General features: G+C 42.3%; 5 protein-coding genes and 2 pseudogenes across 7 annotated transcripts; 4 read left to right on the top strand and 3 right to left on the bottom strand.

The window, feature by feature from the left end:
* The first annotated feature begins 2,771 nt into the window (after positions 1-2,771).
* LOC114783390 (nuclease-sensitive element-binding protein 1 pseudogene) lies at positions 2,772-3,781 on the top strand (annotated as a pseudogene).
* A 25,657-nt stretch (positions 3,782-29,438) lies between these two features.
* Positions 29,439-34,014, top strand: LOC114783389 (mitogen-activated protein kinase kinase kinase kinase 1-like). Of its 2 annotated transcripts, none has more exons than XM_028968862.1 (15): positions 29,439-29,550; positions 29,727-29,781; positions 30,052-30,153; positions 30,249-30,394; positions 30,531-30,592; positions 30,704-30,759; positions 30,836-30,926; positions 31,021-31,090; positions 31,176-31,307; positions 31,487-31,549; positions 32,013-32,094; positions 32,178-32,369; positions 32,459-32,896; positions 33,403-33,521; positions 34,001-34,014. In XM_028968862.1, exons 1-13 carry the CDS (start codon positions 29,537-29,539, stop codon positions 32,771-32,773), a joined length of 1,380 nt encoding a protein of 459 aa, XP_028824695.1. In that variant the 5' UTR covers positions 29,439-29,536; the 3' UTR covers positions 32,774-32,896; positions 33,403-33,521; positions 34,001-34,014. The 2 variants fall into 2 exon arrangements, with proteins under 2 accessions (XP_028824695.1, XP_028824696.1); XM_028968863.1 differs by having other exon boundaries at positions 33,408-33,521; positions 34,001-34,011.
* Positions 34,015-36,243: 2,229 nt separating this feature from the next.
* LOC114783383 (SWI/SNF-related matrix-associated actin-dependent regulator of chromatin subfamily A containing DEAD/H box 1A-like) lies at positions 36,244-40,880 on the top strand (annotated as a pseudogene).
* A 646-nt stretch (positions 40,881-41,526) lies between these two features.
* On the bottom strand, positions 41,527-46,761 carry LOC114783387 (perforin-1-like). Its single transcript, XM_028968860.1, has 3 exons — positions 46,211-46,761; positions 44,380-44,904; positions 41,527-43,038 (listed from the first exon to the last, which is right to left on the bottom strand). The coding sequence occupies exons 2-3, from the start codon at positions 44,898-44,900 to the stop codon at positions 42,018-42,020; spliced, it is 1,542 nt and encodes a 513-aa protein (XP_028824693.1). The 5' UTR covers positions 44,901-44,904; positions 46,211-46,761; the 3' UTR covers positions 41,527-42,017.
* A 719-nt stretch (positions 46,762-47,480) lies between these two features.
* On the bottom strand, positions 47,481-52,084 carry LOC114783386 (macrophage-expressed gene 1 protein-like). 2 transcript variants are annotated; one of them, XM_028968857.1, is made up of 3 exons: positions 52,021-52,084; positions 49,480-49,862; positions 47,481-49,390 (listed from the first exon to the last, which is right to left on the bottom strand). In XM_028968857.1, exons 1-3 carry the CDS (start codon positions 52,082-52,084, stop codon positions 47,732-47,734), a joined length of 2,106 nt encoding a protein of 701 aa, XP_028824690.1. In that variant the 3' UTR covers positions 47,481-47,731. The 2 variants fall into 2 exon arrangements, with proteins under 2 accessions (XP_028824690.1, XP_028824689.1); XM_028968856.1 differs by lacking the exon at positions 52,021-52,084 and having other exon boundaries at positions 49,480-49,969.
* A 3,692-nt stretch (positions 52,085-55,776) lies between these two features.
* On the bottom strand, positions 55,777-56,424 carry LOC114783388 (histone H1.4-like). The gene has a single exon (XM_028968861.1). It carries the CDS (start codon positions 56,407-56,409, stop codon positions 55,915-55,917), a length of 495 nt encoding a protein of 164 aa, XP_028824694.1. The 5' UTR covers positions 56,410-56,424; the 3' UTR covers positions 55,777-55,914.
* Positions 56,425-63,900: 7,476 nt separating this feature from the next.
* On the top strand, positions 63,901-69,816 carry LOC114783385 (tetraspanin-36-like). The gene is made up of 7 exons (XM_028968855.1): positions 63,901-64,077; positions 67,273-67,464; positions 67,636-67,710; positions 67,805-67,900; positions 68,146-68,292; positions 68,602-68,685; positions 68,795-69,816. The coding sequence occupies exons 1-7, from the start codon at positions 64,018-64,020 to the stop codon at positions 68,867-68,869; spliced, it is 729 nt and encodes a 242-aa protein (XP_028824688.1). The 5' UTR covers positions 63,901-64,017; the 3' UTR covers positions 68,870-69,816.
* Positions 69,817-70,630: the final 814 nt, after the last annotated feature.

Raw genomic sequence — 70,630 nt, 5'->3', positions numbered from 1 at the left:
CCCTGCTGTGGTAGTAGCCTAGTGGGTAACACACTCGCCTATGAACCAGAAGACCTGGGTTCGAATCCCACTTACTACCATTGTGTCCCTGAGCAAGACACTTAACCTTAAGGAAAATTTAGTAGGCCCGAACACTCCACGTGTTTCACCTTTAGTCATGGAACAGTTAGAAGACAACAACTGCGTATCTTAGGTCTGACCTTGTTGATGCAAAAGCTTGACACAAAAACTAGACATAAACTGATAAAAGAAAGGTTCTGTGACGTTGATGGGCGCCACTGTCCAAAGTGGTGCGAGCTTGCTTTTCGACCTTGTATACCCCAGATGTATAAATGCTTGTGAACTGTAATCAAGCGGGGGGATGTTCTCTTGTGGGTCCCCCCGTGCGCGGTAAAATAAACTTGGATAATCAATTCAGTTGACTTCCTTTATTGCAGCTCCCCAGACGGCAGAATTTCCACCACAATTGGCGTCACGAACAGGATCTGCGTGAGTCCGCCAGGACATGACCGGAGTGGCTGGTCACCCTGGGTCACCAAGATCCATCTCCAAAACCTCGTCTTAGAGTTTCGGAGTGACTGGGACTGCGGTCAGTGTCCTTGGCCGATTCCGCCGGGATTTTTCTCTTTTCTGTCGTCTGGGGACGCGAACACGGTGAGCTAAAATATTCCACCTCTCAAACATTTAATGAAAACTGCAGAATTTAGAAGATTAATAAATCCAAAATCAAATTGATAAGGGGAATTGCATATTTGCTTTATTCTGTAGTCAACTGAGTTGATCCAACTAAGCGAGTGTCACTTTTTATTTTGTTTAATAGAGGTTAATGTCCTCTGAGTAGAGGATCTTGGAGATCGAGTGTGAAATAAGTGTGAGCCTTCTTTACAAGATAAAAAAAAAAAATCATTCAATCATTAAGTAATATTTCAATCAGTGTGAGTAATAAGGCAAGAGCACAAAGGGAAAACGTGAAACGGGAAGAATTGTGAGCCATTAGTTATCTGTGAGCTCTCTTAGCAAGAGCAGTTGTTTTCGTTGGGCTGTGAATTCCCCGGGCAAACTCGAGAAAGCTGTGTGCGTAAAAAATGGGAAATAAAAGTGGGAAAAGTGACACTCCTATTAGTCCCGAAACTAAGTTAATGATACTGATGAAACAGAAATATGGTGATGATGTGTGTAATCATCTGGTGGACTGGCATGAAAATTACGGTTTTTCTGCGGGTGGGTCTCTTAGTCAAACTCAGCTAAAAAAGCTGAAGGAGGGGCTAGAGGGTAGCAGGCAAAAAATACTGCAGTCAAGTAAAAGTAAAGTAATTCGGAAAATGCTTATAATGGAAGACTGTTTTAAAATATGGGAAGCAGAGAGCGACCGAAGAGACAAGCCAAACACCCAGAACGCTCTGACTGCGCTGACTGTGGGAAAGAAAACAAAAGGGGAGACCACGCTGAACCTTGATACCAAAAAAAATTTCTCTGATACTGCACCTGCCTCGTTGTATCCGTCATTACAGGGCGCACGGGTCGACCTGAGTTTGGACTCCACCCCTCCGCCCTACCCCCAACAGCAACCCCCACTGGAACAGCAGCAACTCCCGCTGGAGAAACCGTTACAAGAACAGCAGAAACCACCACAGCATGATGGTGTCACTGCTTCAACTTCTGAGAAAAAAAACACCACCAGAGCAGCCGCCCCATATTCTCCACCCAAGACCCGGTCTGCCACCACATCTTCTGAACCATCAGGACCCTCAACTGCAACTCTCCCCATGATTCAGGTCGCTGGGACAGGGGGGCCTACATTTGTTTACAGACCATGGACAACGGAAGACCTTCTGAACTCTTCCAAGCATCTCCCAAATGCAGATCGAGGGGGTGCGGCCCTGTCCAGAGTCGTGAGCGATTTCATCAGAGAATTCACACCGACATCCACCGAAATGGCCCGAGTCCTGCTAAGGCACATGACCCCTGCGCAGTATGGTCAGCTACGTGAACATTTCACTACCCATCATCAGCCCTGCACCCCTGGTTGGGCAACTGCTGATCAAAATGACATTGGTGCAGTGCGGGGAGATGCAGATTACAGATGTTGGGCTGAAGGACTTGTGACCGCGATCGCTGGCAACTTTCTAAAATCAGCACGTGTGCTCAGCAGCCTTTGGAGTCAGCAGAAGATTTTTTGATTCGACTCCAAGTTGTGTTTGATGACCACAGCGGCCTTGCTCGCCCCCATGATTACCCTGGACAAGGTATGACACCGTACGAAGCGCTCCTGAAAAATACCTTCATTGATGGCCTTCTCCCCCCCCTCAGTGAAGCAACAAAGACTTCCTGCATCATGTGGGCAGATGCTTCAGTGCGTCTCACTGAAGTTCTGCGCCATGCGCGCCACGCCCAGGTCAGACAGGCAGAAGCAAGGATCAAAGAAGACAACAAAAACAAAGATTCAACCCACAGGGCACAACTGGCTCTGTTGCAGCATGCTGCTGCCAACTCCACTTCATATCGCGGACCGGATGTGTGCTTCAGGTGTAACCAAAGGGGACACTGGGCACGAGATTGCACCAAAAGATGGAGAGGACAGTGGAGACCACGAAGCGAGGAACAATCGGATGTGTGCTTCAACTGTGGCCAAAGCGGACATTGGTTACGAGAATGTCCCAATGAAGAAAGAGGATGGAGCAGAGGACATGGTTTTCCCTATGGCGAGAGACGTGGACACAGAGGAGAACACACCCATCATGAACAATCCCAAACAGCCTGACTGGTGAAGCGGGGCGGAGCTCCAAACGAAGGCGCGGCTGCAGCCCTGAAGGAGGCTCCAACCAAGGTCATGCACACCCACACAGACACACTCACACACATTCCAACAAAGGTCCTGGGGACAGTGAAGTGGTTCAACGTACGCAACGGCTACGGTTTCATCAACAGGAATGACACAAAAGAAGACGTTTTTGTACACCAGACTGCCATAAAGAAAAACAACCCAAGAAAATACCTCCGCAGTGTTGGGGACGGTGAGACTGTGGAGTTTGATGTCGTTGAAGGGGAGAAGGGTGCCGAGGCGGCCAATGTCACTGGCCCAGAGGGGGTCCCAGTCCAGGGCAGCAAATATGCCGCTGACCGGAACCGCTACAGGCGGTACCCACGCCGGAGGAGACCCCCACGCAGCTACCAGGATAACTACCAGAGCGAGGGGCGGAAGAAGAGAGAGAGCCAGGAAATTGTTCCTGAGGGGGTCGCACAGCCACAACAACGCAGAACTTTGTTCCCTGGCAGGCGGCGCTATCCACCGTACTTTGTCCGCCGACACTATGGCAGCCGCCCCCCATATACTAGCGCACCACGAAAGGCAATGACAGAAGGAACTGAAGGTAGTGACAACCAGGGTGACCAGAGCAAACCAATGAGGCAGAACTACTACAGAGGCTTCAGACCAAGGAGTGGTGAGGGAAGGCGAGGAAGACAAAGAGAACCAGGAGCCCCACCAGCAGCGATACAGATGCAACATCAACTACCGCCCAGACCACCGAACCTCAGGATGGCAAAGAGAGCAAGGCAGCCGAAACATCCGCTGAGAAAACGTCCACTCCCGAGGCTGAGCAGGGCGGGGCTGAATAAACACTGATTTACCATCGCTACCATCGTCCGGTAAAGTCAACAAGAAGAAACATCAAAGATCTGAGCAATAAGAAACAGATTTGACTTGACAATCGTCTAAGCTTGCAACATGCATTTGACCAGATTACCACCAATTGCCTGCAGAATCTATGCAGACTTGTTCTTTTCCATTATTTTTAGGTGACAGTTAAACATTTTGGGGAAACGGCAGATGGTTTTCTAAATCGGTCTTAAGTTTTTACACCAAATGGTTTTTAAAGGGAAAAATAATTTGATATTTGGTCTGTTTTGAGAGTTTAAAAAAAAAAAAAAAAAAACTTGGCCACAGGAATAACTGGTTGTTACTTGCAGATGCTACTGGTGACACTAGGACCTCGCCCATTGTTGAAGATTGTCCCCACTCCAGCCGAACTGAATTACCTGTCTTATCCAACTTATGACTCAAGATAACCTTGATCCTTTTTGGGATTTCTTTTTCCAATGTTCACTCCCGTTTAGCTAGGAGATCATTGTTTTCTTTTGATTCCCCTGATACAACTTACATTGATACCATAGGTATTCCCAGAGGTGTTCCCGACGAATACATATTAGTTAATCAAATAGCTGCAGGCTTTGAATAAATTTTTATTTTGAATAAATGTTGACAGAATCAATTACATTCATTACAAGGTGCAGCGCTTATCAAACTTCACTAGAGATGGATTTGAGGCTGTACATGGACAATATAAAGCCACCTCACTTATGGCCTTCCAGAACCACATTGCTGTTGATATGTTATTAGACCCCTAGAAAAAATTATATAACTCTTGTTCATAGTGGTCAATCATGCTTTGAATCAAGCTCCTCCTCGGATGAGACAGATGCAGACACATAATACACTATATATTGATTGATATACTTGTTGATTTTCATTTTAAATAGTTTGTTTTTTTAATTATTTAGTTTTGAGTTTATATTTTTATTTCAATACAACTCCCTGTGATGAGTTACCTTAAACCCTTGATGGAGTGGTATACTTTGATGTTTCTGGTTGTATATTACGTTACTTTTTAATTTAGCATTAATTTGCTGCATACTTTTTAATCATTTTTATAATCATTTTTTATTCTTTGAATTTTGTGTTATTATGTAATTATGTACTCCTCACCTTGCGTACACATCATATACATTTTTGTGCCTATAGTAGAGATCAAAAAAAAAAAAAAAAAAGTGTGGAGTGTGGAAGGAAAATTTAGTAGGCCCGAACACTCCACGTGTTTCACCTTTAGTCATGGAACAGTTAGAAGACAACAACTGCGTATCTTAGGTCTGACCTTGTTGATGCAAAAGCTTGACACAAAAACTAGACATAAACTGATAAAAGAAAGGTTCTGTGACGTTGATGGGCGCCACTGTCCAAAGTGGTGCGAGCTTGCTTTTCGACCTTGTATACCCCAGATGTATAAATGCTTGTGAACTGTAATCAAGCGGGGGGATGTTCTCTTGTGGGTCCCCCCGTGCGTGGTAAAATAAACTTGGATAATCAATTCAGTTGACTTCCTTTATTGCAGCTCCCCAGACGGCAGAATTTCCACCACACTGTCCCTGTAAATACTGATTGTAAGTCGCTCTGGATAAGGGCGTCTGATAAATGCTGTAAATGTAAATGTAAATGCTGTGAGGGAAATGAATCCCTAGGTCTGCCGGCGCTTCTTACCGCTGGGGGGAGGAGCCGGGCGGTGCTGTGCTCCATTTTACCTGGGAGCGACGGTCCTGTTGACGAAAATGAAGCCCTCCTGGTCGGGTGGAGGTGATGAGCCACCGACCGTGGGGGGGCTGGAGAGCCCCAGCTCCTCCATGTCGCCAATATCCAAAACCGAGTAGCCCTTGACGGGAACGCGGTTAGAAAAGGGTTTATCCCAGGACCGCCTGACCTCGGTCACACACGCAGGCACCGCGGGAAGCGATTGGCTGAATGCGGGCGGACGAGAAGGGAGTCTTTTCCCGTCGAAAAAGTCCCTCTCAACCCCGAGGTCACCACGGGGGGCTGGCCATGCAATGCCCAGCTTGGCCGCGGCTCTTTTACACACCTCAACCAAACCGAAGTCCCCCGTGGAGGGCTCGCTGCCTTGAGCGCTGGGAGGTCTAGAGGGCTGCGCATCCGGGAGAATGGCATCCTCGTCGTCCTCCTCTCGTCTCAGAGGAGCTGATCGTCATCCTCCTCCTCGACGTCTGCCTCCTCCCTGTCCGCGAACACGTGCTCGTCGAACAGCGGGGGCAGCATAGGGGACTCAACGTCCATTATGTCCGCACAACTCGTGGAGGCGCGGGGGGGAGGGGGTTTTGAGACGCCCTCCGCCGTGGTTTTAGGCAGCAGACACGTGTCGGCGCGTGTGGATGCGGCGATACGTAGTCTCCTCTCCAGGGTTTTCACCGACATGGCTTTGCAGTGAGCGCAGCCATCCGGGTCCGCAAGCGACGCCCGAGTGTGCTTCACCCCCATGCACATGATGCAGATGGGGTGCGGGTCCTTGCCCGAGATACTGAAACCACAAGCTGCGGGACAATAGCGGGACACGACGCCCTTTGTCCCGGAGGACCCGGCGGGAGAGGGGCTGGCCATTAGAACTTGGTGAGAGCTCTAAATGGCCGGGGACAAAAGGCAAATACAAAAGGCAGATCTTAGAATAAGAAACTTAAAATGAAGGACCATCAAATGAAAAGTTTACCACTGGCCAGGCAATCAAAGGTCAGAGGGTGAAAATGGCTCTCTCACGAACATGAGAGTATAAGTGCCATTTGGTGACCTTATAAGCACAGCATTACCAGTGCTTTTTGTTCAATTTCAACAAGAGTTTTTTTTACCCTAGACTGCCTCTTTTCGCAGAAAAGATGTGCCCCGCTGTACTAAACAGTCTTTCACATGCTGCAGATGTTGAGCTTGAGGGACAAATTGAAAACTGTGGGCACCGACTTTAGAGTATCTATGGAGGCAGCCGAGTTGGCCAGGTAGGCATCCAGCTGTCTTGTGGTTTCTTGGATGTTTCCCTTCATTTGGCCAAAGAAGTCCTCCTCGTCTGAGCCAGAATGGCTATCTGGTGATGAGGCTTGGTACTCCTCCAAGTGACTCTTGATGTAGTCCATGCCTACATAACAACAACCCAAACACAGAACGCAAGATGGTGCCGGTGAGGTCGGCTGCCGTCGCGACTGCTCCGACCAAGTTTAGTTTGTTTTTGTTTTTTAAACCCTCTTTTAACAACCCTACACCGGCAAATCTACCACCATGCAACACATTAAATACAGTAGAGACACTCTTGTTTCTATTAGTATACAATGCACTTACAATACGAAGACTTTGACTGCTTTTCCCAGCTGGCCGAGTGAAATCCTGAGAAAGAACAAAGGACGCGACGCGAAGCGGCGGCCCCGGGGGAAACGAGCCGGCGTCAGGAACAGGCTGAGGGCCCGTGCACACAGCACACCTCTGCCTAGCATCCTGCTCGCCAACGTCCAGTCACTGGAGAACAAGCTCGATGACCTCAGGGCCAGGGTAAAGTTCCAGAGAGACATCCGGGACTGCAACCTCCTCTGCTTCACCGAGACATGGCTGAACCCAGCGGTGCCGGACCACGCCATCCAGCCGGCCGAGTTCTTCTCGGTCCACTGCATGGACAGGACACGCGACTCGGGGAAGACATGGGGAGGCGGAGTGTGTTTGATGGTAAATAGGAACTGGTGTAATTCAATTTCTCCCCTCACACACTCGTGCTCGCCGAATCTGGAACTTCTGTCCATCAAGTGTCGTCCCTTTTACCTTTCTCGGGAGTTCACATCGGTCATCATCAGCGCCGCTTACATTCCGCCCAAAGCGGACACGGACACTGCCTTAGGCGAACTGCAGGAGGCGCTCACAAAGCACCAAACACAGCACCGGGACGCTGCACTTATTGTGGCAGGAGATTTTAATAATGCCAGCGTCAAACGCGCAGCGCCGAACTTTCATCAGCACATCACCTGCCCCACCAGGGGCGAAAGGACACTGGACCATTGCTACACGACAATAAAGGAAGGATACAGGGCACAATCTCGTCCACCATTTGGAAAATCCGACCACGCCGCCATCTTCCTCATGCCTAAAAACAAACAAAGGCTTAAACAAGAAGTTCCGGTTCAGAGGGAGGTGGCACGCTGGACGGACCAATCGGTGGCCGCTCTTCAGGACGCACTGGAGGACGCAGACTGGGACATGTTCCAGAGTAGTTCCGGAAACATCAGTGAGTTTGCGGAAGCGGTTGTGAGTTTCATTGGGAAACTAACGGACGACACCGTTCAGAAAACGATTGTCAGAACGTTTCCCAACCAGAAGCTGTGGGTGGATAAAACCATCCGCGACGCTCTGAAATCTCGCACCGCGACCTATAACGCAGGGACCGCTTCCGGGGACATGGAACCATACAAGGCTGCGTCATACAGCGTCAGGAAAGCGGTGAAGGAGGCAAAGCAGCGCTACGGGAAGAAACTGGAGTCACAACTCGAACAGAGTGACTCTAGGAGCCTGTGGCGGGGACTGAGGACAATAACAGACTATAAAGCACCAACATCCGGTATGACGAACGCGGACGTGTCTCTTGCAGGCGAGCTAAATACGTTCTATGCTCACTTCGAGGCTGCAGCTAAAGGCGCTAGCGATGCTACGGCTAGCGGCTCCAACAGCTGTAGACGGGAGGACACTGCCAGCACCGAGAACGCGTTCGTCATCACCGAGCATGACGTGAGGAGAGCCTTCAAGAGAGTGAACACCAGAAAGGCAGCTGGACCAGACGGCATCTCGGGGAGAATCCTCAGAGCCTGCGCGGACCAGCTAGCACCTGTGTTTACAGAGATATTCAACCTCTCCCTATCTCAGTCGGTGATCCCCACATGCTTCAAGGAGTCCATCATTGTTCCGGTCCCCAAGAAAACCCATCCTGCCTCCCTCAACGACTACCGCCCTGTAGCCCTCACCTCAGTAGTGATGAAGGTCTTTGAACGGCTGGTCAGAGACTTCATCATTTCTTCACTACCAGATACACTCGACCCCACTACAGTTTGCATACCGTCCCAACCGGTCCAGAGATGACCCCATATCACATCTCCTCCATACAGCACTCACCCACCTGGACACTCGGAAGGTTAATTATGTTAAAATGCTCTTCATTGACTACAGTTCAGCATTTAACACAATAATCCCTTCCACACTCACCACCAAGCTGGAGCACCTGGGACTCAGCTCATCTCTCTGTCAGTGGATCTCCAACTTCCTAACCGGGAGACCACAGGCAGTAAGGATGGGTGGACATGTCTCAGCCTCCATCACTCTCAGCACTGGAGCTCCCCAGGGCTGTGTTTTGAGCCCCCTGCTGTACTCCCTGTACACCCATGACTGTACAGCCACTACTAGCTCCACCACCATCATCAAGTTTGCTGACGACACTGTCGTGGTGGGCCTGATCTCTGACAACGACGAGACGGCCTACCTGGAGGAGGTTGGAAATCTGGTGAACTGGTGCGAGAGGAACAATCTCCACCTGAGCGTCAGCAAGACAAAGGAGTTAATAGTGGACTTCAGTACCAAGCAGGAGAGGACCTACCAGACCCCTGTTATCAACAGGAGCCCAGTGGAGAGAGTGGACAGCTTCCGTTACCTCGGTGTTAACATCACGCAGGACCTGTTATGGTCCTGTCACATCAACACCCAGGTGAAAAAGGCCCGGCAGCGTCTCTACCACATCAGACGCCTGAAAGACTTCAGACTGCCCTCCAAGGTGCTCAGGAACTTCTACTCCTGCACCATAGAGAGCATCCTGACGGGAAATATCTCAACCTGGTTCGGGAACAGCACCATGAAGGACAGGCGAGCCCTACAGAGGGTGATACGATCAGCCGAACGAGTCATCCGTACCAAGCTCCCTGACCTTCAATCTATCTACAGCAAATGGTGCTGTACCAGGGCCAGGAAGATAGTGAAGGACCTCAGACACCCCAACAATGGACTCTTCTCTCTGCTGCGATCAGGGAAGCGCTTTTGCTCCCTGAAGTCCAACACAGAGAGAATGAGGAGGAGCTTCTTCTCGCAGGCTGTCCAAGCTCTCAACAACAACAGTACATAGAACTCCAGCACTTTCACTTTCACCTCCAATCACTCCGGACTCTTTTGCACAAATCACTTTGCACACAATCACTTTGCACAAATCACTTTGCACAAAATCACTCTGCGCTTTTTACTTTACTGCTCTTTTTTTTTTTTTTTATGGCTCTTTTTCTCTTTTCTTTAAACATTGTCTAACTCATTTGCACACCTTCACCATACCATTTACACATATTTTATGTTAAAGACGTAAAAGTGTAATATTTGGTTATGTTTGTAATATTTGCATATTGGTTCATTGTATACTTGCCACATTTGCAATACTGTGGTCTGTACTAGTCGCAAAAAGCATTTCACTGCATATCATACTGTGTATGACTATGTATGTGACAAATAAAATTTGAATTTGAATTTGAATTTGATTTGATAAAGTTTGAGGCATTATCTGTCGTGGTCCTAACAATTTTTTCAGGCTGTGAAAATGACATTCTGTATGAATGTCATTGAGAGTACTGGCTAGCATGTCATAAGTATGTGCCCCTTTCAGCCTTTTGCAAGCCAGAGCAACAGACTGTCTTTCTAGGTTATCTGAATCAATCCAGGCGGCAGTAACCCCAATGAAGCTTTGCCTATGAGCTGTCCAACAGTCTGTAGTTATGGTGATGTATTTAGCAGTCTGCATTGCATTCTTCACTCCATCTTTCATTCGCTTTGTGTGCTTATCTATTCTCTCTCTCTTGTGGGTGATTATGCTGCATTAAATTAACGAACCCAGGCTGTTCTACTACAGAAAAAGGGTGCAAACCCTGGACAATAAAGTTGACCACCGCTAGGTCCATGGTCTTCTGAGAGGCTTTGGTGTTGTCAAATTTCTGCTGCTTTATTGAAGAACCCTCAGGCGGAAAGCACCACTTCCAGCCAAGCTGGACCAGTGTTGTGCATGAACGCATTCAATGTTCCTATTTTTCGTGAACGCTGAACTGAACGAATCAGTTTAAATATTATGAACGTGAACGTGAGTGACGTTCACTCTGGCGAGACTGAACGCCGCTCACGTTTTAAAGTTTGCTGGTTACAGGCTAGCATGGCTGGTGCTTCGAGTCCGGGCGGGTTCAGATAGAAGGACGTTGTATTGAAAATGTTAAAAAATGAAAAAAAAAAAAAAATAATAAAGAACGAACGTGAACTACTTTTTTGAGCTCTGAACTGGCACAACACTGAGCTGGACATTATGCTAGCAAAGACTCTGGGTCCATGTTGAATGTCCATGTTAATTGCCACAAAATGTAATGGAGTAAAAAAAAAATTTTTTACTTAAGTAAAGTACAGATACGTAAAAATGTACTTAAGTACAGTAACAAAGTCCAAATACTTTGTTACATTCCACCACTGGTTATCTGACGCGTTGTGAAACTAAGAGAAAATATAAGAAATTACAGCTTGACCCCGACTCTTTTATCAGAATCAAAATCTTCTATGCAAATTCTCCACTAACCTCACCGCTGCTAAAACTGCTTTCTATATAGCAAAGCTGGAAGCCTCACACATTGTTTGGAGCACTTCACAACTGTTATAACCTCAGATTAAATTCTCAACATTATTTTTAAAGTAGGAAATGTGTCTGGTCAATAACATGAAAAGTGGGTTTGTATATATATTATATTACATGTTTAATTTAAATATCCAATAATCTGAGTGTCTTTAAACACTTCCCTATCTGACCATTATTTTACATTTCTTTCTCTGTGTTATAAAACATAATTTTATTTGGCATAAAATAAATTATTTGTGTGTGTTTGATTTATTTGAAACTGTGCAAAAAATTGTCCTTCCACGATTACACACTGATTGGTTATTGTGTTTAAATGTTAAAGAGGAGGGGAATTTACTGTTTACAGGGAGTGCAGAATTATTAGGCAAATGAGTATTTTGTCCACATCATCCTCTTCATGCATGTTGTCTTACTCCAAGCTGTATAGGCTCGAAAGCCTACTACCAATTAAGCATATTAGGTGATGTGCATCTCTGTAATGAGAAGGGGTGTGGTCTAATGACATCAACATCCTATATCAGGCATGCATAATTATTAGGCAACTTCCTTTCCTTTGGCAAAATGGGTCAAAAGAAGGACTTGACACGCTCAGAAAAGTCAAAAATAGTGAGATATCTTGCAGAGGGATGCAGCACTCTTAAAATTGCAAAGTTTCTGAAGCATGATCATCGAACAATCAAGCGTTTCATTCAAAATAGTCAACAGGGTCGCAAGAAGCGTGTGGAAAAACCAAGGCGCAAAATAACTGCCCATGAACTGAGAAAAGTCAAGCGTGCAGCTGCCAAGATGCCACTTGCCACCAGTTTGGCCATATTTCAGAGCTGCAACATCACTGGAGTGCCCAAAAGCACAAGGTGTGCAATACTCAGAGACATGGCCAAGGTAAGAAAGGCTGAAAGACAACCACCACTGAACAAGACACACAAGCTGAAACGTCAAGACTGGGCCAAGAAATATTTCAAGACTGATTTTTCTAAGGTTTTATGGACTGATGAAATGAGAGTGAGTCTTGATGGGTGGGCCCGTGGCTGGATTGGTAAAGGGCAGAGAGCTCCAGTCCGACTCAGACGCCAGCAAGGTGGAGGTGGAGTACTGGTTTGGGCTGGTATCATCAAAGATGAGCTTGTGGGGCCTTTTCGGGTTGAGGATGGAGTCAAGCTCAACTCCCAGTCCTACTGCCAGTTTCTGGAAGACACCTTCTTCAAGCAGTGGTCTGCATCCTTCAAGAAAAACATGATTTTCATGCAGGACAATGCTCCATCACACGCGTCCAAATACTCCACAGCGTGGCTGGCAAGAAAGGGTATAAAAGAAGAAAAACTAATGACATGGCCTCCTTGTTCACCTGATCTGAACCCCATTGAGAACCTGTGGTCCATCATCAAATGTAAGATTTACAAGGAGGGAAAACAGTACACCTCTCTGAACAGTGTCTGGGAGGCTGTGGTTGCTGCTGCACGCAATGTTGATGGTGAACAGATCAAAACACTGACAGAATCCATGGATGGCAGGCTTTTGAGTGGCCTTGCAAAGAAAGGTGGCTATATTGGTCGCTGATTTGTTTTTGTTTTGTTTTTGAATGTCAGAAATGTATATTTGTGAATGTGGAGATGTTATATTGGTTTCACTGGTAAAAATAAATAATTGAAATGGGTATATATTTGTTTTTTGTTAAGTTGCCTAATAATTATGCACAGTAACACACAGAAATCCCCATAAAATAGCTCAAAATAAAAACAAACTAAAAACTACTTCCAAAAACATTCAGCTTTGATATTAATGAGTTTTTTGGGTTCATTGAGAACATGGTTGTTGTTCAATAATAAAATTATTGCTCAAAAATACAACTTGCCTAATAATTCTGAACTCCCTGTATTTGTTCAGAACGGGATAATATACTGTTCTGCCCTCCTCACAAGCAGCGTAATTGGTCAGTCTATTAAATGCCTTCCCCATCAACGAGACGTGGTTCTATGGTTCTAAAAATGTCGTTTTATTGAGGTGAAACTGAAAGAACAGGAAAATCACATTACAGTATGCGATAACATACAATAACATATATCAACAATAACAAGATGACATATAACAATATGTTTTGGTATGTCATACGGCCTGCCCACAAATCATGTTCAAAGTGTAAAAAGTAACGAAGGCCTCGCCGAGACACACAATCTGACATATTGGATGTGTTGCTACCACCAACAGTTGTCAGGAAAACATAGGAAATAGGGAAAAAGGCAAAAAAGGCCATGTCTTGCATTTGTGGCTGCCACGCTAAGACCGTGAAACGCACAAAAAGGCCTGAAGGCCTGACCTCTCCGCACAAAATGACACAAAACGTGGCCAAACCATTAAAAGTGTGAAAAACTTTGGCTTCAGAGCACACACACGAATTTCATGTCAGGTCGTGTGGCTTTTCGTTCCGCACGGTTTGACATATGGCTTGGCTCGGCCGGGTTTACGGTCTGCACGCAATTCCCCAAAAAGCGTTTTCGGAACGCGTTTATTATTCTTGTCCAAAATTGAACTTTTTTGGACTTTGTGTCCAGACGGTTTGACATACAAAAAAGTTAATGTGTTTAATGTTGTCTCGTAGATCTCGTTAAGACCGACGTTTTGATATATTTGTCTCTGTCTGACTTACAGATCATGCACAAATTTGAAAAAACAAAAAAATGTCAATGGGCGAGAAAAAATGTATTTATTTATTATGTCAGCCTTTTTTCGGCACTTAATGCGGGTCGTACCGAAGCACGCACACCGGTGTGCTATATATCAAAAATTAGTACTTTATTGTGTGAGGTGTGCTATTACTTTTCTAAGCGATCGGACTAGGCGTGGCCGAGCTATTAATGCTCAAACAGGGTCATTTTCCCATTAGAATGCATTGAATGCTAATTTTAGCATTGGTAGCATTTGTAAAATGGGGCTTCTTTTAAGTGATACTGCAGTACCACTTAAAAGAAGCCCCATTTTACAAATGCCACGCCCGCAGCTGTGACCAATGCCCGGACAGTCCCATCAAAATTTCCTCTGGAATTATCGTTTATAGTCCTAAGATTAATATCGAGGACTCAATATTAATTAAAAGAACGTGGCTATATACACACGTCCAATAAAGGAATAACAAAATATTACCTGGCATAGAACTAATATTTTAACATAGTGAAGATGCTGAGCGAAAGGGAGAGAACAATAGAGCTCAAAACGCAGCAACTGCCGCTCAGATTCCGCTGAAATGCACTTCCAGTCTCTCTCCGTACGCATTACCCACAGCTGCCGGTAGGTGGAGACGGACGCCACAACAAACACTGCAACAAATATAGATATAATCTAAATCTAGGATGCAAATGGGAAATTCATCAAATTACTGTGCATTAAATTAAATGAAATATTGAACTGCATACTAAATATGTCTAGTCATTCACAAAATAAAAGAAACCATTCCACTCTGTCTTTGTAAACTGCAGTTACGTCTTGTTACGTTCGTTACTTTACATATTTTATTTTTTTATATTCATCTCAACCATTTAGTTCTGTGGATATTACCCTCTCGGTTTTCGTCCAATCAGATTTTTAGAACTCTCATGTGATTGGCTGATAAAAACGATGACGTCATCATTCTACTGTATAAATACCGTTCAGCCCCAAACTAAAGAAGCCTCCCGGGACGTAGCAGGAGCAGCAGGACCGAGGACCGAACGGAGAGGAGGATTACAGGATCCCCGCGACACCCAGTGCACGACGGCGAGGATTCATGGATGAACAAAAGGAACGCGCGACTGACGGAGACGAGTCCTGGTTACAGTCGTGGGTAAGAATAACAAAAAAAGTTCGTCATCAACTTATTTTTACGTCGAATCACCAGAACCGTCCAGACTTCCCTCCAACTAACCGTCCGGTCTCTGGACAGGTAAAACACCCAGTTTCACCTCACAAAAAAGCAGGTTTTATTTCCCAGCCGTACAAGAGGAGCCCTCACGACCGAGGAATCAGGTAGAATTACGAGACGCGACGTCAGGAAAAACAACCAGGTCAGGTGGAGGACAGACTTTAAAAAAGAGGTGAATTAGGGGACAAGGCTGTGAGATTTATAGAGGAGGTGAAGTCAGATCAGTCTTCAGAGTTCCTGAAGTCCATCTTTGTCTCTTATGGAAAAATATGAATCTCGACTTTTTTAAAGGGTGTATTATGAGTATTACTGTTAAGGTTTTTTTTTCTTTACTCTTTTTTGTGACTGTGTAGTCAGGTCAGTCTTTAGAGTGCTTTATGACTATTTTAATATAGTTTTTTTTCTGTTAAGGTATGAATCTCAATGTTTTTTTTACTGCATGTATGACCTCATTTGTAGGATTGAGGAAGGTAAATATGTATTTCAGAAAGAAAAGTGAGGTGGGTCAGTGTGAAAGCAGGAATTCATTTAGGTAAATATAGAGGTAGGCAGGTAAAAGTGTTTTGTTTGTAATAATAATAATCTAAGGGGTGTTTTATGAGTATTACTTTTTTATAAAGGTATGAATCTTTTTAGTCAGATCAGTCTTCTCAGTGCTTTACATCCATTTTTATGTTGGTCATGTTTGGAAAGGTATGAATCTTTTTTTTATTCTTTTACTGTTTTTTTTTTTTTTTTTTTAAGCTTAGTTGCTGGATTGTAGTATTAACACTTGTCTGTTGTCAATTAAGTTTGATATTGTTTTTTTTTATGGTATTAATTGAATCATGATTCTTCAGTATTAATGGGCTCATTTGCAGGATTGAGGTGAGAAAATATGTATTTTATAAAAAATGTGAGGTAGGTCAGTGTGGAAACAGGTAAACATAGAGGTATGCAGGCAGGTAATTTTGGATTTTGTTGTAATAATTTAAGGGGTGTATCATGAGTATTACATGAGTATTACTGTTTAGTTAAGGTATGAATCTTTTTTTTTTTTTTCTTTTTTTTTCTTTGTGAATGTGCAGTCAGATCAGTCTTCAGATTGCTCGATGTTCATTTTTATGTTGATCACATTTGGAAAGATATGAATCTCAACATTTTTACTGTGTTTATTAGCTCATTTGCATGATTTGCAGTGATTGTGTGGTGTCAATTAAGTGTAATATTGTGTGTTTTTTTTTATTATAATTTCAGGTTCTTCTGAAGTGTGAATTAGAGGCAGGGTGTATTGATTGTTTTTGTGAAGTTGGAGGTATGTAGGTAGATACGCAGGTAACGAGCTCTGTAAGGATTACTGTTAATTACAAGTTTGGTTGCGGGTTTGAGTTTTATTATCAATTGTCAATCAAAAGTAATATTGTGAGAGTATGAATCGTGACCTTTTTTTACTGCATGTATGAGCTCATTTTTCTCTTTTCTTTGTTACTGTGTAGTCAGGTCAGTCTTTAGAGTGCTTTATGTCTATTTTCATACAGTTTTTTTCTGTAAAGATATGAATCTCAATGCTCACTGCATGTATGAGCTCATTTACCGCATTAAGGTAGGTAAATATGTATTTCAGTAAAAAAAGTGAAAACAGGAATTCATTTAGGTAAATATAGCGGTATGCAGGCAGGTAAAAGTGTGTGTTTTTTTAATAAGAATAATCTATGGGGTGTTTTATAAGTATTACTTTTTTATAAATGTATGAATCTTTTTCTTTTCATTGTGAACTGTGTAGTCAGATCAGTCTTCTCAGTGCTTTACGTCCATTTTTATGTTGGTCATGGTTGGAAAGGTATGAATCTTTTTTTTTTCTTTTACTGTTCTATTTAAAAGCTTTGTGTCTGGATTGTAGAATTAACACTTGTCTCTTTTAATTAGTTTAATTATGTGTTTTTTAAAGCTTTGTTGCAGGGTTGTGTTTTCTTATTAACAACTGTGTCAAGCAAAAGTAACATTGTGTTTTTTTTACTGTATTTATGAGCTAATTTGCAGGATTGAGGTAGGCAAATATGTATTTCAGAAAAAAAGTGAGGTAGGTCAGTGTGAAAACAGGAATTTAGGTAAAAATAGAGGTAGGCAGGCAGGTAAGTGTGGATTTTGTTCAACAATTGTGTGGTTTCAATCAAGAGTAATATTGTGTTTTGTGAAGGTATGAATTGTGACTTTGTTTACTGTCTATAAGCTCAGTTGCAGTATTGTTGAGTATTAACAATTGTTTTGTACTGCTAATGGTTTACAATTAGTGGTAACAATTGTCAAATTAACAAACTCTTAGAAAATATATCAGCTCTATATGGTTTTTGGTGAGTCTCATCTTAATGCCATGGTGATGTTAAATTGTGATGTGAGATTTTGTTACGTGATTTGCACATGGAATCATTGAATAATTTTAATAATTCACCGTGTAACAGGAAATTGCTGTCATTCACACATGTAACGTCCAACCTTAATCAAACTTGATATGATGGATGAGGGTCCTGGGTCTCTATACAATCTCGATAAGACTGGTAAGTATACCGATCTGAAAAACGTAGGGGCTTTATGTTTCTGGAATGTTCACAGCGCCACCACGTGGACACAAGAAGTGACTTAAAATATCAAGAATTTACAATGGAAGAGGACGTTTGTGTCATTTGCCCACAACACCCAATCTGCACCAAACTTCCTAGGATTAACATGACTCGCCATATAACAGTAAGTTGCACATGCAACGTCCAATCTGAATCAAACTTGATATGACTGATGAGGGTGGCCCACTCACTATCTTATTTCCACCAAATGAAGATGATCTACAGTGACAACATCATGGTTACCAGTCAGGGTGAAGTGAAAATTGGTGAGTATTGCCCTGGTCCTCCAACTCCAATTAATTTGAGCGTAATGTTCTCTCATTTCTTGCTACAGGTGACTTGGGAGCAGCAGTCAGCTTCAGCGACATAGACAGAAGAAGCGAGCTCTTCCCAAGGACCAGCAGGAGGAGGAGGGGCAGATTGGGAGTGAGGAGCCAATCACCAGAACAACATGGGGTGGCATTTGGCCTGCTGACTAAAACTAACAGGTAAATTCCCCGTCATGTCCCGCCCCAAATTCTTTCTGCCGTGATGTTTCTGATCAGGTCTGATTTTATTTCTGGCTGTGTGTTGCAGGATGTTCACCTCTTCTGTCTACATTCCTGTAGCCAATGGCAGCAGGTCTTTCGTTTTCTTTTGCATCAGTTTGCCGAGTGTATACTCGGTGCGCCCCACCACTGGCACAAGAAGAAGGGCTGTAAACAAGGGGAGAGCTGAGATTGACAATTCTTCTCTGTGATTCTGGTTCGCTTTTTTGGATTGTAATTAGCTTCATGCTGCAATACGTTGCTGCCAATGTGATGAAATGTTTTCGGTCGGTGAGACAGCAGCTTAGACCGTCATAAACTGTCCGTGTCAAAAGCTGTGATTAGGGCAGCAGGATCAGGAAGGTGACACCCCGGAACCAGACACAAGTAGACCATTCATGACTGACCAACACAATTTCTGTTCTATGGAATTCATGACATGGTGGTTTTAATGAAGGTAAGAGAGAAGCTGGGCAATCAGACGGACGTCTGGAGTGCAGAGATCATTTCAGGAACATCCCGTGGAGAGAACATCTGGAGAGAGTGGCATACGAGGACAACAAAGCTGAGGAGGGAATAGAAATATGTTGAGGGCAGTGGTGGCCTAGCAGTTAAGGAAGCGGCCCCGTAATCAGAAGGTTGTTGGTTCGAATACAGAACTGTGTAGTCAGATCAGTCTTCTCAGTGCTTTACGTCCATTTTTATGTTGGTCATGGTTGGAAAGGTATGAATCTTTTATTTATTCTTTTACTGTTTTATTTAAAAGCTTTGTGTCTGGATTGTAGAATTAACACTTGTCTCTTTTAATTAGTTTAATTAGTTTAATTATGTGTTTTTTAAAGCTTTGTTGCAGGGTTGTGTTTTCTTATTAACAACTGTGTCAAGCAAAAGTAACATTGTGTTTTTTTTACTGTATTTATGAGCTCATTTGCAGGGTTGAGGAAGGTAAATATGTATTTCAGAAAAGATGTGAGGACGGTCGGTGTGAAAATAGGAATGCATTTAGGGAAATATAGAGTTATGCACAGAGGTAAAATGGGTATTTGTAGTAATAATAATTTAAGGGATGTATCATGAGTATTATTGTTTTGTAAATGTATGATTTTTATTTTAATGTGGGGTGTCAATTAAGGGTAACATTATGTAGTATTTTAATTTCAGGGTCTTCTGAAGTGTGAATTAGGGGCAGGGCATATTGACTTTGTGAAGGTGATATTGTGATATTGTCTTTGTGAAGGTGCAGTCAGATGAGTCTTCATAGTGCTTAAAGTTGGTAGGTAGGTATGCAGGTAACAAGCTCTGTAAGGATGACTGTTTATTTAAAGGCTTAGCTGCAGGTTTCAGTTTTATTAACAATTGTCAATCAAAAGTAATATTTTGTTTAGTGAAAGTATGAATCGTGACCTTTTTTACTGTATTTATGAGCTAATTTGCAGGATTGAGGTAGGCAAATATGTATTTCAGAAAAAAAGTGAGGTAGGTCAGTGTGAAAACAGGAATTTAGGTAAAAATAGAGGTAGGCAGGCAGGTAAGTGTGGATTTTGTTCAACAATTGTGTGGTTTCAATCAAGAGTAATATTGTGTTTTGTGAAGGTATGAATTGTGACTTTGTTTACTGTCTATAAGCTCAGTTGCAGTATTGTTGAGTATTAACAATTGTTTTGTACTGCTATTGGTTTACAATTAGTAGTAACAATTGTCAAATTAACAAACTCTTAGAAAATATATCAGCTCAATATGGTTTTTGGTGAGTCTCATCTTAATTCCATGGTGATGTTAAATTGTGATGTGAGATTTTGTTACATGGTTTGCACATAGAATCATTGAATAATTTTAATAATTTGCCGTGTAACAGGAAATTGCTGTCATTCACACATGTAACGTCCAACCTTAATCAAACTTGATATGACTGATGAGGGTGGCCCACTCACTATCTTATTTCCACCAAATAAAGATGATCCACAGTGACAACATCATGGTTACCAGGCAGGGTGAAGTGAAAATTGGTGAGTATTGCCCTGGTCCTCCAACTCCAATTAATTTGAGCGTAATGTTCTCTCATTTCTTGCTACAGGTGACTTGGGAGCAGCAGTCAGCTTCAGCGACATAGACAGAAGAAGCGAACTCTTCCCAAGGACCAGCAGGAGGAGGAGAGGCAGATTGGGAGTGAGGAGCCAATCACCAGAACAACATGGGGTGGCATTTGGCCTGCTGACTAAAACTAACAGGTAAATCCCCCATCATGTCCCGCCCCAAATTCTTTCTGCCGTGATGTTTCTGATCAGGTCTGATTTTATTTCTGGCTGTGTGTTGCAGGATGTTCACCTCTTCTGTCTACATTCCTGTAGCCAATGGCAGCAGGTCTTTCGTTTTCTTTTGCATCAGTTTGCCGAGTGTATACTCGGTGCGCCCCACCACTGGCACAAGAAGAAGGGCTGTAAACAAGGGGAGAGCTGAGATTCGTGACATGGTGGTTTTAATGGAGGTAAGAGAGAAGCTGGGCAATCAGACGGACATCTGGAGTGCAGAGATCATTTCAGAAACATCCCGTGGAGAGAACATCTGGAGAGAGTGGCATACGAGGACAACGAAGCTGAGGAGGGAATAGAAATATGTTGAGGGCAGTGGTGGCCTAGCAGTTAAGGAAGCGGCCCCATAATCAGAAGGTTGCTGGTTCGATTACAGATCTGCCAAGTTGTGACCGAAGTGCCACTAAGCAAAGCAACGTCCCCACACACTGCTCCCCGGACGCCTGTCAATTATATTGCTGTTGCTTAATTAATTGCTGTAGCAGACATTTTTAAACCTATATTATATATGGGGAAATTATATTTGACACATATTATATGTTCAATTTAAGTATTATATTTAAAACACATGAAATGTTGATTTTTGTTTGAGATTTTTTGGAATGCTCATAGATTCCCTATCTGACAACTATTTATTCTGCAGTCTTTTGTGAAACAATCTGTAAAAGTCACCTTGAAGTGATGTTCACAACTACAATTCACAACAGCATATACGAAGACAATATAATTAATTTTTCTTGATCAGGAGAGTCCTGGTCCAGGAAACAGGGAGGAAAACGCAACAAACATTTATACCAATTTTTAATAAACAGAAAGATGTAAAATTAATCCTTGATACAAAGACAAAGCAGTGTGGCCAAGAAGAAGTGCAGGGTAGACTGCTACTGTGAACAGGGCGTCTGTCTCATGTATTTCCTCCCTTCTCTTCCTTCCAGTCCTGAGACCAAACCAAGGTTGCTCTGCCAAGAAGCAGCTTGGTTAACGGCAGAACACATCTGAGAAGTTCTGACAAAAAACCCAGATAGAATCCAGCCTTCTCCAAAAAAGACAAACAGCGCAATTCCTGTTTCAAACTGGGGACAGGGAAATTCATGACAGCCTGAACTTCAGCCTACATGGGTTGAACTTGACCTTGACCCACTTCTTCTCCTAAGTAGTTCACAGTCGCTTGAGGGTTAGTTACACTGGCTGAAGGTGCTTAAAAAAAGTTCTAATTTCTCAATGTGCTGGTCCAGGTGGATGCATAGATTATAATATCATCTCAATAACCTTCACAGAAAGGGACTCCAGCGACATATTAAGTGCTAGAAGATAGCAGGTGCATTACGTGTCCCAAATGGCATCACCGAGCACTGCAGACAGTTATCAGGTGTAACAAAGACAAAGATCTCAGCAGCACGAGGAGTCAACAGAACCTGCCAAACCTGCAGAAGGTCTCATTTCATGACAACTCGGGCTGCACCAACCTTGTCTACACAGTCCTCCATTCGAGGAAATGGAAATGAATCTGGTTTAGTGATCGGATCAACCTTCCAGTTATCAGTACCGAACCGAAATGTCCCATCAGGCTTATGAACCAGTAGGCATGGACTTCTCCAACAAGTAGACGTACCTACAGATGTGTCAGAGAACAAAGTGGCATGTGGCTGACTTAACCCAATAACCTGCTTGCGGACTGTGGGACAGATGAGCTTCTAAATTGTGCAGAATTTCACTATTCTGCAGCTTCGTCCTGTACCACTATGTTCTCTCGCTCAACGTAGCTTTTCAGCATGTTGATATGGCACGCTCGAGTTTTCAGTTTCCTGTTCGGTCTCATTCAACTTCGAATCCACCACATATGCACCCACAAACCTTGCCTGAGAGCAGAGCCCCGATCACCCCGAGTCTTCATGGAAGTGGACCAACACAATCTGAAGTTGAGCTTTGTCATTTCAGCTATATACGTGTCAGACCGTACAAGGTTTCTCCAGAACCTGGTGTTACATGTAACATTGAAACAACGTTACAAACTGACATAAAGTGCAAACAAACAAAACATGTAGACAACAATGAGACAGACAGCGATAAAGTAGTGAAATGAAAAGTAGAAGTGCTACATCAACAATCTTACTTAAGTAAAAGTCCTAAGTACTTACTTTTAAATTTACTTTAAAGTATTTTTTTAAGTAAAAGTACTCACTTTGTCTCAACATCTGGGGTGTACCATTTTGTAAAAGCATGGTATATACAGGGAGTGCAGAATTATTAGGCAAATGAGTATTTTGTCCACATCATCCTCTTCATGCATGTTGTCTTACTCCAAGCTGTATAGGCTCGAAAGCCTACTACCAATTAAGCATATTAGGTGATGTGCATCTCTGTAATGAGAAGGGGTGTGGTCTAATGACATCAACACCCTATATCAGGCATGCATAATTATTAGGCAACTTCCTTTCCTTTGGCAAAATGGGTCAAAAGAAGGACTTGACAGGCTCAGAAAAGTCAAAAATAGTGAGATATCTTGCAGACGGATGCAGCACTCTTAAAATTGCAAAGCTTCTGAAGCGTGATCATCGAACAATCAAGCGTTTCATTCAAAATAGTCAACAGGGTCGCAAGAAGCGTGTGGAAAAACCAAGGCGCAAAATAACTGCCCATGAACTGAGAAAAGTCAAGCGTGCAGCTGCCAAGATGCCACTTGCCACCAGTTTGGCCATATTTCAGAGCTGCAACATCACTGGAGTGCCCAAAAGCACAAGGTGTGCAATACTCAGAGACATGGCCAAGGTAAGAAAGGCTGAAAGACAACCACCACTGAACAAGACACACAAGCTGAAACGTCAAGACTGGGCCAAGAAATATCTCAAGACTGATTTTTCTAAGGTTTTATGGACTGATGAAATGAGAGTGAGTCTTGATGGGCCAGATGGATGGGCCCGTGGCTGGATTGGTAAAGGGCAGAGAGCTCCAGTCCGACTCAGACGCCAGCAAGGTGGAGGTGGAGTACTGGTTTGGGCTGGTATCATCAAAGATGAGCTTGTGGGGCCTTTTCAGGTTGAGGATGGAGTCAAGCTCAACTCCCAGTCCTACTGCCAGTTTCTGGAAGACACCTTCTTCAAGCAGTGGTACAGGAAGAAGTCTGCATCCTTCAAGAAAAACATGATTTTCATGCAGGACAATGCTCCATCACACGCGTCCAAGTACTCCACAGCATGGCTGGCAAGAAAGGGTATAAAAGAAGAAAAACTAATGACATGGCCTCCTTGTTCATCTGATCTGAACCCCATTGAGAACCTGTGGTCCATCATCAAATGTGAGATTTACAAGGAGGGTTGCTGTGGTTGCTGCCGCACGCAATGTGGATGGTGAACAGATCAAAACACTGACAGAATCCATGGATGGCAGGCTTTTGAGTGTCCTTGCAAAGAAAGGTGGCTATATTTGTTGCTGATTTGTTTTTGAATGTCAGAAATGTATATTTGTGAATGTGGAGATGTTATATTGGTTTCACTGGTAAAAATACTTGAAATGGGTATATATTTGTTTTTTGTTAAGTTGCCTAATAATTATGCACAGTAATAGTCCCCTGCACACACAGATATCCCCCTAAAATAGCTAAAAATACAAACAAACTAAAAACTTCTTCCAAAAACATTCAGCTTTGATATGAGTTTTTGGGTTCATTGAGAACATGGTTGTTCAATAATAAAATTATTCCTCAAAAATACAACTTGCCTAATAATTCTGCACTCCCTGTATAGTGACGTATGCCTGTACTGATGTCATTGCTCGTAATAATTACAAGCAATTATACAGTATATGTGTATTGGAAAGTTTGGTGTGCTTATTGTGCGTGCACTCTGCAATACTGTGTACCTTAGAATTATGTGGATGACAAGTTATCTACTAGGTATTACCCACTAATATACCATTAAGATAAACCAATCAGGACATGATATATCTTTAAATCATTTATGTACTTGCAAAACTATTCAACACTTCTGTTAAGAGCAGTAAAAGGGAAACAATATGGCAGTACATATCACCAGCTTCGTATCACCAGCACATTCTGTTCAACAAGAGTTGCTTTCCAAAGTCCTTTATCCTGGCTTGCATGAAAAACAAATGTAGCGCAACTGTAAAACTAGTCAATACAAAGTTAATGTTCCAATGATTGCAGAAAAGCAAAAAAAATTGGCCTAATAATGGATAACACAACACTTAGTCAATACAAAAGGCAGATGTTAGAATGAGAAACAACAAAAAGGACCTTGAAAATAAAATTTGACCGTTGGCGTGGGTGTGGCTCTCTTAAGAATATGCCAGTATAAATGCTATTCAGACCCCTGATCAACCTAGCATTATCAATACTTTTTGTTAAGAGTTTTTTCTTTAACAAAAGACAAGTCTATGTGAAAAACAGATGTAATTGTAAATCTTGTCAATGATCTATTGATTGCAGAAAAAAAAACTTAGGGCACCGACGAGTGTCTATGGAGGCAACCGAGTTGGCCAGGTAGGCATCCAGCTGTCTTGTGGTTTCTTGGACGTTTCCCTTCATATGGCCAAAGAAGTCCTCCTCCTCTGACCCAGAATGGCTGTCTAGTCCATGCCTACATAAAAACAACCCAAACACAGAATAAAGTAACCATTAAGCTTATATGAAGAGTACTGTGTTACGTTCTCCTCGTGTCTAGGGGTGGACGAGAAGTAACAAAACAAATTAAGATAGCAGCGTTTTTATCTACAAACCTGAATACAATGTCTAATTTGCTTTTCCCCTGTCCCAACACTCAGAAAAGATCACACTAATCTCAAATGCTAAACGAAAAGATTTTATTTATAACTCAAATATCCAAAACAGGGAGCAAAACAAACTTCAGGAGGGAACAAGGCCAAAATAACAAACCTAACAGTTCTAACTTAGTGTTAAAGAAACTCAGGTAACCTCACAAAAGAAAATATCAAACAACAGAAGTCTTACCTGGCTCCCTTACTAACTCAACACATGAGAAAAGATGACCAAAAGTAAATGGCGTCCTTCTCCCTACTGCTCCTTATAAAATAAGTAAGTAAATAAAACAAAGAACTCAAGTTTCGGAAAAGAGTAGGAACAGAGCTGTAGTAATAACTAACAAGATGACAATGGGTGAAGGTGAAGTTGAGGCTAGCACCTTAGCACAAATAACAAGCTAACTACTCTACTCTACTCTACTCTACTCTACTCTACTCTACTCTACTCTACTCTACTCTACTCTACTCTACTCTACTCTACTCTACTCTACTCTACTCTACTCTACTCTACTCTACTCTACTCTACTCTACTCTACTCTACTCTACTCTACTCTACTCTACTCTACTCTACTCTACTCTACTCTACTCTACTCCGCCTGTCCACAAAACACCCTCCCCTGTCCTTCAGGTGTCGGCAGCCTTTAACTCCACAGAGCTCCCCTCGTTAGCCAATGTGGATCCAGCGGTGATTGGTGCAGTTAGGCACAGCTGAGCTCCACCAAGCTGGCAGTGTGGTAGACGAGAGAAACAAAAGACAAAAGAGAAAAAGAAGAGAGAGAAACACAACATACTGTAGCATGACAATTCATGTTTACAATATAATAAACATAAAATAAATACGTCAGAGGACGTAACAACTGTATTTCTCTCTAACCTTGTAAAAAACATAATTATCACTTTGGAATTTCCCACGGTCTCCTAGTTGCAACAACATATTTTTAGATTAACTGGCAGGATCAGAAAAGGTGCTTTGCAAGGTTTCCTTGTCAATTAAACACTTGCCAATTAAATAAATGATTTAAATTACTTACCCAACCTTTGCAAATCCTCATTGCTTGTCCACGATGTGCGAAACTTCGGAAGTAAAATTGCAGCAGCAATGAGTTCAGGGTCAGTAAGCATGTCACCAAAGCGCCGCTGTATTCCTTCTTGAAGGCCAGAGATCAGTGGCTGGCAGAACTTGGATGGCTTTTGGAGGCGGTCCAGCTTCACAGTCAGGACGGTTATAGTTGGTAACAGCCATCCCATGTGGACATCCACCTCTGCCTGCAACATGTTGGCTGCCTTGGATACTGGGTTCATGGTTGATGCATATTCTGTCAAGAAAGCAAGTTCTGCAGGGCTGAACCTGTAATACACAGTATTGGAATATGCAGAATGTCATCAAGTGATATAAGGAATTTGTCACACACCTAGATATACATAATGTTATTACACACATCATTCAACAAACTATTTTTAATTATTTCAGATTGTGTCTGCAAAAAGTTGTTAAAATATGAATTTGTGGCCTGTCAGCATAGATATGAAACAGACATGACTGATATGCTTATTGTGTTCTAAGTTATCTAAATAATTATAGGATATACTACTGCAGTTCAATTAAATGAGGTGTAAATGATTAGTGAACTACAATATTATGGCACACAATCCATAGCCAACCATATCATAACTGTGCATCTGCTCCAAGTCAAACTTACATGGGGACTTTAAGTGCAATGGTCACTGCTCTGACAGCTCCTTCTCCACTTTCTCTAAATATCCTCAGTAGCCGCTCAACTGCAAGGAAGAGAGAGTTCCATCTGGTATCCACTGGACGGATGAGTTGCAGTTTGCACTCCCTTTCAATAACCTCCGCAGTGATAGATGAGCGGGCAGTCTTATTCCAAAGAGCTGAGCACTTGGCAAATGCTGCACGAGACATCTTCCTGTACACAACATTCGATTCAGCTTTTTTAGCGTCCGCAGTTGAGATCAAATTCAAAAGATGGCAGGCACAACGGTGATGTTTTGAGAGTTGATATTCAGAGCACCACTTCCAGCCAAGCTGGACCAGTGTTGTGCATGAACGCATTCCATGTTCCTATTTTTCGTGAACGCTGAACTGAACGAATCAGTTTAAATATTATGAACGTGAACGTGAGTGACGTTCACTCTGGCGAGACTGAACGCCGCTCACGTTTTAAAGTTTGCTGGTTACAGGCTAGCATGGCTGGTGCTTCGAGTCCGGACGCCTCTGCACAAGCAGTTTGTCTACATTTTCACTAGTTGGATAAGGTTAAAAAACGAACTGAAAGACAGCAGGTGTTACTGATTGTTTACTTTCTGATCTTTTCTGAGCACTGTAAGTTTAACATTAACATTTCGTGTTAATGTTGTCTGAATAAAATGTCCATATACAGTATACCTGCACCTTGTTTTTTTCCACTGTCAGCATAACACAATGTGTTGCTTAAGTGGTAAGATCTATTCTCAACCTCAAAATTGGTTTTAATGTAACATATCTGTGATTGTTCAGTTGTATGACAGATAGAAAGAAAAGACTGAAGGAGGTTCAGATAGAAGGATGTTGTATTGAAAATGTTAAAAAATGAAAAAAATAAAATAAAATAAAGAATGAACGTGAACTAGTTCATTTTTTGAGCTCTGAACTGGCACAACACTGAGCTGGACATTATGCTAGCAAAGACATTAAGCTATCTTCTCTGTGCTAATAAACCAGTTTTATCCTACCACCGTGTTAAAAAAATAATGAAGCTACACTGGTGTCATTTTTATACTATTTCTTTATGTCAACATACATTTTGCTAGATAATAGTATCATAACATGTCATAACATACCCAAAAGCATAGCTTACCATAGCATAGCTTACCTCTATATGTTTTTTCAAATTTGAAGGGGAGTTTTTAAATGCCAACAATTCTTTATGTTGAGGCAGGCATGGGATGCAAAGAAAGCGCAAGGACACATTCTTTGCTCCTTTGTACTCAAATAAATTTCTTAAATACGGCCAAGGATTTCTTTGTTCACACTCAGTTGATGCAGGCTCCGGGTCCATGTTGAATGTCCATGTTAATTGCCACAAAATGTAATGGAGTAAAATAAAAGTTATGCATTATTATTTTTACTTAAGTAATGTGCAGATACGTACAAATGACCTTAAGTACAATAAAAAAGTACAAATACTTTGTTAAATTCCACCACTGGTTATCTGACGCGTTGTGAAACTAAGAGAAAATATAAGAAATTACAGCTTGACCCCGACTCTTTTATCAGAATCAATATCTTCTATGCAAATTCTCCACTAACCTCACCGCTGCTAAAACTGCTTTCTACATAGCAAAGCTGGAAGCCTCACATATTGTTTGGAGCACTTCACAACTGTTATAACCTCAGATTTTAAAAAAAAGGTCCTTATTCTTAACATTATTTTTAAAGTAGGAAATGTGTCTGGTCAACAACATGAAAAGTGGGGAGTTTGTATATATATTATATTACATGTTTAATTTAAATATCCATTAATCTGAGTGTCTACACTTCCCTATCTGACCATTATATTACATTTCTTTCACTGTGTTATAAAACATAATTTTATTTGCCATAAAATAAATTATTTGTGTGTGTTTGATTTATTTGAAACTGTGCAAAAAATTGTCCTTCCACTGTTACACACTGATTGGTTATTGTGTTTAAATGTTAAAGACCATAAAAATTGTGTTTCTTCTCATACAATATTACTAAAATCCAACTTTTACTTATTTCATTAAAATTCAGAGCAAATAGGAAAAGCACTAATGTAAATAAAAATATCGCTATTTTATTGCGAGTAGTGTATATATATATCCGTCATGACCCCAGCGCCTGGTTTTATTTAATCGACTGTCATGATAAAACTGTGTCAGCAGAGGGCGCTAAAGCACAAGTTCTAATTTGACGGTTAAGTAAAAAGTGGACTGAAGATGCTAAATGGACAAAATTATTTGATTAAAAACAACACCGCCAACATGACATGACAGGTTACCATGACTACTGTACACAAAACACAGAGTCCTGTATTTTTTGGTGACTGTTCGTCTCTGGAGTTTGGCGTTTTTTTCGACTTTACTGCGAAAGAGAAGGACGCTGGAGCGACATAGTCATCGAAGCTACTGTGCGATGCACCAGACGAGGTGAGAATTAATTTAAACTTGAATCCTGTTTTATTTTACTACAAAAAGTGGGGAGTCGCTAGTTAGCAATGCTACAACTAACTAACTAGCCACACAGACATTGGACTCTCGCTCGACATAACCTGTGTGTGTAAATATGAAGGTTTTGCTCACTTTTCTTCTGCTCTTTACCTCAGAGCAGAACGGAACACCACCGACCGCCAGAGGGCGTCAGCGGAGCAGCACCAGCAGGTCAGTCTGTTCATGGCTTCATGATCATATTTTATTCTGCGGACTTGAACAAAGTTTTTGGGCTGCATATGAATGTTAAAAGGTTCGCACCAGTGGAATTTACAATCAGCACAAACGTCACCAAACATATTGAGAGATTGGGGCATGGGAGACATTGTGAAATCCTCTAATTGACCATCTTGCAAGCTTTAGAAATGTGCTTGTTTTGCATGTCCACACATTGTTAAAAATCAGAGATGCTGAAGCTGTCACTGTACTATTTTTCTACAGCCAGCAATCGCAGCAGCTCTGCAGCGGAGGGAGAAGATAACCACCAACACCATGGAGCTTCTTCAGATCCTGGGGACAGGATCATTTGGCAGAGTGTGGAAGGTAATTTAAAGTAGTGCAATATGTGTCGTGTGTGTGTACCGTGTGTGTTATAAGATGGTATGTGATCTTTATTTACTTTACTTCTTATTTTGCAGGTTAAGAATAAAGAGACACAGGAGCTTTTAGCTGTGAAGATGATTCGGTTTCCAGGATGGAACCCAGAACAGCGCTTGGAAGAGACCCACCTTCTGGAGCGATGCCATCATCCCAATATTGTGGGATTCAAAGACAGCTTCATAGCGTAAGACCCACTCACGGGGCAAAATACAGAGGGAGGGAGGGAGAGAAATGGGTGAAGTGATGGAGAAATGTAACGAGTGATGTAGGTGGCTGGTTTACATCTGAAGATAAATGAAATCATTGTTTTGTTATTATAGAAACAATCTCCTGTGGATCTGCATGGAGTACTGCGAGGGCTCCATCAAACATCTTTACAAAGGTACTGCAGCACTTATGTGCATATGATGTGTGTTAACATGACTGTGGAGTTTTCATTGTGTGATCTACTGGCCTACTTATCCTGATTACTGCTTATTGTTTGTACTGACAGAAGCTGGTGCCTTTAGTGACCACCAAATAGCATTTGTGTGCAGAGAGACACTGAAGGTAAGTGCACATGAACACTCGCACTCAACAGACATTCATCTGGTTTTCAGTGTTTGATTAACAGTGTGTGTTTCAGGGACTCGCTTATCTGCACCAAATGAAGGTGATCCACAGCGACGTGAAAGGCGACAACATCATGGTTGGCAGGCAGGGTGCAGTAAAAATTGGTGAGTATTGCCCTGGTCCTCCAATTCCAATTATACTGCCAGAGAGAAGAACTTATGTAAAGTGAGTGTAATGTTCTCTCATTTCTTTCTACAGGTGACTTGGGATCAGGAATCAACTTCAGCGACATGGACAGAAGAAGAAATGTCTCTGGTACTCCCCACTGGTGAGTCCTCCTGAGAGGAAGGAACTACTGAGTGTGTTGGTCTCTTTTCCAGACCTCGTGTGTTTATATGTTTGTGATTGTATAGGATGGCCCCGGAGGTGATTGTCGCCGTGACCAAAGGACCCTACAACTGTCTCTGTGACATCTGGTCACTGGGCATCACTGCTATTGAAATGGCAGAGAAGAAACCTCCCAATACCGATATGAAGGTCGACAGGTAAAAATCAAGCCCTTAACCCACCCCACACACATGTGCGTGTATTCTATCTTCTTAACTCACATAACACACACTGAGTAACACTTGCATTCAAGTCACACATTCACATTAACACAAGTGTCACGTGAAAAAAGTCCCTGTCGGTGGCTCAATTCATGTTCATGTGTTTTTCCTTGCAGGCTTTTTGCTGAAAGATCATCTAAACACTTTAAGCCACCAACACTAAAGGCCGAAAATTATAGGTGAGTTTGTCCATCATGAACCCTGTTGATCATTAGTGATAGAATCCCTGCTCCTACAAAATGGGCTCTCGTACACATATAACATGCAATTTCTTATTAACATTTCTTGTTAACAGACACACACACTGGGTTTTGTATAATTTATTTTCCTTTACAGCTCATGTTCAAATTTAACTGAGAGTCTGAGTCTTTATTTTAGAATATCGACCTCTTTGGTCAGCAAAGAGGCCAAAAAGAGGCTTGTTGCGTCTACATTTATGTATGTGCTGGACTATGGTGATGTGATTTATATCCACTCATCCTCTCAAAGCTTCCATACACCGGATACTGTTTATCATGGAGCTTTGAGACTATCACAAACTTTAAGTGCTTAAATACAATTGTCTATTGTACACTTGTGTGGGATGGTCAGTATAAAAAATCACGATAGGTATTAAGAAAACATTGACTTTTCTCTCATCAGGTCCGAGATGTTCGCCAGCTTTCTTAAAGCCTGCCTGAAGAAGAAAGCTCGGAACAGACCCAGTGCAGAGGAACTGCTCTCAGTAAGATTTCCCTCATGTGATCACAGCAGCACAGTCTGAGTGTAAGAGTGACGATATTCCTCACGTTTTCTGTGTCTGTGCAGCACACATTTGTGGCTCAGTCACACTTATCCTGCAGTCTCCTGCTGGAGCTGCTTGATTGGCTGAAGCAGGACCCCCACCCACCGGCCTCCCTAGAAGTCGATCGGCCAGAAAACCAGCCCCCAGACCAGAAGGAGGAGGAGGGCAAGGACTGCAGCTGCCCACAGGACAACAGAAACAATGTCAACTTGGAGGTAAAGACAGCGTTGTGTCCCTGTCCCTAACTCTTTCTGCTGTGATTATTCGGAGCAGGACTGACTCTATTTCTTGGTGTGTTTTGCAGGATGCACCCAGAGATGCTGAGCCTGGAATCGTTTCAGATGTGGACCTGGACAGTCCTTCACGGTTGGAGTCTCCTCAGCAGCAGGAACCACAAGTCACCCCAAAAGAAGGACAAGAAGATCCTGCGAGACAACTGCCCTGCTCCAGTGACCCTCCAGCACAACATGAAGAACTGGTTTACAGGCCACCTTGCGCAGTGCCGGCTGAGCGTCCACGCCGCCGCCACCGCTTCCGCAAGCGCCTGACACGTTTATTAAATTATTGTTTCACCGCCTCTCTTTTTACTGAAATAACTAGAGATGCTACTTATGTTTAAAGACAAATTAGCATGTAAATATGTAAATGTAAATATGATCATTTTTTTGTGCTATTTTTTCTAGCAGCTGTGACGTCAACCAGAAGTTCAACTTAAAATCTTCACCTGATAAAACCATCACTGGTGAGAATATTTTACGTGTGACATAAAAATACATTCAGCAAGGAATAAACCTCAAACTCTTACACACATTCAGTAATCCTGTAGCCTCATGGTGGTGCTGCTGGATAAGATGAAGGAGGAGGAGAGGCAGCTTGGGACTGAGAGACACTCAGCAGGACAACATGGGGTTTCATTTGGTTTGCTGACTAAAACTGTCCAGACCTGCTTTTATTCTTCTGAGCAGGTCCTCTGTCCCGTCCTCTGGTTCTGCTATAATGCTGTGATTGTAGAATTGACAGAAGGAAAGAAGGTTCTGTGGACGTGGGGTGGATGATTTGAATATTGTTAACAAAATTATACCTTTGCATGTGGAGCTAAAGCAAAATGTTCTCTCATGTGGTCCAGTTTGTTGTGAGTCTTGTTCACAGAAAAAATCTGGAACATAACAAGAGAACATCCAAAACCTGTTCTCAGTAGGAATTAATACAGTGTTCATAGTAATAGTGTTTTCTGTCATCCTTTCCAAGAAAAGCAGGCAGACAGTCATTCCCGAGGACCAGGAGGAGGAGGAGAGGCAGATTGGGACTGAGAGCCACTCACCAGAACAACATGGGGTGGCATTTGGCCTGCTGACTAAAACTAACAGGTAAATTTCCCATCATGTTCCGCCCGAAACTCTTTCTGCCGTGATGTTACCCCTACAAAACAAACGTATATTGCTATACGCTAGAATTTATATTGCAATATTTACATTGGTAAATATATTTCAATATATGAGAAACTTTCCCATATTTTTGCAATGCCGTTTTAAAATATATTCACATTTAATGTAGGACATTTTTCAGTATATATAATAATATTTTAAATAGTATAACAATGTTATACTATTTATTCAATACATGAAAATGGCTATAATTGCAGTATTTTCATATATTGTCATATATTCATACATTTATATATTGCTTACATATAAAATATATTATTATAGAATGTATCAACATATATTACTTTGTACAACTCACGGTATATGAATACACACGAAATTGATTGTCACATAATACATTGAGAAATATAGTTTTGTTGTGGATGGGTTCTGATTTTATTTTATTTATTTCTGTGTTGCAGGATGTACCCAGAAACACCTACACCTCTGTTTACTCGGTGCGCCCCACCACTGGCACAAGTCAACACTCCAGCAGTGGACAATGAATACCTCTGCTCTGTTTGCACTGTCTCAAGCTTTTCAAATTATTGTAAAGTGTTTTTATTAATCTTTTAATTTCATTTTGTTGAAATGTATATTTTATGTATATGTATATTTTATGTATATTTTGCTGTATGTTCAGTTGATCTTATTTAAACTGTATATAGTTCTGTGTCGAATTTCCCTTTCTGACAATTATTAAAAAAGAATTCAGTGTTATTAACCACATAATTTTATTTGAAATTGTGTAATAAATTTTTCTTCCACTGTTACATACTGACTGGTTATTGTGTATAAATGTGGCTCTGTTAAGATAAGGTAAGATAAGATAAGATGATCCTTTATAAGTCCAATTTACATTGTCATGGCAGGAAGTGGACAGTACAAGATGAGAGCAGCAACAGACCACAATCCATCATTCATTCGACAGAACCTTCACTCTGTCTCACCTTCATCTATATCTTCCTGCACTCTTTCATTTACATTTTACATTTAGAGCATTTATCAGACGCCCTTATCCAGAGCGACTTATAATCATTTGTTACAGGGACAGTCCCCCCTGGAGCAAATTAGGGGTTAAGTGTCTTGTTCAGGGACACAATGGTAGAAAGTGGGATTTGAACCTGGGTCTTCTGGTTCATAGACGTGTGTGTTACCCTCTCGGGTGCTAACACATCCTCTAACCTCTGACTCTTTCTATTCCTGACCACTAACTCTCTCCTCTCCTCACTTTCCCTTTCTACGGATCATCTCTGTCCAAACCCAAAAGGACTTCTCCCCCTGCTCCCTGGCCATCTGACACACTGTGAACTTAAAAAGAGACAGCTTGTCCCCGACTCTTTTATCAGAATCCAAATCTTCTATGTAAATTCTCCATTAACCTCAACTCTGCTTTCTACACAGCAAAGCTGGAAGCCTCACACATTGTTTGGAGCACTTCACAACCTAAGATAAAAAAAAAAGGTTCTTATTCTGAACATTATTTTTAAAGTAGGAAAATGAGTCTGATCTATAACATGAAAAGTTATAAAGTGGGTCTGAGCATAAGAACGTTTTATGACAAATTTAGAGGAGGTGCCTCTATTCATGAACCATTTATTATCCGAGCCCCATTTTCTATATTTCTATTGCCCTTGTGGTTATCTCAATGAGTAACTATTGAAATGAATGAACAGAAAGTAAATTTGACCAATATTACATGTTTAATTTAAATATTAATTAATCTGAAGGACAAAGAAGCAGAGGAGGGAATAGAAGTATGTCGAGATGTTGATGTAAATGTATCTGTGTTTAGACATCCTGGATAAGCTTAGCTGTCAATGCGGATTTGCGGAAACAGATGACCTACAATGGGTAATTATATAAAATTTTATATAAAATGTATTTCCAGATATGTTGTTGCTTAAAGCACATCATGAAAAAAGAAATATGTAAACATTTTAAAAATTAACCTGTTTTTAATTAACAGTTTCAACAAGTGGTTCCATCAGGGATGCGTCAACTCTCCAGCCGTGGACAAAGAACCGCTCTGCCCTGTTTGCATTGTCTAAAGTGATTCACATTGTTCTCAATAATCTTTTAATTTCATTGTGTTTAAATGCCCTTTTTTGATCTGTAGTTATCTTATATATCATCTTATATAGTTCTGTATTGAATTTGAACAAAATTAATTTGAATTAAATTGCTATTGCTTAATTGTCACGGGCGATGGCGATGGGCGTGACAGGAACAGAAAGCAGGACTTGCCGTTGATTTAATATGAAACAAAGGCACTTCATACAGGACTACATGCATCAACACAGACAGACAAACAATGACCCGGTGAAGACTAGCCATGATAGGATTAAATTCAAGCAAATACAGGCGAATACAATTTGGAAAAGACAACATGGACACCTGAAAACTCTGTTCTGGCACGCAGATCCGGAGTACCCCAAAGTCACCCTGTGACATGAATATACATTAACTGCAAAAGCACTTCAACTGAGTTGATTCTACTTTTACACATTACGTGAATGTTATCTGCTGACAAAATATGAAATACTTTTGTCTGAATACTTTCCACACCCACTTTTCCAGAGACTCTGCCCAGATTCAGGGGAAAGAAGATCTGGGAGCACTGGTCTAGGGACTGCTAGGGATTGCTGCCCCGTCTCGTCCCTCCATGTGTTGCCCTCAGGAGTCTGTGTTTGATAAGGAGAACGGCCTGTCCCTGGACCTGTGTCAGGCTGTCAGGTGGTGCAGAAAGAGAGGCAGGTGGTGCGCCAGCTGATGGGCAAGTGTGAGGGAATCTGGGGTCATCAAGAGGGGCTTGTGCTCCATTAAACAGCTATCAGTCCTCAATCGCAGGTATGAGTCCACTTGTGTCCTGTTGATCTCTGATGCCGCTCATGTTTGGTGAAGCAGGAAGTCGTGTCAGTTTGGACGGAGTCAGTAGAACAAATATGTCTTTTTCAGATGCAATCATTTCTAATCTTGACGATAGATGGTCTGGCAAATTTATAATTATTTTAAATAACTTTGCCAGCTTCAAGATGCAGCCTTACCAGCTCATTGGTCTAAAGTGGCTCATTCTCCTTCATCAGAACAAGTTGAGTGGCATACTAGCAGATGAGATGGTGAGGTTTTTTTTTTATGTTTTTGGGAATAATGCTACTCCCATTATTAATTCATTACAAACATGTGTTCAAATGCATACAGAAATTTTAATATAAAATCAAATACATGGATTTGTTTAATCCGAATAATAGGCCTGAATAAATACTTCCTGAATATCGATGTCAGGGTGGCCTAGCGGTTAAGGAAGCGGCCCCATAATCAGAAGGTTGCCGGTTCGAGTCCTGATCCGCCAAGGTGCCACTGAGGTGCCACTGAGCAAAGCACCGTCCCCACACACTGCTCCCCGGGCGCCTGTCATGGCTGCCCACTGCTCACTCAGGGTGATGGTTAAATACAGAGGACAAATTTCACTGTGTGCACCGTGTGCTTTGCTGCTGTGTATCACAAGTGACAATCACTTCACTTTATCACTGTTGAGCTGTTCATAACGTATCATCCATAGTATAAAACTGACAAGCTTGTATGTATTTAATTTCCCCTTTGCAGGTATTACCTCACCATCGGGAATGAAAGTGACCGCAGTCTCTTCCTCAAGCTGAGCTACGCCGTATTTGATGAAGGTCACATGCTGAAGAATATGAGCTTGTTGCGTTAGTGTAAGTGCATGTGTGTGCAGGCTGAGCTACTGGACAATAACAATGAATGATTTTACAGGCATAAGGGGTTGCACTTTAATTCATTTCTTTTTGACCTTCTTAAAACTACAAATCTAGTCCTAGGAATTATTAAATTAAGATGATCGTCGGTGATATTAACATATGAATAGCGGCTCTGCTGCATATCAAATCAAGCACTTTCTCAACCAATAATCAGCCAAGCACCAGCGGCCAAAGAATTACAGCTCTAGTTCCAAACTCATTCAACCAGCTTCTCTGAAGGTACGAGCAAAAATAGATTTTTTTTTGTGCCACGTGTGGCTGTAATAACGAGCGAAAGAAGATTCAATGCACAGAATTATGTTAGATTTTATTTTAGCATCTTGTATTCTACGAAATTTATTTTGACAAATAACGTTATTCATGTTACAGACCAGAGGATCTGTCTTCCCACCCCATATATATTGTATATTTAGTTCATTGTCTATAGTTCTTGATAAATTCTATACAAAATGCCTCAGTGTATGGACCTGCCCTCTCTATAATTATCTTTTCCAAATGAGCAGGTAAATGGATCTTCTTACTAAATATAAAAGTGACCCGACCCGTCATTTTTGCACTTTATCATTGTACTCTGCAATTGCTATTTATTTTTTGTCAGCCCTTTGTCTTGGGTAAATTTTGCTGTATTATTTATGAGATTTTTATTTGAGGCCTTGTTCATTTACTGTTTGTTTTAAAATAGAAAGTGCAATAAAAATGTCAATTAATAAAAAAAACTGGGAAATCTGGGAAACAATCTTACCGGGTTACAGTAAAAGCTCCTGTGTGAGACGTTGGGTTCGTTTCACCATGTCTGTCTGCAGGCACAGCACAGGCAGCTGTTGATGGGGACGCCAGTGCAGAACAATCTCCTGGGGCTCATGTCTCTGCTCAACTTTATCATGCCGTCCACGTTCTCCAGCAGCACCAGTCAGCTTGCAAAGATGTTCTCGTCGGTAAGAGCACAGTTTTTCTGAGGACTGCCCTGTAACTTCCTGTCAATGGTGGTTGTTTCTCAGAAATATCCAGAGGAGGAAAGCAGCTTTCACAAGGACCGCATCACCCAGGCCAAGTTCATCATGAAGCCCTTCATCCTTAGCAAGTAAGAGCCGGTCCTCATCCTACATGTGGTTCTCTTCACGTTCTCGTCCATCTGCACGCTCATTTTTGCTCTGCTTCATTATATTTTATACCTCCTGTGCCTTTTTGTTATTCTGTCAGGTTCTGAAGCAGCTGCCACCAAAGGAGAAGAGTGGAATTGTGTGGTATGAGTGACAGACAGAAGCAGCTCTACTCATCTTTGTACAGAAAGCTCAAATCCAGCAAGACTGAAGGAAACTATGAATGATCACATGTGGAGTTATGTACTTAACAAAAAGGGGAGACCTGGCCTCCACAGTCACCGGACCTGAACCCAGTCAAGATGGTTTGGGGTGAGCTGGACCGCAGAGTGAAGGCAAAGGGGCCAACAAGTGCTAAACACCTCTGGGAACTCCTTCAAGACTGTTGGAAAACCATTTCAGGTGACGACCTCTTGAAGCTCATCGAGAGAATGCCAAGAGTGTGCAAAGCAGTAATCAGAGCAAAGAAACTAGAATATAAAACATGTTTTCAGTTATTTCACCTTTTTTTGTCAAGTACATAACTCCACATGTGTTCATTCATAGTTTTTATGCCTACATTGAGAATCTACCAACGTAAATGGTCATGAAAATAAAGAAAACACATTGAATGAGAAGGTGAGTCCAAACTGAACTATATGAAGGTATGAAGGACTCCTGTTTTATCCTTATGTGCACGCATTTTCCTGTTAGCTTGGGAACCTTAGAGTGTTTGATCCACAGGGAGACAAAGTGGTTCTCTTCAGCCAGTTTACAATGGTGCTGGACATCAGAGAAATCTTCATGAAGCATCAGTATGTCCTGCTGGATGGATCCACGCCCATGGCCGACAGGTGAGTAAAGATGCCTCAGTTCAAGACTACTGTACTCAAGAGTTTTATAAGCATTTTTAATATCTTACTTTTTACTCCAGTACATTCTGCAAAAGGCCATTATTCTTAATAAAAATGGAACGGGTCAAAACTAAAAACACACAGCAAGTTCCTGACTTGCAGAAATGTGGAAACACATGACAGCAATATGTATAGATATCTGGTTTCTTTCTTCTGAATTTATGCAAAGTTCTTATTAGTCAATCTGATTTATTCGGTTTGTGCACAGGCATACATACATATGCAGCATAGTAAAGTAAACTCATTTGTTAACCAGTTTAATCCATTTAAGCATACCATCTTTCATCAAAGCTTCATTTGCTGTTTCTTTTCATTTTCGTGCACAGACCTGATGTGACTCAGTAGGATGAGTTCAGATTTTCTGTATGGAAGCTTTTAAATGTCTCCACGAGGTCTCCTCGTCCAGGCAATGGTCATCTCGAAACTCGACTATTGTAACTCTCTCTTGGCTGGAGCCTCTGCAGTCACCATAAAACCACTCCAGATGATCCAAAATATGGCAGCCCGCCTCATCTTCAATCAGCCAAAATACACCCATGTTACACCTCTTCTCACCCCTCTCCACTGGCTCCCGGTAGCTGCTCACATTGAGTTCAAATCCTTGATGCTGCCTACAGGGCTGTAAATGGAACTGCACCCTCCTATACACTACTAGCTAGCTCCTCTCAGATCTCCAAATTAAATGAGACTGAAAATTCCCTCTTCACGGGGTCTCCGATCCCAATCAACTCTGTTCTCCGTTGTTGTCCCTGGCTGGTGGAATAATTTGCCCGGCTCCATTCGACTAGCCGAGACTACCACCACCTTTAAGAAGCAGTTGAAAACACACTTATTCAAAAAGTATTTGAGACAAATCTAACACTTACACACAGCACAAAATAATAATAATAATAATAATATATATACATTTTTTCTTTGTCTAGCACTTAACAATCTCCGAGCATGATCTTTGCTGACAAGTTAGGCCTTATCGGGGCTCTTAGTTTTTGTAAACTCAAAATCTATAGAAATAGAACGAGAATTGCTGGTGTCTTCCTCCTGTAAGTCGCTTTGGATAAAAGCGTCTGCAAAATGAAGTAAAGTAAAGTCTCCACCTGTTTACCCAGGATTGGACTCATTGACAGCTTCAACAATGACAAGGAGATCTTTGTGTTCCTGCTCAACTCGAGCTGGAGGCCAGGGAATCAACCTGGCGATAGCCAATATTGTGATCCTGCACGACATCGACTGCAACCTGTACAATGACAAGCAGGCCATGTTGGTGCTGGAGAACTTGTGACGTTTTCCATTGTGTGACATCATTTGACATCATTTTTATGTTAATTGTTTTAAAAATATGTGTTCTGGATTTCAAAGTATACTGCTGTGTGTTTCAGAACAGTGCAGGTAATAAAGCTGGTGAGTAAGGATACGACTGAGGACTGCATGCTGCGCGTGGGCGAGGAGAAGCTGGAACTGGAACAGTGCATGACTGCTGCTGAGCAAGGTGGGCACGGGCAGAAATATAGTGCAAACGGCACCATCCATTAACATGTTCTGCAGAATTCACCAGTTTGTCATGGAACATGAATTTGTGTCAATGAAGTTGAGGATTCAAGTTTGTCAACTGGAAGGTTGAAGTCAGCTAGGAGAGTTAAATGGAGAGATTGCTGAACAGAGTGTTGAAGTCACCAATAAAGGTTCCATGTGACCCCAGAGGGCGATTAGAAGGATGTTCACCTGAGAATAAACTGAGACTTATGGAACTCAAAGGAAGAAATTTTAAGATGTGTGAGAGGCAGTAAAGTGAAGGACCAATTTGAGACAGTAAGAGGCCAGTACCACCACCTCTCCCAGTATTCAGTTTTTTGCAAATTCTTTGTTCCACTGTGGAAATAATTCGGATGTTAAACATTGATTCTGTATGACTTTACCCAAGGTCTCTCGCGTCCTCACTTTGAGAATCAAAAATCACTAAATGAACAAATCACTCTGTTGAATGGGTTCTAGTGGTGAGGCCGTGAACAAGGAAGTGACATAGTTAGTGAAGGCACGCCTTGATGAACAGTGACAGTTGCAAAAGGAATTGCAATTCGGTCATTCGTTATTCTATTTATTATTAAAAATGTTAAAATTGGACATTGAATTTGAATAAATGTTCAGAAAACCCATGGCATGACGGAATGCAATTCAGTGATTTGTTATTCTATTTTTATTCAAAATACTAAAATTAACTAAGGATTACATCAGCATTTTGCACATTGAATTGCAAAACGAAACATCAAATTACATGCTCAGATTGAATATAGAATTGACAGTTGCATGCTCTGATTGAATATTGCATTGCCAGTTGCCAACTGAATTGCCATTTGAATTCTTGTGCTTAAAATCTTCCATACAACTTGCAATGAATCCAATGAAGTATCACATCCTCCATGGTTAACCCTTGTGCCCTCTTCAAGGCATTTTTTCAAATGTTTTTGACATTTGGCAATTCTGGTCATGTTTGAGCTTGTAGCACAAATTTCTCTAGGAAATCTAATTTTTAACCAAATGTTTGAAACTGCAATAAAATGTTAAAATCTGCAATAAAATCCTCATACATCAATTTGCAACCTTTTATCATGGAACAAATGTTGAGACCCTTCCTGGCTAATGCAAGTCTCTGAAGAGACGGTCCATAACCTGTTATGGTTTGGGTGAGTATTTCTCACACCTGTATCCTGTCAGATAGGCGTCACATTGAGCGCTGTAGGTGAAGTACAGGACTCCTCTCTTCAGCTTGCAACCATGCGAGTAACTTCCGTTTTCAGGGAACACCACACATCTCCCTGCCATGTCGTTGTAAATCACATCAGTGTCCCACACCTCCAACACCAACTGGTGACCAAGGTCGATTGGTCCAAAGTCATAGCTGGCATTCCACATGGGGTTATTGTTGTTCTCAATGACCTCGGTCTCCTGGTACATCTGGTTGTACCAGACCTTCACATAGGCGTCTGTATCGGTGAAGGTGTCCGCCTTTAGGCCTGAGGCTCTGTGCACCTCCACGAACAAAGAGGCTCTGCCAGCCCGAAGAGGACAGCAATTGTGGTCCAGGTTCGGTGACTGTACACACTGGTCTTGTTTGCGGTCCAGGGGAAGCATGTTCTCGTGTATGTAATCAGAAATGGCTGCCTTGAGGTTGGCACGGATTTCTAGGTCCTTCACCAGATGATGCAGGGAGAAGATGGCATAGGAGATTACTTCTGGATTCTCCTGCAGGCTGTTCATCCAGCTGGCGTACGCATCCGACGAACTTTGAGGAACCAGGATGTCGGGGATGTAGTTTTCTCCACCCAGAACCTCGATCTTGTGCGTCATGAAGCCCTGGTAAAATCCCATGCTCATGTTGTCCTTCAGAATGTCAAGGCACTTATTGGAAAAGGAAGTGTTGGCTGGGAGGAATCCCAGCACCAGTTTCAGTTCCAGGTTGAGGCAGTTCTTGATCTCAGTCTCAGTGAAGCCCTTGAGTGTTGCCAGGCACGTCCGGAAGGAAGTGATTCGTCTGAGTTTCCCTCCCAAGTGCACGTGGCGGATATAATGTGTGCCGTAGGTGTCAATTGTCCTACGGTACACTGCTTGGGTTTTCTCATCATACTGCTGCGGCAGTCTCTGGATGTTCTTGCTGAACTCAGAGCTCAGCTCTGGCTGATCCATTAGCCTGTAACTGCAGACAATAGTGGATTGAATTAGATCTTTCTTCCAAATCCCTATCTAGCATGCCTATTAGCACAAACAGTCATTAGGACATTACTGAACAATATAATTTGCTTATTATTTGTCTGGTTGGGAAAGGCCATTGGACCAGCATATCATTGTTTATCCAAAAAGGGACTTTCCAAACCACCTACCTGTCACCTGTTTCAAATTGTACTTTCAAGGGTGGTAACAGGAGAAATTATAAAAGGCAGGAGGCAAACTAAATCAAACGTATATTTGCTTCTAGATATGTACCCCTCTCAGGTACATATAATGATAAAAAAACAAAATTTCCATTATTGACTGCCCTGTGGTCACTTCCTCTCTGACTGCAGGTTTCACTTCACCATAATCAAATGATATTGAAATCAGCAGTTTCCTGTTCATTCACCCTAAATAACATTCTATGACCTAGTTCTGATTGCAGAACTGCCTTCTTTCTATATCTGCTTGCTTTATTTCACTGAATCACATGCGCTGCAGAGGAAACATGGTACATCTGAGCCCAGAAAGTTGTTAGGAAATTATACTGAGTCCACAAATTGCTGTGATTTGAACTGAAATGAAGCTTGCCATCAGATTTGAAGTGACAAAAGGACGGTTATTAATGGATATATCAATACCAGCCTAATCCGCACTGGGGTTGTGGGTGATGGAGGAAGGACTCACCCAGGGCAGGTGCCATCCCGCTTCCAGACACACACACACACACACACACCAGTCAGTCACCTGTCACTCACACTTACGGACAATTAAGAGTCTCCAGTCCACCTAGCATGCATGCCACTCGATGGCGGGAGGAAACCTGTGAACCTGGAGGAACGTCAACATGGAGAATGATGCGAACTGCACAGGAGTTGAACCCCAGATTCTGCACCTCTCTGCATAAATATACTATATCTTGACATGTTTGATGTTGTTTACATTTACATTTACATTTACAGCATTTACCAGACGCCCTTATCCAGAGCGACTTACAATCAGTAGTTACAGGGACAGTCTCCCTGGAGCAACTTAGGGTTAAGTGTCTTTCTCAGGGACACAATGGTAGTAAGTGGGGCCTGAACCTGGATCTTCTAGTGTGTGACCCAATAGGCTACTACGACCCCACTGATTGCAGAACTTTATTGTTTATTCATGTTCCCTTGGTGTTCTTCAGCTGATAGTCCTAGTTATTTCTGAATGGTTTTGTCAGGATTGGCTGGAATTGACAGGATTGACAGGTTTTAAAGGCAAGAGTACATATTATTTTACATGTTACAGTGCATAGCAAAGATATTTCTTAATTTTTTTACCTGTAATTATTTACCTGTAATACGTGCAGCTTATCTCATGTTGGGCGAAGGTTGCTTTGTCTACAGAGTTCTGAGACATGGCAAACATGGCAATGTCAGATCTACTGCCACCCAGAAGCCCCTGGCCAATGTTGTCCAGGCTAAGGTCCATCCTCCAGTTGTTGCTGATGACAGAGGAGGAGCTGCGGACCAGGGACCTGACCGAGTGGTGCAGGGCGCTGGACATCTGCTTGCTGCAGCGGCTGAATGAGCGCCAGTCCAGAACGGCGGAGGGCAGCTTCTGTACCTGGCCATTGAAGCGGTTCTGGCACAGCGTGCAGGTCTGGTTTTCCCTCATGTGAGCCTTCACATTGATCAGGTAGGCCCCGGTGCGACGCATCTTCACCACGTCGAATCCCTCCCCCGCCAGGTTGTATCCCGGCACAAACGGAGCTTTCTCACACTCAGAAGCAGAGCCTGTGCTGCAGGCCATGGATGCTTTCAAGACTGCTAATGAGAGGATACTTAGAATCGGCTGGAACGTCAGCATGTACATGATTCTGTATGAAAAGGAAAAATATTATTTGATATTAAATAAAAAAAAACTATATTTTTTATACACAAGTGCTTCTGGAATTTCTGGTGCTTAATTCTTCCATTATGTGATTCCCCAATTAGCAGCCATCTTATTGCACCGTTTTTAAAATATGTGGCATAATGACATTGATTCTAAAAATCTCAATGACAATCACTTCACTTTCACTTTGGCTTTTGGAGATTTTTAGAATTAATGTCATTATGCCACAGCTGGTATTATGAAAACGGTGCAATAAGATGGCTGCTGGTTGGGGAATCACATAATGGCCTCAGTGTTTAACAATCACTTCAATCGCCACTAAACAGGACAGGAAGGCAAGGAAAGTCACACCCTGGATACAGACTTTTGACCCACTTGGCAGTCAATCTAGAACCCTGCAGACCAAGTTCAGCCATCTCAGGACCAGTATCTTTTCCCTTGCCATCACCTAAACAGCTGAACTGTCACACTGCTAAACACCTACTGCATTGCAACTGCCCTGTATACTATAATTTTTATATTTCCTGTATATGAGATTAGACTATTAAGAACTATTATTGTTGTTATACTGTTGTATAAACTGTCAACTGGACGGTTGATTTCTTGTATTTGTTCACTCACATACTTGGCATCATCGTCAACACTCATCACAGGATGAGGGTGATCACCCACAATTACTCCCTATTATATTGCATTTCAATTTAGCCCCCAAATTTGTCACCAGTCTGGATGAATTTGTGACTGGTGCTAAGCTCAGGGTATGTCAGAGCCAAGGAACAGAATCATTAGCAGGTAGTGCAAAAAAAACAGCAGAAGAGCTATATAACCACAGACACCTTAACTCCATCATTTCATTCCTTTATTTGGATTGCTGTAAAATTGGAATGTTAATTCTATGTGAGGGTATATGTGTTTCAACCTTTGTTAGCAAGAGGACTTTTTTCCCCCTTTACTTTGGAGCTGAACACCCACTTGTTTCACATTTTTTTAAAGAGGCCTAAAAAAAATCACATTCCAACCGCCGGGGGCCGAAGGAACAACATCCTGCTGAGGACGTGCCTTTGTGCTTTGTTTTGTAGTCTGAATTATGTATGCTATTATTTATAATCACAGCCATAATCGGAATAATAAGCAGTCAAAACAATATTCATATCAACTCTCAATAAATACATAGGGAAAATTTTAAACAATGCATGGGAAAATAGCTTATAGAAATGAACACATCCACAAAAAAAAAGATATCTATATTTTTCTTACACCATGTTTTTTAGAAATGCATTCTCAGTTACCCGCTCAGTGCGTTCCCTTCTTGTTCTCTCTGGAATCGGTGACCTTGCAGAAAGGCTGCGGCTGCAGATGGTCTGTGTGGTGCGAGAGGTAATGTCTTCTGTGTTGGGAGCGGAGCGTTGTCCTCTGCCTCGCTTCTTTCTGTGGTCAGGCAGTACTCCTCGCCTCAGTGGCCTTGTTTTGATGGCCGTGGAATGAATGTATCAGCTCCCGCAGTGCTGTGGGGGAGGTTCTTAAGTATAGGGCTAGGTTGAATTTGTGCTGGATTTAGGTTTCATCTCACATTAAAAAATGTTCAGTCACTAATATCGTTAATATAAGTAACTATCATAATACAGACACACATATTTATTTTAATTCCATTTCATCTGTCTGTATTTAGTAGAGATTTTACTTTAAATACACAGATTCATATCCAGCAGTCTGTGGATTAAAGCCTGTAACTGTGTAAATAATTTATGGGCCCTGACAGTAATTCTTGGCCTTAAAAGCGAAAGTTGTACTGGACTGAAAGCATCACTGGGTGATAGTATCCTAGTGGGTAACACACTTGCCTATGAACCAGAAGACCCGGGTTCAAAGCCCACTTACTACCATTGTGTCCCTGAGCAAGACACTTAACCCTAAGTTGCTCCAGGGGGGACTGTATCTGTAACTACTGATTGTAAGTCACTCTGGATAAGGGCGTCTGATAAATGCTGTAAATGTAAATGTAAATGTTAGCAGCAAATGTCACATGCTGAGAAAACCCGAGTCAAAGCAGAGCAAGTAAGAGAAAGACGGCGTTCCACCCCATAGACAAGCACAGGAAATTACTTTCATTATCACTGCTCAAAGTCAACTACACTGTTGTTAGAGTTATACGTCGCCTGCAGATATTTTTTTTCTTCTGTTTGCTCACTGCTGCCAAGCTGTACAGTCAACACTTGACAACATGTTCACAACCATGCAGTCCCAATTCAATAGAGCTTCTTTATATGACACTGAATACGTTTAGCCCGGAGTTAAGATTCCTTTGTACATATACACATTATACATTCTAATAAATGCATAATTAAAAGTTTGAGAAAATCTCAGATTAGCACTGCACTGTGGGTAAACTATGTTTTAACCACTGCAATGTGTAAACCCTTTATTAAGATGGACAGCATACATTGTTAAATATTTGAAATGAGAACAATGAGAACAAGCTTCTTTGTAGAGGTTTTTGACATGCTAGTCTGTTTTATAGAATATTTACTGAACCACAGATATGATTTTACCACCACTGGGTGCTGAAAAAATTGGTAATGTTTTATTTAACAATAACATTAACATTTTTATGAATGTAATGAAGGTACAGTGATATAACTTTCTAGCAGGGCCATCTATGTAAGGCAGGAAACTCAAGACATTTACAGGAAATACATGAAACTTTTTATCTAAAATCTTCATCCACTACATTTGTGGGATCTCTCATTGCATGAGTAGAATACAATGCACAGAGGAATAATCTAAATTCAGTAGGAGTTAGAAGTATGGCTTTATGGCAGAAGAGGCTGGGATGGATTTTGTGGTTCAGACTCAGTCTGAGATTCCACCTCTTCCTCCTTGTCGATCTCCTTATATCCCTTCTTCCGTTTCTTCACTGCAATGACAACAGCAACCCCAATCACCAGGGCTACAAAGGCAATAACACCAAAAGTGGTGCCAAGCTTCTGTCCACCAGACATCTCCTTCCCAAACTGATCAGATAACTTGTTGATTTCTTCTGGCTTTGCCAGCTTCCACATCTTCGTCCCGCTGATCCGAACCCAGGCTTTGTCTTCTTGGGTCATCACAGCCACAGTGTTGGTGGCAACCATGGCCATCACCGGAGATCGTGTGAAGGGTGGTAGATGGATGGGCAACAGCTCTCCGCCTGTAAAAATCCCAGACTGAACGCAGTACAGAACCTGACAGCCATCACTAATAGCAGCTAAGTGCTGGCTGAATCCTGGTGGACAGTGAGGCTGATAACGTGCCAGAGGGTTGTTGGCCTTGCAACTGAAGAAACCCCCAAAAGGCACAGAAAACCTGGTTGCCATCTCATAATCGTTGCTCACGCAAACCATCATGCCATTGGCCAGCATTTTAAGGGGAAAGAAGTTGGGTGGGCAGCTTGTAGACTTCGTCGTAGGGTTCTGTAGATTTGGGCTGTAAAGCCCTCCAAACAAGTACCCTGAATAGTCTGGAACCTTTTGACTGGTTGCGCACCAGTAAGTGTCGAGTTTAGCCCGCCTGACGTGGTAGGAGTCGCCGCAAACTTGATGACAGCATTCGAAAAACAGCCAGCATCCATGGCAGCTTTGGTGACATTCGTACTGGCTGTAGCCTTCCTCCTGCATTTGAGACTGTAGAAGCGTGGGCTGAAAAGGCGCGCGGCAAGAGAAGTCACCCGTGTCTGGGTTCTTCTGGGCCTGCTGCTCACAGATTGGTCCGGCGTCCGTGGTAAGCTTGGAGCAGGTTTGATAAACCCCACCAAAGCTGAGATTCGTTGCTGGACCTTCGCAGGAGTCGTCGTCGACATTGGCCTGAAAGTTGAAGTTCTTGGAGTCGGGCTTGACGCACCCCGGACGGGTGTTGATGGTGTAGTATCGCTCCACGGCATTGCGCACAGAGCGCGCCAGCTTGCGGACGGTCGGTTCTGGCAGGTCAGGGAGCGCCGCGCGGTTGAGGAAGTAGTGCAGGGGGAGGCCGGCGCGGTCGATGGCCACCAGGTTGTTGAGCGTGCTCTCCTGCCACTTCTGCAGCGTGATTCCCGGGTAGAACAGAGCCCCGCCGTGGCTCTGGATGAGAGAGTAGGTGATGTTTCCCTCGTAACTCCGAGTCTCAGACGTCTCCTGCGCGTCCTTGCTGCCAAAGTTGAAGTTGACCTTGTTGAAAAAGTTGACTCCCGCCGAGGCCGTGACTGAAGACTGCGTCGTCTCACCGTCGGACACATACGATGCCCTCACGTAGTCCTCCTGCACCAAAGAAGCCCCGGCGTCGATGCTCGTCACCACATGGGTTCCGTAGTCAAACACCAGCTTCTCCGAGAGGTACGCCGCTTGTCGGGTCTGGTTGTTTTCCAGTGCGTCGGCAATTTCCTCTGCTTGGTGCGCAAATCTGGAGTCTAGCGTGAAGTCTGGATACGATTTTACGGTGTACAAGTGGTTGCGCACCTGAGGACAAAGACCGGACAGAATGGCTGGTTCTAAATGTAAATGTTAAAAAAGTTGCATTTCAGTAAATCAATATATATGAAGCTCACCTGCACACGAGTAGTGACAGAACTTTCTTTGACTTGATGAGTCTTGGTTCGCTTGTTTTCCGCGGAAAACTTTGCATTGAGCACGGAGAAGAAGGACGCGTCCATGTTGATGGAATGCGACGTCGAGCTGCGCTGATCCAGCCACGAGGAGATGATTTCGGAGTTTGCCTCTACACCGCTCACCTTCTGTGGAATGACAAAGACCTCGTCCGGGATGAGGTAGACGCCGTCCTCTGTAGTCTGGCACAGGGAGTAACTGAAGTTCATGACCCGTCCCATGTCCAAATTCCGCAGATTGTCCCAGCCTCCTCCCGGGAGAACTTCCAGAGCTGGGATTGGTGAGGTTTTCTTGCACTCTCGAAGCCCATTGTTGGGACGAGCAAGAGGGTGAGTGCTGCCATAGGTGAGAGCAGAGAGCAGCAGGAAGGTAATTCCTCCCTGCTCCATGGCTGCTTTTTACTGAGACAAGTCGAAACAAGTCATGAGGCTGGGTCGTCATGGTCTTTCTGTTTCACTTCCTCTTTGACAGTCACTACTTTCACTTCACTGAACAAAAAGTTTCCCATGTGAGGTTAATGTGTTCATGTTCCTGTTCTGCTTTTAACGTTGATAACATTGTTTTGAGCCATTTTAATATGGAAAAATAAAGAACTTAATTACTATAGTTGCTTGGTAGTGCAGTGGTGAGCTATGCTGCCTCCCATATTCATGTGGCCTTGGTGTGTGGGTGTGGGTGTGTTTCTGGGGGTTTAGATGAATTTGAAGATAGCGTCCAGCCCATCCATTTCATTCCATTGTTGTTATATCAGAATGGCTATCCTAAAAAAACAAGATCTATGGCAGATTATGATGTCATATTAACTCGAGATCAGTTTTCATCTGGGGAAACAAGGAACCAACTGATGATTTTATATATGGTTTCACTAACACAGGCTATTTATGCGGAAAAAAACTAAAACACAAAAAAAGAATGCCAGGCAGTAAACACATATAACAAACACCCAAGTGTCTTATGTTAGTTTTTAAAGTGTTTGTGTGTTGTGTATAACAGTCTTAGTTCATAATTAGGCAATTATGGCACATCATAAAAAAGACAAAACACATTCAGGACATTCAGAAAGCATACATATATCATAAAAAACATACCAAAAAGTGAAATTACGTACATAGCTTTTTATTTGGTAAGATTGATGATCAGCAAGTGTCTCTGAATGTAGAACCGGTGTTGACTGCTGAATGCATTATAAAGTACAGGAGAAGAACAATGGAGCTCATTCAGGTGCTTCTACAAAACAACCACATGCAGAAAAGGCCCACACTGTCTATACATGCAGTGTGCAGATGGTGGCCTTTAGTGGCATGGGGGGTTCGAGACGGAGAGGAGACAACACTGGGTCCAAGAATCATGAGTTCAGCTCTAATGTCATTTTAGGAAAAAGTGTTTGACAAATTTTGAAGCATCACTGCAGACAGGTTACTGCTTTTATGTGAAATCATGAAGACAATCACAGACATTGTCTGTTTCAGACAATGATTTCTCACTCAGATACTATATTTTACTGCTGAATCCAAGACTGGTTCTTGGCTTCCAGAGCTCATCTCAGGACACTGGGTGCATGATGGGTGCTCTTCCAGGGCGGGGCATCAGATCACTGCATGTATTCAATTTATTCCATTGAAAGGCTAAATCTTATGAAATTCCCAGCCATAAAAGGACGTCAGCTGCCTCAAATGCACTATCATTGTCTACAATAATTGAGATCCAGCTAATTATAATTACAAATTACTGTGTGTATTATTTAATATTTTAGACTCAAAAACACAGGAATTCAAACTGTAAATGGATTAAGAGTCAATATTGTATTAATCACATGCATATTTATACCAGTACAACATGCAGTGAAATGATCCTGATTTTTGGCTGTGTGTAGATAGAGGATATAAAATAAATAAAGGATATAAAATAAAAACAGAATAAAAAGGAACAAGGCCAGTAAAAAAGGGAAGTAAGCTAGAAATGCAAATATTTATGTTCAAAGAGAACAAAAGACACAGACATCACTGGGCAGTGGCTATGCATACACCAATGACAATGAAGTAGAATGTGAATGTTAAGTTAAAAAGACATATTGCAGGGCAGTGATGGGTAGGATGCACAGTGCCAGTGTAACTGGAATGAAATTCTGGAATTCTGAAATGATGAAAATCATTGCTATATCAACATCAATCTTTTTTATTTATATAGTGTCCCAGTCTATTTTAATACAGGATTGTGCATTCACAATATTCTACTGAAAGGCGTCAGCACCATCAAATGCCATACTGTCAGGATTGGCCACAGCCAATCAGGACATCTTTTAATAAGCAGGTGATTTCCGCCCCTCTGGAGCAACTTTGCTTTTGAGTTCTGGCAATCGCCACACGCCTGCGGGTTTGTTTATGTTGATCCCCTTTATTTCCCTTGTCGGCCATCGTGCCTTGATTATTTGTGTTTATTAATAAATCCTTGTCCCCAGTATGTCCCGCCTCTGCGCTTCCTACAGCCGTCAGGACAATGTCTACAATACAGCTCAAATATTGTAACTGAGATCCAGCTAATTGTCATTATCTAATGTCTTCGTATGTTTGTGTGGCCTTTAAAGCTTGCTGAATATATTTATAGTTGAGGTAAAATTACATATACTTTTTCACAAAAATGTTTATTTAATTTCTTATAAAACTCGGTGTCTCTGTGCATATCTGAGTATTAAACGCCAGTTCTGGTTGTCTCATAAGTAAATGTTTGGATATTTGTGTGTGATAACTTGTGGTCTACTTTGAACATTCTTGATCATTGCTTTTCAAAACTGTAACTGTAAGTTTTCCTCAGCCTTTCCACTGCCAAACACCACAGATTACAGATGTTATCTGAGAAACAGGGAGTCAGCTATTGACTCTTACCACCAGGTCTTCAAAATACACCAACGTGCTGTGTGGGACTCTTATCTGCGTTAACGTGAGACTCTTATTGGTGATAAAAAAATATTGCCGTTAATCTATTCACAAAGTTGTGTTGGGAGCTGGGTCTATACTACGAAAGCTATTGTGCCGGAGTTAAATGGTTACACTAGATTTAGAAGTATATTTCTTCTTTCTTGTGTCTTTTATGTTCTTATTTTCTAAAGACTTTTATTTTGTTTTTGAGACCCGGTTATCTTGGACACATGGCGTGAGCTGTGAGAGGTGCGTGGGGTTTGTGTGCAAAAAGTTATTTCTTTCATTTTAATTTATGTACATATTAGGAATATTTTGCATGTGTGTTATTTTGTGAATATTTTTTATGTTCTTTTAATACTGTATATTGTAGAGAGAGGTGCAGAAAGACGCGATGTGTGACGCGATGTTCCGATGCGCTCTTGCTTTTTGTACAGAATACACTTTGCACAGAAAATCTCTTGGGTGTCAGCTCATCAAGAAACGAAATCAAAAAGTTCCACAACGCAGAAGAAGAACCGCTACACTATGATGACTTTCACCTTGATATTTTAGCGCGGATGTATACCTAGCCAAATTGCACTGTAGGGGGCGAGAACGAGTCTTCAAACTGTGAAATTACCACATCAAACGTGACGTGTAACATGGATGCAGCTATTTAACTGAATAAACAGTTGATAAACACAAGTACATCTTATTTTCCACTTCCCGCAGTTAAGTCTGTTATGTTCATGTGTTTGTTACAGGACAGGACAAACTGCTGTGGAACTCATTGAAATGCAATATGTCATGGAAATACAATGTTAGCACTTTTTGTTCAAATAATTACTGTTGCACTTGTTTTTTCAGATGCGTTTATTCTGTAAAGCAGTGGTTTAAAATGAAGAATATTCTTAAAAAATATGAGTTAAATGTTAAAAATGAAGTTAATAGTGCAATGTCAGCACTATTTATTTCTGCAGTTTCAATTGCACTTGTTTTAATAAAACAATAGATTTTAAAAGCATACACGATCGGTGAAAATATATTATTATTCTGCGGTTGAAAAGACTTGAAAGGACTCGAAACTCAAACTGCAGGACTTAGGACTTGACTTGAGACTTATCAGTCTTGACTTTGGACTTGACTCGACACTTGCCTGTCTTGACTTGGCACTTGACTTGGGACTTGAAAAGCAATGACTTTGTCCCACTTCTGTTGATTTATTTAACTTTGGCGACCATAGCCCTCCAAACCATAGTTCTCAAATTTTCACTGGCTGCAATTCATCTGTGTGCCGCTGGGTTGCGGCAGCGGTGATTTTTTATTTTTTTTTACATGACTGCCGATTGGCCTGCAAGGGGCACCCACCTCTTTTCAGAGGCTAATGGACCAGGTATTAGCCTGTACTTGTGCCTTTGCAGCGGCCTACCTGGACAGTGTAGTTATATACAGTGCCACATGGGAGCAACACTACTTGGGGAGTGGTGTGGGCCGTCTACAAAGGGACAAGGTGGATGCAGGCGATAGACCAAGAAGGCGGTGCGTTCCTTTCTGGGGCTTGTGAGTTGGTACAGACGTTTTATTCCCAACTTTGCCTGGCCCAGAAGTCTGATACCAGTCAGATTCAGTGGGGTGAGGTACAAGAGAAGGCATTCAAGGACCTCAAGGGGGCTTTAATCTGTAGACCATGTGTTGTACTTTACAGACTAAAGTGGAGTGGAGCCTCTGGCAGACCTCATTCAGCAGGTAGGTGTTGAGCAGAAGCCTGTGGCTTACATAAGCACAAGCTCTGTCCACATGAGACCAGGTACTCGGTGGTGGATCTAGAGTGCCTGGCAGTACAGTGGGCTTTGGACTCTTTCAAGTCGCGACTGACTACAGAGCTTTACAGTGGTTGGGATGAAAGAATCAAATGCGCGTGTGACAAGATGGTTGTTTGGTTGACTCTGTGTATGGCTTTGTTGCAGCAGCTTATTATCTTTTGTAAATATATATATATATATGTGTGTGTGTGTGTGTGTGTGTGTGTGTATATTGATGCCTATGATGGCCAATTTTGTATTTCTTCTGTTTGTTTGTTTAAATAAACCTGTTTAGGAGCATGTAACAGGGAATTCAAATAGTCAGAAATTAGTATAATACATTTCAACATTAGTATAATATTCAACAATGTTAATTTTTATATCAGCTTAAATGCAAGCATTAAATGGTTAGCAAGCTAGAACTTGTATGTTATGCATTGCATTGTTCACAGCTCACACGTCAAGCAGCACAGCAGACAGTAAGGTCGACAACAGCGAACCTTGCATCAGACTTCAGTCTTCATGCCAGTGAAGTTTCCCAGGCACCTGGCAACCAGCAACATGGCAAAACATTCAGGAAATACGGAAATAGTTAGATTCCGGTGTGGCAGGAACACAACCAGTTGTGTTTCACAGTTGGTTTTAACATTTGTATTGGGGTATCAAGCTGTTATTGTCTGTGCAAAAAGTCCTCAGTGTTGCACCGTTAATGCTCATAGCACAGAGTTGATAGTCAAGATTTGTTAAAAAAAAAATCAACTATCATATTTATTAGCAATAAAGTTTCATCATTTGTATACTGTAGAAAATAAGCCGACCCTATCGTAACATAATGGACGGGTCAAGTGTGTGAATTACGCTGTCCAGGGTCCTGCATTCAGTGGTGAAGTAGAGTGTATACATGTACATTCTTGTTCCTTGGGAAAGTAATCCAGCGCCTGGTATAGGCTGAGCCTGAAGATTGTGGGTGTTGGGTGTGGACTTGGACACTTTCCTGAAATAAAATAAAAAATGAACCACCAAAAATGGAACTTTGTTCATAGCCCTGCTAAACAGCATAATACTGAGAAGCAGTCTGACTTGATAAAACCATTTAAAATCATATCTGTTTGTTGCTGTGGCATGGACCAAAATGAAGCTCAACACCCTCTTTCAGTCTTCAGAATCTTGACAGTGTTTCAGTGTGCACGGCACGAAACGACCTTTTTGAACTCTGGACTTTTTATCTGCAGTTCATGCAGATGTCTGTATCGCTGCTTATCTACACATTGAAGCAGTCTAGTAGACTATCATTCACTTCCTAGCTGCTGACGTGCGACGCAAAGGCGTTAACCCCCAACCCTCGAAAAAATGTAAGTGTCTACCGGTTCTGTGAATTTTTCTAGACATGGAGAAAATGACCAGTATCGTCAAAGAAATTACCCAGAGATGTATAATACAAGTCAAACCAATCAAATTCGTGTAGTAATTGATTAAATCCCTAAATTGTGCCTGTGCGTGGTGTGCAGTGGTGATACCCAAGACCAACGCAACAACAGAGTGAATTGAATTTAGCTCTTTATTATTCTTCTGGAATGATTCGATTCGTCGATCTGAATTGGTAACATGTCTCTTTTCATTTTAAAATGTTCCATTTTAAATCGCAGTCACGTGCCAAGGTGCCGAAGTAAAGTCCTCCTTATTTCTTCCCAGCCTTGGCCCTCCTGGCCCTGACCTTCCCTTTGGACGCCTTCTTCGGGCTTTTGGCTTTCTTGGCCGCGGCTGGCCGTTTGGGTTTCCTCGGGACTTTCTTGGTCCGCGGCTTCCTGGCTTTCTTTGGAGACGCAGCTTTCTTCTCGCCGATTGTGAAGGAGCCTTTGGTCTGAAGAAGACTCCCGTTCGCCAGCAGGCGCCTGAGCGCCAGGCGGACGCGCGCCTTGTTCGACTCCGCGTCGTAGCCGCCAGCGACCAGGCCCTTCTTCAGGGCCACCAGAGACACCCCGCCGCGGGCCTGGGAGGCCGCCACCGCCCTCAGGACGCGGTCCGACACCGTGGAGCGTCTCTTCCCGGGCGGGGCTGGAGCCGCGTCTGCCATGGTCCGGTATTCGGGGCGCGGGGTCGCGGGTCCGACTGATAAAGGCGCGGTGAGAACCGTGAAGGCGCAACCGCCCCCCCCCTGCCGCCACTCCGTCATCTCGAGAGCGAAGAGTTATAATATTCTGGGATAAAAGGACTTGGCCCTACCTTCGAGTTTTTAAAGCCTTTACCGACCCCGACAAACCTTATTAAAAACCTATAAGAGCTTTTTATATTGACTTATACTTGTTTTGGACAGCACTTCTTTATGGCTTTAAAGAAATATTCTATCTGAAGATGTAATGAAAATGTATAGGACGATTTTAAAAATATAATCGAACAGCAACGAATATGTATTGGCGAATAAAATGTTTATTTATAATAGATGGGAAAAAATGATTTCATTATTTTCAAGACAAAACACACACCGTCACAAAGCTGATTGTGATTATTATATTGAAACTTTTTTCTTTATTGTTTTTTCGGTGTGATCAAAACGCATTTTAACATTTTGCCTCGCGAGTTGCCATTTTACTGTTTTTTTAAGAATTCAGCCACCGTAGTCGGAGCGCCTTCAACGTGGCCACTTTCCGCGCTAATCTGGGGATTTTATTTCGCATTTTCCATCTCACGTGTTTTAAAAGTCAAAATGACACGCCACATAACGTGTATGCGTGATACTGTTTGTATATTATATATATTATATATAATAATATACACCTGTTGTATATAGTTCTATAATAATATCATAATAATTGTTTGTGTTTTCAGCAGTGCCTCTGCTTGTATATTATATATAATAATAGACACCTGTTGTATATAGTTATATAATAATATAACAATAAATGCTTGTGTTTTCAGCAGTGCCTCTGATTGTATATTATATATAATAATATACACCTGTTGTATATAGTCATATAATAATATAATAATAATTGCTTGTGTTTTCAGCAGTGCCTCTGCTGGCCTTATCTCGCCCCGACAGATACAGAATGACCGTGAATGACCCGGATCGAGCCCATATCAAACTGTAGCCAATGGTTCATCGTCGTCGTCTTCTTCTGCTTATCCCAATTATAGGGAATCCCAGACAGCACTCTCCCCAGCCACCTTCACCAGCTCCTCCGGCAGGACCCCAAGGCTTTCCCAGACCAGACTGGAGATATAATTTCTCCAGTGTGTCCTGGGTTGACCCGGGGGACATGCCCAAACACCTCCACAGGGAGGCGTCCAGGAGGAATCCTGACCAGATGCTCGAACCACCTCAACTGGCTCCTCTCGATGTGACGGAGCAGTGGTTCTACTGGTTCATCATTCTAATGGTTCATCATTAGTTTAAACTTTAGTTTAAATACAAATAAGTCATGTGCGCATTTTGTGGGGTCGGTGAAATTAATTAATGGAAAACTCGTGATCACAGACTGTCCGACAAGGTAAGACAGACAGGCGGACAAACAGATTAATGATTATCATGTCGTCATGCACAGCAAGCGATATTAACTAAACTACTGTAGATTATGAAGAAGAAGATAATAATGCCGATTTAAACCAGCCAGACAAATACATGCAAAGTTTTTTTATGTGAGTGCACCACAAAGATGAAGTGCAGAAGAATGAATTCAAGTAAATTCTAATGTGCAATGTGATTTAACGTCCAGCTGGTGCATCTGAGGAATGGGAGTTAAGACTGCTCCATGGGCACTTTTTAGAAGTTCTTAAGGTATAATTTATGCATAAATCTAAGATGATTTGTAATCAACCAGTCAATCTATTGGCCATCATCAGCAAGGTATCAGCAAGTCAAATCAGTACTAACTTAAAAATATGTAACATGATAGAGACATCTAAAGCAGACACAACAGACATGATCGAGCTGGAGGAAAGGAGCTGCTAATTCATTTAAAGCACAAGAAGTTCACTAGAGCAAATAAAGTAAGGCCACAATGTCTGAATGATGTGTTTTTATTCTAGAAAACTGCCAAATCTTGTTTGGTTGAAAACTTGGAATATCTGCAAGACAAATTGCAAAAAGGTTTTTTGGTGATCCAAAATGAAGGAATGAAAGCAGCAGCCTATCAGAATCTTTAAATCATCATAAAGGTCATTCAAGGTTTTTAAAATTCAAAGCTGAAAAAAAATATGTCCTTTAGGTCTGAATAATTTTATTCAACCCTATCCGTTTTTGCAAAGGAAGCCAATTTGGAAATGTTTTTGTACATAGAATACAAGTTTGGAAGAACAGGTAAAGATGTGAAATGTTTGACAATGTGGTAGTAGGGTGGTATATAGGGTGGTAGTAGCCTATGAACCAGAAAACCCAGGTTCAAATCCCACTTAATTCCATTGTGTCCCTGAGCAAGACACTTAACCCTGTGTGTCTCCAGGGGGGGACTGTCCCTGTAACTACTGATTGTAAGTTGCTCTGGATAAGGGCGTCTAATAAATGCTGTAAATGTTAAAAAAAAAAAAAATGTTTGTAGGGTGCAGTGGTGGCCTAGCGGTTGAGGAAGTGGCCCCGTAATCTAAAGGTTGCCAGTTCGTCGATCTGCCAAGGTGCCACTGAGCAAAGTACCGTCCCCACACACTGGTCCCCGGGCGCCTGCCATGGTTGCCCACTGCTCACCAAGGGTGATACAGGTTAAAAGCAGAGGACACCGTGTGCTGTGCTGTGTATCACAATGACAATCACTTTCACTTTTTCACTTTCATATGTGTGTAAGGACAAAGAGACATGGGAGTTTCACTTCAAAAGAATGAACAAAAACCATGAACAACAAGGCCAAACTCATGTCTAGAATCTACAAAAGAGGTCAAACAAAACCAAAAACTCAAGACCACTGAAACAAACAAGACATCTAGTAAGCAAAACCAACCTCCCCCAAACAAAGAGACAAAGGGAACCTTTAATTTGGCTTAGCTAAACCAAATGACACAATGGGAAACAAAGTGAAAAAAATTAAAGAACACATACAGACATCGAAGAGCAAAACCCAAAAGGGTACGGCCAAAGAAAGAAAGAAAGAAAGTGAGGTGATTGTCATTGTGATACACAGCAAGCACAGCACATGGTGACACGATGAAATGTGTCCTCTGCATTTAACCCCGTATCACCCTTGGTGAACAGTGGGCAGCCATGAAAGGTGCAGGGACGGTACCTTGATCAAGAGGACCTCAGTGGCATCTTGGCGGTTCGGGATTAGAACCCGCAACCTTCTGATTATGGGTCCACCAAAATGGACCCATTCTGGATTTAGACCTCCTCAGATCTCAGTCTCAGATTTTGCCAAACAGGGACCCAAACACACCAGATCACTCAAAACAAGCAAATATGATTAATATGTGCACACACTCATATTGCCTATGAGTGTGTGCACACCATATACAACAATGAAAAGTTAGAGCAAAATACAATTATAAGTAAACTGATGAAGTTTAATAAAAACTGCAAATAATAAAATAAACCAATAAAGGCATCACAGTGCAGCATATGCATCCAGAGCCATTCATCTCTGATTAAAAGTGTTAACATCAGCCCTGAATACTTTTGAGCAGCAGATGGTGCCATTTTAAAGATCATGAGATACAAAAATTATATAAAAATAAAAGCTTATAAACCAAATTAAGCAAATTTGAACAATTCTGAAAAAATTAGCAGTGTCCCATGAAGGTGACAAAGTCATGCCCCTTTCTCAAGTCTCATTAACAATATGAATGAAAATGAATGCTCTAGCAGGTTTATGGTTAAGGTAATTATTAAAATATATTTTGTCACTTTAAGTGAAAGAGAAGTTGTGAAACACATCTGTGAAACCTCTGCATTTAATCACCCTTAGTGAGCAGTTGGCAGCCATGACAGGCGCCCGGGGAGCAGTGTGTGGGGACGGTGCTTTGCTCAGTGGCACATTGTTGATTCGGGATTCGAACCGGGATCATCACATTTGAAATCATCAGCAGTTTTTATATATAATAAAGAATCATTATCAAGGTTTTCATGATTCATAGTGAGAGTCTGGAGAAGAGCCTGGAGTTAGCCCACATTGACACTGGTCTCAAAATCCCTGTAATTTTCATAGGAAAGACAACTCATCGTTTCTGGATAAAGGGGCGAACAACGTGAAATGCTTCTATTAAGAATTACAAAGGAATTCAATGCCATGTCAGGATTGGCTGCAGGGAGACGTTACAAGATGGGTTTTTGGGACGGAGTTTGATAAGCCAGAGCCTGAGCCAGTGATCGAGCCCTGCCCCACCACACCCAGCGCCAGTCAGGATCCTGTGCAAGAAAACTCAGCACTGGCGGGCGGTGAGAGGGTTGCGCCTCCCGTCATCCTGGCTGTGCCCCCTGAGGAGGTCCCGGAGAACCCAGAGAGGGAACCAGATGACCCTCTCTTCTGTCTGTCTCTATCTGTGTGTGTTTCTGGTGTCCGTATGTTGCCTCCATTTCCCCTCTTTGTGTCCACCAGATGGCGACCCAGAAGTGGAGCAGAACCCCAGAGATTAAGTTCCTGACACGACTGCACTTTTTTTGGGGGGGGGGTGCAGTTCAGGTTGGGGGTTCCTTCTGAGGGGAGGGTGGGGCCCCCTTGAAGGCATGAGGACCCAGCTGGGACAGGCAGGAAGAGGGCCTGCTTGTCCCAACGGATGCAGAAGGGGCTGGCCGGATGGTCTGGTAAAGCCCCCACACTGGCACCAGGAACGTGCAGTGGGAGGGGCTGCACGTGCCCAGAAGGCATTAGCGCGGGGCAGGGAATGACGCAGGAAGCGTCAAAGGGGACGTGTGGCGAAAGGGCCCACATGTACCCAGAAGGGTCGGCCCTGTTTGTTTCTGTGTGCAGGTTGGAGGGACCGAGGCCGCCATAAGACCACATCAGGGAGCCAGCTAGGGCTGCAACTAACAATTATTTTAATAATCGATTAATATGTCGATTATTTTTTGGATTAATCGTAGGAAGAAAAAAAAAAAACAAGAAAAGCATTCATTTCCAACCCTTTATTCAAAAACAGAACCAAAATCTTTAGAAAGTGCACAAACATGTTGCTCCTTGAGCTGTTATAATAATAATAAAATAAAATAAAAATTGACTAACACAAAAAACATACACATGTATGCTTTACATCTGCCAAATATAGACTTTTTAAAAAAATAAAGTGCCACCTGAGCTGCCAGAATGATAAATAATTTATAAAAAAAATAAAGAACAATACAAATCAGAAAATTTAACAGGATTTGTTTGAATGTCAGAACTTGTTCTCTACACTACACTGCAGATGCACACACTCGCAGACACACATTCACAAACTCTCACACTGACACACACTGCAAAAAATGCTTTTCTAACTTAGTAGTTTTGTCCTGATTTCTTTAGTCTTTTAATGCAAAGTAACTATAGCACCCCTGCTTTACTACTGTTATTAACACGCTAACGCTAACTTTTCATGCTTGTCAAGCTGGATGACAGGTAAACATTTACATTTACAGCATTTATCAGACGCCCTTATCCAGAGCGACAATCAGTAGTTACAGGGACAGTCCCCCTGGGGCAACTTAGGGTCAGGGACACAATAAGCGAGTCGTCCACGCGGAGACGCAGAGAACAGTCCGAACGCTGTTTCATCCCCCCTCCACACCTGTAGGTGGCGCTGTAAGTCCCCGTCTAGTTCTCCTCCGCAGAGAGTTAAACACCAGCACCAGGGACATTACGTTCCTCACTTCATAACGGAACAAAAGTAGGATTCTGTAGCGATTTACCCTGCTGCTGAACTCCCTTCTTCCTCCTCAAACACTCCAACATGTTTGCGTTTCAGGTGCTGGATCATTGCCGTGGTGCTCCCGTGCCGTGCCATGTCGCTTTTGCATATTTTCGCGCAGATTTCTCTGCCTCCGCCATGTATCTGTCCTCTACCTCCACTTGTTTTTTTTTGCTCCGCGCTGTCTATGAGGCGCCAAACTCTGCTAGCATCTGTGCGCGAGAGAAACCGAGTGTGTTCACTCCGCTCCGCGCTCAAATAAATCAAACGTCTCCGCGTCGCGCGACATAACGAATCGATTAGGAAATTCATGGCCAACTCTTTTAGTAATCGATTTTTATCGATTCAATCGATTCGTTGTTGCAGCACTAGAGCCAGCCATAGGGTCTGGGTCCACCAGTGGGAGGACACAGCAGGGTAGGAGCCCTATGGTTGTCACCTCCTCCGCCGATGGTGCTGCTGGGCGTAGCCCTTGGAGAAGCTGGAGACAGCAGCGACGATCTTTCGTGAACTTGACCTTCATTGTTGACCTGACAACTGTTTTTGTGTTTGAGTTCTGCCAATCGGCACACGCCTGCGGGCTAGTTTGTGTTTTCCCCTTTTGTTTCCACCGTTTTTGGCTCTCGCACCGTTTGATTTGTGTTCTGTAAGAAATCCTTGTTTGTATTATGTGCCGTCTCTGCGCTTACTTACCTCATCAGCTCACAGACGTGATAGGCCACAAGGGCAGAAAATACTTTTCAACAAACTTGATGTAGGAAAACGACACCACATTGAAGAATGCTAGATCTGCACTGAGGGGGGAAAAAATGTTTTTGCCAAATCAGATGATCTCTAGGAGATATGTGCAAAGAACCAGGCAATGTAGTGTTTTTTTTTTGTTTTTTTTTACGTTTTACTAAAACGTAGCAAATTGATTTGCTGGAGTCCAGGTGTCATGTGACATCCCCACACCCTACTTTAGCCTTTTCTGAAAAATCTCTGAAAGCATGTGATCAGTGCAGTGACTTCATATTTGGCGCACGTGCTCACAGTACTGGTTTGCCACCCTCCACACTGCCACACATTTTTTTAGACAGAAAAGCAAATTGCTTTCATACCATATGTCTCCAAGATTCAAAATGTTTTTATTGGTCACATACACATTAATACATGACCTGGTCCCTGATAGTGTGCAACAAAGTAAAAAAAAAAAATAATAAAAAATAAATCTGAACTTTTAAATTCACTAAATGTGCTAGCTATATAATCCAAAATGTAAATGTATTCCTAGTTCCAGTATTTCCCTGCTCCTGACCCCAGACTGAAGGATTTCTACCTGCAACATTTAGCACAAAAAATACTTATATCAGTGATTTTTGGAACTAACTCTTTCAGGAAGTATTTCCTTGTTTCCACATTGTTAGCAGTCTCTCCTGGAGGCGTGGGTTCGAATCCCACTTCTGACTGTTTTGGAGCAGTGGCCCCGTAATCAGAAGGTTGCCGGTTCGAATCCCAATGCGCCAAGGTGCCACTGAGCAAAGCACCGTCCCCACACACTGCTCCCCGGGCGCCTGTCATGGCTGCCCACTGCTCACTCAGAGTGATGGGTTAAATGCAGAGGACAACTTTCACTATGTGCACCGTGTGCTGTGCTGCTGTGTATCACAAGTGACAATAACTTCACTTACTTTATACTGATGTCACACTGCTACACTGGTGCGATAAAGAATTTATACACACACACACGCTCGCTGCTGGTAGTATAATATTAATATAATGTGCTGTTCATTTACAGTTGATAGTGGGCCTGTGGTCTCCTCCCGCGTCCGGCGGGTCGGCGGTAGGACCGCGCGGCAGAGCGCGGCGCCCGATCATGTGACAGCGAGTCACACAGACGCACGTTTACGGGAAAAACACACACAGACACACACAGGCACAGACAGGCAGACCCGCAGACCCGCAGCGGCTCGGCGCTACTCACGCACGTTTCCTCAACATGGACTGCGGTATTATAACATCCAAGACGGTGCTGTTGATCCTCAGCCTGACATTCTGGGTGAGTTGCGTTCTGTCTCTTTTTTTTTGTCTCCCGCGGCCGCGCTGGAACCCTGGGCCGGCGGGCTGGAAACAACACGACTCCCGCCTGAAATGGAGCGTTTAAATTGTGGAAATGAAACAGTCCATCGTCACGATGACCGATTCTGTCGGCGTCTCCGTGAACACGTGGCCTGTATCAAGAGCTGCACCGAAACCGACTGCTTCCTCATTTCATCAGCATCTGGTTCCTAAAAATCAATAAAAAAAATGAAATAAACCCTGATCTTTCTCACCCCCGTCTTATTATTATGTAATTTGTATTGCTGACTAATGTTTGAGTTTAAAAGTACTGACTGTTTATAAAACGAGCTCATTTGACTCCATATACGGCGTATTATTAATTGAGAATGGGTTTATCAAATTGATCATAAAACTAGGTTTGCATAGCATTTCCTTATTAAATCTAGTGATCGGCTGAATGAACGTAAATGATGATGATGTGTGTATGTGTATGTGTGTGTGTGGGTGGTGCTGCAGATTGATGGTGGTCATATGAAGCTGACACCAGGGTACATGTGATTAAACTCTTTCTGGCTTCGCCTCAAGGCAGATCCCTACGGAGCAAAGAGTGAACTTGTGTGGGGTGACGTGATCTCACCATGCATGTGAGTGAGGGTGTTGCACAACGACTGTCGATCAGGTGTGGTACATGATAAGGAATTGGGTCGACCCCACCACTATTTTAATATTTCTGGCACTGAAAAACAAGAACGCCCTATCAGACGCCCTTATACAGAGTAGTTACAGGGACAGTCCCCCCCTGGAGCAACTTAGGGTTAAGTATCTTGTTCAGGGACACAATGGTAGTAAGTGGGATTTGAACTTGGGTGTTTCTTTCACCTTATTCCACTTTAAGATCAGTAAACCACAAGATCAGCAAATGTTCACTTTGGACTAGAGCAATATTTACTTGAACCATAGAGTGGAACACAAGCCTTTTGTAAAAAAGGCCAAGGCAGCACTAATTTACTTTAAGTGAATTAGGAACTACTTGCAAGGCCAGAAACAACATCAGATTTTTTTTTCCTCCCACGTCAGTGGGTTTTTTCTGTTCTTACTCTCCTCGGTTTTTCTTTCATTCTTGAGCCACGAGACCTGCGGTAAGTTCCAGTGGGGATTAAGGATGATGGTACCGGGGGTCTCGTGATTGCTCTCTGAGGATCATATGATTGGAGGAATGGAGTCAGGGTCTCTTCACCACGATGGCATGATGATTTTCGGCCAGATCTGGTGAGGAACAGGAAGCTGAATTAGTGAAAACACCCCGTGTTACAGCGAATGGTCAGTTTGTGTTACCTTTTCTTGTCATTTGCAGTACGTGGTATAGACCTTCTGTGGAAAAGTGATCATTTCATTTGTCCACTGCTTTATGTAATGTGTAAGATAGGTTTTAAAGGTAATGCACATGACCTACCATGTCCTAGCATTTGTAGTTCAGACCTTTCACGTCTAATGGAGAACATTTACAGCATTTAGCAGACGCTCTTATCCAGAGTGACTCGCATGTTTTAAAATGGTTGCCTACAACAAAATGTACACCACCAGTAATAACACGCCTACCCTGTGACAAAGATGGACCCGCTTTGAAGAATCCAAGGCAAGAAACATTTTTTGTATGAGGAGAAAGTGAAGCATATTTGATTGTCATCATCAAAACCACTTGAGGGGCAGTGGTGACCTAGCGGTTAAGGCAGCGGCCCCATAATCAGAAGGTAGCCGAATCCCGATCCGCCGAGGTGCCACTGAGGTGCCACTGAGGTACCACTGAGGAGCCACTGAGGAAAGCACCGTCCCCACACACTGCTCCCCGGGCACCTGTCATGGCTGCCCACTGCTCACTCAGGGTGATGGGTTAAATGCAGAGGACAAATTTCACTGTGTGCAGTGAAGTGTGTGCAAATTTCACTGCTGTGCTGCTGTGTAGCACATGTGACAATCACTTCACACACACACAAAAAACAACATGAGTGAATTATAAGAAAGTGTTCAGCATGAACCTTCAGGACTGTTGGAAACCGTCCCGGAGATGCCAAGAGTGTGAAATGCTGCCATCGCAGCAAAAACTCCCTGATTTGGAGACATGCAGATCTAACTTTTTACCTTGTTTGCCATTTTTTGTGTGTTATTTTGCTGTCCTGTCCTCAGCTTTGTTCTACAATGTATCCAAATGCATAATGCATCCAAATTCTGACTGTGTTAAAATTCAACATAATGTAATTGGATCAACACAAATCCTAAAAAATATAGAATTGTTCTCCACATTAATTGAAGTGATGCAAACTCGGTTAACACAGAGTGTGGGAGTGGGAATGAAGCGGTGTGGTAAATAGTCAGTAACAGTCCCATCAATTTGTTTACACAGATGTGATCTTGTTTTTAACCAGCAATCTGTCTCTGTCCATTGCAAAATTATGTCCTATGTCCTGTCCTATGAACACTTTTGTTTTGTTGTGGCTCAGTGTTTCTCTCACTTTTCTTGAAGTTGAAGTTTTATAGATTTGACTCATGGGTGTCTATGCAATGGCAGTTAAGCGTATGAGTTGTTTTAATATAATTGGTGTTTATTACATGTAAATGATTTTCACACTATTTAAAACCAGTGAAACTGGTCATTACTTCACCAGTAATGGCAAGATTAAAACTAGACTAAAATGTTTTTGTCAGGACTTTATTTCCTCTTGTTAAATCGCATTATTATATCCTGGTTTCTCCCATCCGGTCACATAGATGATGTCACTTCTGCAACACGCAATGACAGCAGCATTAATTTCTGATGACGACGCGATCTTTGGACTCACTTTACAATCGTATCAATGTAGAGTATCATTGACTCAATAATACAGTAATAAGATAACCTTGTTTAAATTGTGAAATGTGTTCTACTAGGTTCTTGTACTATATTGTCTGAATTTTAGAATTGCATTACTAAAAAGAAGAGACCAAAATAGACTAAAAATAAAACAACTATACTGCCATCTAAGGGTGATGGGTAAAATGCAGAGGTCACATTTTGTGGTGTCACCGGGATCTGTGCTTGATGTGTAGCACAATGTCAAATGACACTTTCACCTTTAAAGAGGGGAAATGTAATTAAGATCCATTCCAATGTTTAGTACTGCAATAACCTGGTGGCATGTGAACAATTCCCTTCCAGGCTGCTGGAGCTGCGCTGTGCTACGTTGGGGCTTACGTGATCCAGAGCTACAGCAACTTCGATCACTTCCTGGAGGACACGTACACTCTGGTTCCTGCGGTCATCATCCTGGCTGTGGCAGCAGTGATGCTGTTCATCGGCCTGGTCGGCTGCTGTGCTACGCTGAGGGAGTCCACAGTTGGCCTGAGCTTTGTAAGTACAGCTTTCGCCAACATTCAGAGTCTGGGTGGGAGTAGTTATCGATATTTGACGTTTTTTGGCTCAAAGGGGTTTTGACTAATGTCTTTGAGGCAAATTTTGTTCAGAACCTTACAGCCAATAACCAAATTCAAACATTTAAATATATATTTTTTCCCCCTCCAGTTCTTCATAATAATCATGATCATTTTTGCTGCTGAGGTAGCCGCTTTCGTGTTTGGTTTTATCTACATGAACAGGGTGCGTATATCCGCTTTTGTGAAAACATATACAACATATACGTCTCAGCCAGTGCTGCAGGTTGAACGACGTGTTGTCTATCTGTGTTTTATAGATTAAAGGTGGTCTTCAGGTCTCCATGGGCTCCGTCTTTGACAAATACGATGGGCAGAATACAGAAACTCGGGCTGTGGACTATCTGCAGTCTCAGGTACAATCACAGTCGTAATTATATCAGCTCTGAGCTATTAGGAACAAGCTAGAACAATCTAACATCAACTAACATGCTCTCAAGTAAGGAAGCCACTCTCTATATATATATATATATCACACACACACACATATAGATATATAGATATAGATAGATATTGTAATCTGTAATGTAGCTCCATAATGTACTTTTGATGGAATGTGCGAATGTCTGAAAATGTATAACAAACCTTCCTTCGACTACAGCTTCAGTGCTGTGGGATAAACAACTATACAGACTGGAATAATTCCTCTTGGTCCCGGACGCACAACAACACAGTGCCCACCTCCTGCTGTAAGAACGTCACCGGGTGTGTCGGACAAACCGAGCAACCAGACCTCCTGAACACCGAGGTACATGTCCACGCATGGATCCCAGGCTCTGAACCAGATGTTGCCGGATTTTCATGACGGGGGGTTTAGCTTTAGTGAGCATTAGTGCAGTGGTTCCCAAGCCTCCCAGCCAGACTTATCTTCCGTACCTCCAACCACCCACGTGCATCATTAGGTTGTAAACAATCATCTGATCCCAATAAACTGTGGCTTTTTTTTTTTCTGGGAAGGTTTCCTTCAGGGAAAGGCTTATGGGAGAACCCCTGTTTAAATTCAAATGAGTTATGCTCACCACCATATCATAAGCTAACGCTCTGTTTGCACACGCAGGGCTGTGAGCATAAGCTCGAGAAGCTGCTTCAGGATGTTCTGAGTTACGCCATGTTGGTCATCCTTGGCTTTGCCATAGTAAAGGTGCCTGTTCTAATAACTGCATATTTCATTTATTGCCAAAACATACTTCTAATAGTTTGAAATCCATACTTTCATAACTTTTAATCTGTTTTTTTTTCCCCGCCTCCAGTTCTTTGGGATGCTCAGCGTGTGCGTGATCACGTGCAGAAATAAAAGAACCGGATATGTTCCTTTGTACTCCTGATCCAAAGCAGTGGACGCCTGCTGAGCCGGGATTTTCTGCTCACTCCTGGAACCATTCTACTGTCATTTTCACAGGCACGCGCTGCTAACACCACAACTGCATGTGCAACTTAGTGCCTTTTAACGATATTGGATTTTAGACATCTTTACCGTTCTACCAACTAATTTAAGACATCTAGGGGAACTTGTTCATGACTTTAATCATAAAAATGCTGTATTTAAGCAAGATGAAGTGGCACATATGTACAAACTTAAATGGATTTGTGGCATACAGGATTTCTTCCACCAATCATACAGTTTGTTTCAGTTCCTTCATCATGTTTTCCTGCACCTTAGGAAATTCCACAATTTACAAGGAAAATGAGAATAAAAGTGCGGCCTTAAATGTAAGTGTGTGTGTGTGTGTGTGTGTGTGTGTGTGTATATACACATACACACACACAACACACACAATATATTGTTTTTGTTTCTCTTTTTTTTTTTTTTTTAATCTTGTTTCCTACCATTTTTGTGCCACAAGACCTTATTAATTAGATCATGCATTAGATCTTTATAGTGCAATTTCTAAAAAGTAAGTATTCTATCTCTTAATCCCAGACTCTGTATAACCCTCTGTATATGTAATGTACTTCTCGGCAGTTAGTCAGCAGTTCCTAGAAGATACATGGTGGTCTGTCAGGTCTGATAAGCCAAAGTCTTTTTCTACAAGGTTTATCTTTCACACTCAATGTTTTTTTTTTCTGGATGGTCTCGTGAAATGGTTTCTCTCTTATTAGTAAAGTAATTTTAAAGCCAACATAGGAATGAAATTGAAAATGTATTGTGTTCTGTATTGTGTTCTTGTTTTAGCTTCAGAACTACTATTAATGCAGAGTTGCAGACATATCAAGAAGGTCTAATGTCAATGTTATATATATAAAATCTAAATAAACAATATATTTAGACATCTGTGTAACGTGTTCAATTTTCTATTTGAATTAGAAAAGTATACCAAGTGTACCCACAAGGGGGTAGCAAAAGCACGTTTTTCTGCAAAAATCATTATAAAACATATACAGCATTTAAAGAAATAGTTCTGAAATTGATAGTGAATGTCCATTTATATACATTTACATTTACAGCATTTATCAGACGCCCTTATCCAGAGCGACTTACAATCAGTATTACAGGGACAGTCTCCCTGGAGCAATTTAGGGTTAAGTGTCTTGCTCAGGGACACAATGGAAGTAAGTGGGATTCGAACCCGGGTCTTCTGGTTCATAGGCGAGTGTGTTACCCACTAGGCTACTACCTACCACCATTTATATGATGTGGCCTGTTCTAAATAAGCAAATACGAAATGCATCATGGTGCCAACTTAAAGATGTCCGGTTCCACATTTGAATCTTGGATCTGTCTTCATACATTACAATCAGAACACATTTGAGGATTTTGATTCCGGTCGATGGTGTCTCTCAAGCACAACAGTATAAAAGCAACAACAATATAATCTTATATACACAATATTACAAAGATTACAGGTTACTGAGGTAATATAAAATGCAATAGTGAATAGCATTTCAGCTGTTTAGGAGGGGAAAGAAACCGTTTCTGTGTTGGCTGGTCATGGTCTGCAGGCTTCTGTATCATCTGCCAGAGGGCAGCAGATCAAAAAGTCTGTCCAGCGTGTGAGGGGTCTGTGATGATCTTCCCTGCCCGTTTCCTGTTTCTTGAGTGGAACAGGTCCTGTATGGAGGGCAGTGGGACACCAATGATCATTTCT

Source organism: Denticeps clupeoides, unplaced genomic scaffold, assembly GCF_900700375.1.
Source record: "Denticeps clupeoides unplaced genomic scaffold, fDenClu1.1, whole genome shotgun sequence".
Lineage (NCBI taxonomy): Eukaryota > Metazoa > Chordata > Actinopteri > Clupeiformes > Denticipitidae > Denticeps > Denticeps clupeoides.
Note: the sequence above shows the minus strand (reverse complement) of the source record. Positions and strands in the feature narration are given on the sequence as shown.

What these genes read in the sequence shown, in the direction of transcription:
- LOC114783385 (XM_028968855.1), top strand. Translation starts at nt 64,018, where the DNA reads ATGGACTGCGGTATTATAACATCCAAGACGGTGCTGTTGATCCTCAGC. An exon ending in GTTTTATCTACATGAACAGG is followed by an intron (nt 67,711 to 67,804) that starts GTGCGTATATCC and finishes TGTGTTTTATAG; the next exon opens with ATTAAAGGTGGTCTTCAGGT. An exon ending in TGGACTATCTGCAGTCTCAG is followed by an intron (nt 67,901 to 68,145) that starts GTACAATCACAG and finishes CTTCGACTACAG; the next exon opens with CTTCAGTGCTGTGGGATAAA.
- LOC114783386 (XM_028968857.1), bottom strand. Translation starts at nt 52,084, where the DNA reads ATGACAATTAGCTGGATCTCAGTTACAATATTTGAGCTGTATTGTAGA. An exon ending in TAGACATTGTCCTGACGGCT is followed by an intron (nt 49,863 to 52,020) that starts GTAGGAAGCGCA and finishes GCACTCACCCTC; the next exon opens with TTGCTCGTCCCAACAATGGG. An exon ending in CTGTCACTACTCGTGTGCAG is followed by an intron (nt 49,391 to 49,479) that starts GTGAGCTTCATA and finishes CTTTGTCCTCAG; the next exon opens with GTGCGCAACCACTTGTACAC.
- LOC114783387 (XM_028968860.1), bottom strand. Translation starts at nt 44,900, where the DNA reads ATGTACATGCTGACGTTCCAGCCGATTCTAAGTATCCTCTCATTAGCA. An exon ending in ATAAGCTGCACGTATTACAG is followed by an intron (nt 43,039 to 44,379) that starts GTAAATAATTAC and finishes TATTGTCTGCAG; the next exon opens with TTACAGGCTAATGGATCAGC.
- LOC114783389 (XM_028968862.1), top strand. An exon ending in GTCTCTGGTACTCCCCACTG is followed by an intron (nt 31,091 to 31,175) that starts GTGAGTCCTCCT and finishes GTGATTGTATAG; the next exon opens with GATGGCCCCGGAGGTGATTG. An exon ending in CTAAAGGCCGAAAATTATAG is followed by an intron (nt 31,550 to 32,012) that starts GTGAGTTTGTCC and finishes TTCTCTCATCAG; the next exon opens with GTCCGAGATGTTCGCCAGCT.
- LOC114783388 (XM_028968861.1), bottom strand. Translation starts at nt 56,409, where the DNA reads ATGACGGAGTGGCGGCAGGGGGGGGGCGGTTGCGCCTTCACGGTTCTC.